Here is a 68,883-nt window from a genome sequence, read left to right as displayed (position 1 = left end):
CGGCTCAGGGGCAGATCATGTGAGGGGAATGAGGATATTTCAGATGAAAATAGGAACAAGCCCCTTCCCCAGCCCCAGTGCAGAGCTGTAGCTGTCTGGGATATCGTGACACATGCCATGCTCCCCCAAGGCTGGGTGCCCCCAGCCCCTCCTTGTGTCCCAGAGGCAATCACAAACCACACAATAGTGGATGTAATTTGCCATCCCCTGGGATCTGTTTTGTCAAGTCAAAACAAGGAAACATTCACACTTTGCTCTGGCTGCCCAAAGCAAACTCTGATTCTGCCTCCAGTGCCAGAGCTCTACAGATCAGCGCAGCTCCCTTCCTAGCACTCACTCAGCCCTGACCATTCATGGAGAGTCTCCCAGAACAGCCTGCTCCTTGCAGTCCTCTCTTCCAGGCCTTCCCCTGGCAGGTGTGGGGACTCTCCTCCTGGACTGTCCTTGATCCCCAGGGTCTCTCCTGGTTTGAAAGCAGCAAACCCCTGTGATGTTATGAGTGTAATATAATATCTCATTAAAAGGTGACAGGGCCAGAAAGAGTTAATTAACTCACCTCACCGACTGACCTGACCCATGGTTGAACCTTAAGAACTGGTTAGCAAGATATGTAAATGAATAGAGCTTTGAAATGCAAGTCTGCATTGTTAGAGGTAGAAGGGTAGATGTTTGCTCAGGTCTTGGGATGCCAGCAAACAAGACTTGTCTATTGCTATAGTTTTAATTCAAAGATCAAAAAAGGAATATTAGCATTTAAGATGATACTTGAGTGAAATAATATTATTGTCTATGTGTCTCTTTGAAGGTTGTGGTAACCTGTATCTGAACTGTTTAATGGATAAATTACTCTGTGCTAATTGCCAGGATGTTTGGGAGAAGGAGTTAAGCCTATTGTTTTCTCAGGCCGAAAGGCTGCTGGAAATGTATAAGAAGCCTGGGACACGATCCTTCTTCATCTCAGATCTGCTTTGGGTTTCAAGAGGGGGAAACCTTAAGCCACAAGGATTGAAATCCCCAGTCATTGACTGGAGCCACCCTGAATATGGACATTGGACTATAACCTATGGACTATTTCTAAAAGGACTTTTGGCTACTACAAGCTCACCTCTACTATGTATCTGAACCTCAAGAATTGAATTCAAGTCTGTATGTGTATTAATCTTTTAACCAACACTCTCTCTCTTTTCTTTTCTAATAAATTTTAGCTTAGTTAATAACAATTGGCTAAAGCGTGTATTTTGGGTAAGATCTAGGTTGTAATTGGACCTGGGTATGTGGCTGATCCTTTGGGATTGGAAGAACCTTTTCTTTTATATGATGAAGTAAGATTTTCAGGAATCATCATCATATGTTTGACAGGTGTGTCTGGACGGAGGCCTGAGGCTGGGCACTTTAAGGGAACTGCAGTGTTTGAACTTCTGAGTAACTAGTGAGGTATGGTAGAAGCTGTTCTGTGCTGGCTTGGTAAATCTAAGTATTGGAATAACCACCAGCTTCTGGGGTTTGTCTGCCCTGTTCTGTTTGCAGTTCACCCTAACTGAGTGACCTCAGCTGGCTCCCATGGGCAGCACCGTCACAACCCTTTTCCTAGGAGGCTCCACTTCCAGCTGAGTCTATTTCTGTAAGCCTAGTCCTGGTCAGGGCTTCACCTAGTCCCAGGAGGAGCTGAGCCAAGACTCACTTAAAAGTCCCAGACTGTGCTGTGACAGATGTAAGCTCAATCCCTTTTTTTTCCCCCACAACACGGATGGAAGTTGTAATAGCCAAAGTGACTCCTCTCTACTCCTGAGTGATGGGTATTGGCGGGTCGAGCTCATAGATATCAGGGTTTGGAAGGGACCTCAGGAGATCATCTAGTCCAACCCCCTGCTCAAAGCAGGACCAATCCCCAGACAGATTTTTTCCCCAGATCCCTAAATGACCCCCACAAGGATTGAACTCCCAACTCTGGGCTTAGCAGGCCAATGTTCAACCCACCCCCAAATTCAAATGTTTCCAGCATTGAGATGAGCCCCTCAATGTCTGAGAGGTTTATTCCACCCTTATTGGAGCCTTTGAACCTCTTGACACTCTTTCTCCAGTGAGGTACTGCCCGGGCGTAACTCCAGTGATCACAACAGCACGACCCTGGCGTAATATGGGTGTAACACAGTGGAGATTCATCCCCCTCCATCTGCAAATTAAGCCAATGCTTATCCATGGGCAGGTTTCCAAAGCAGTCTAGGTCCCATTCTAGCACCAAGCGCAGAATTTCCAGCAGCGTCAAAGTGACTTGCGTTGCGAGCACGAGTTCCATTGACTCATCCTTTCTGAAAGTCTTGGCCTTTGTCTCTCAAGGTATGTCTGTGGAGCAGTGAGTGGGCGCTTCCCAGCATGGGGAGACAGACACCCACTAGGTCTGCACGAGTTAGCATGCTAGAAATAGCAGTGTGGCTGTGATAGCACAAGCTGACATGTATATCATAGAATATCAGGGTTGGAAGAGACCTCATGAGGTCATCTAGTCCAACCCCCTGCTCAAAGCAGGACCAATCCCCAACTAAATCATCCCAGCCTGGGCTTTGTCAAGCCAGACCTTAAAAACCTCTAAGGAAGCAGATTCCACCATCTCCCTAAGTAACCCATTCCAGTGTTTCACCACCCTCCTAGTGAAATTTTTTTTCCTAAAATCCAGCCTAAACCTCCCCCACTGCAACTTGAGACCATTACTCCTTGTTCTGTCATCTGCTACCACTGAGAACAGCCTAGATCCATCCTCTTGGAACCCCCCTTCAGGCAGTTCAAAGCTGCTATCAAATCTCCCCTCATTCTTCTCTTCCCAAGTGGTCAGTATTCAGGTGGCTAGCCTGAGCTGCCAGCCAGGCTAACTTGAGCAGAACAGTGTGTCTGTCAGCCCATGCTAGGAAGCACCCTTCTCCCTGCTCTGCCAACATATCCTGAGGCACTTCTGAAATCCCTACCCTGCAGCTGGCTGATTTCCAGAAGTGCCCTGTAGGTTAGCAGCTGAGCTCTGGAATATCTGGCCCCATCTTTGTAAGCTAAGGGTAGATCAAGCCACAGAAACAGTCACCTACTCTTAAACCTACAAGAGTTCTCTGCTCTATGGATGTGTGAGAAACTTTGGACTAAGAGTGCAGAGGATTGTGGGATGTGGAATCCTCACTATTGGATGGTTCTGGGGTCACACATGGAGACAGTTCGGGAACCCCTGCTCTATCTTTGCAAAAGATGGAGGAATGTGAATCAATAGGATCCTCTGACAGTCCTACTAACCCTGTCAACAGCACTGCAAACGGGAGCCAGAGAAGCCACTGGGAGTAAAAGGGCTTTCTGTGACCCCTGAAGGTCTTAGAATGCTGCTCTGGGGTAGGACAGGATCTGGTAGTGGTACTGGAACTACATTTATAGTGGGGCTGCGGAGAGCTATTGAATCAAACTGTAAACCCTGTATATAATGGAAACCACTTCAATCTGGGAGTGCTGCGACACGCCCAGGGCCCCTACTTCCAGCACCCATGGGATCTGAACCCTCCATTAAAGTTCAGTATTAAGGAAACTTCATTTACCCCAAACACAGTCAAGTATTCTCCCTTGGGAGAATCATTAGTTTTCAGGTCAGCTGTAGCAAGCTGCCTATTACAATAGCACCCAGTACAGCCGGCTTAGTGTGGCAACAGTGTCCGTGTCAGAATTGACTCTGACAGAGCAGGAGGCTTGGATTTGTCCCTGGAAGAAGCTGAGCCAAGGAATTGAGTCCTAGAGAGATTGGAGAGAACTAAATGCCTTTAGTTTGCAGAGCGTTAGAGTCTGAGCAGAGTTAGGGTATGGCTACACTTGCAGCAGTACAGGGCTGGGAGTTAAACCTGTCTTCGTACAGCTGAGTAGGGAAAGCGCTGCAGTCTGGTCACACTGACTGCCAGGGCCGGCTTTAGGAAGTGCGGGGCCCAATTCGAACACTTTCAGTGGGGCCCTGACAGGGATGACTTAAAAAGAAAAAAGTGTAAAAAAAAGCCTTCCATTTCTTCCATGTATTATTTACTTTCCATAACTATATAAATAATAAAATTGTATATTTGTACATTGCATCATATGTGCTGTTGATTGGTTATTAATGACTGCCATTTCACGTGTGTAGGTCCCCGCCACTCCCTGGGGGTGTGCACATGTGTGGGTCCCCGCTGCTTCCTGCCCCCCTCATTGAAGCAGGTGTGCAGGTTACTGGCCTGGGAACTGCAGGGCAGCAGTGGACATGGGGCTGGTTCGAGGCAGGGCAGGGGCTGACTGGAGGTAGGGTCTGGCTGCAGGCAGGGCAAAGGGTGTGGGGCTGGCTGGAGACAGGGAAGTGTGGGGCGGGCTGGCTTCAGGCAGGGCCACAGGGGGGTGCAGCAGGGGTTGGCAGGGCTGGAGACAGGAGTATGGGACTGGCTGGCTTCACACAGGGGGGTGCAGCAGGGTTGGCTGGAGACAGGGCAGGGCGGGCAGTGCAGGGCTGGTGCCGGCAGGGGTGTGTGGCAGGGATTGGCTGGAGACAGGGCAGGGGGATTAGTAGGGGCTGGCTGTGGGCAGGGGGTGCAGAGCTGGCTGCAGGCAGCGGGGGACAGGGCTGGTGCGGGCAGGGCAGGGGGTGCAGCAGAGGCAGCTGGAGTCCCGGCTTTTTAAATAGCCCCCAAAATCCCCACTATCCCAGGGCTCTGGGGACTATTTAAAGGGCCTGGAGCTCCAGCCGGGGCCGCAGGGCTTGTCGCGCTCTGGCCAGAGCACCAGCCGGGGCCGCGGGGCTTGTTGCGCTCTGGCCGAAGCTCCAGCTGGGGCCGCGGGGCTTGTCGCGCTCCGGCCAGAGCTCCAGCCGGGGCCGCGGGGCTTGTCGCGCTCCGGCCAGAGCTCCAGCTGGGGCCGCGGGGCTTGTCACGCTCCGGCCAGAGCTCCAGCCAGGAGAGTGGGGCCGCGGGGCTTGCGGGGCTCTGGTCAGAGCTCCAGCTGAGAGAGCGGGGCTGTGGGGCAGCCGCGCTCCCGCTGGTGCTTTGGTCAGGGGAGCAGGGCCATGGAAGACACCAGAGCAGACTGCAGCCGGGGTAAGTAAAAAAAATTTAAAAGGCGCCTAAAGCGCAGGGCCCTCTTAGGCGCGGGGCCCGATTCCCAGGAATCGGGCGAATCAGCCTAAAGCCGGCCCTGCTGCCAGCTGCCAGCGCACTGTCGTGGCCACATTTGCAGCATCTGCAGTGGCACTGGGAGCGGTGCATTATGGGCAGCTATCCCAGCGTTCAAGAGGCTGCAACGTGCTTTTCAAAACCGGGGGTGGGGTGGAGTGTGACAGGGAGCGTGGGAGGGAGAGAGCGAGTGGATTTTTGGAGCCAACACTGTATCAGCAGCTGCAAGTTCTGACCCTCTCCCCAACCCCTCTCTCACTCACTGGAAGCACCAGATAAGCAGCCTCCCCGAAACGGACCCCCCACTTCCTTCCCTCCCGCTGTGCTGCTTCTCTCCTCAAGCCCCCTCTCTTCAAGCCAACACTAGCTGTGGGCGTTCCAAAGGGAGCCCTCTGCCTCTGCTCATTCACAGCAAACAGTGGCTGTGTTTGTGTTTTTGATAAGCTGCTTGGAGCCCGGAGTTCGGGAAGGTTCTGGGGGTCAGTTACAGCGTAGTAAGATTATTCCCTGTTTACACTGGCACCCCAGCACTGCAGCAGCAGCGCTATTCTCTTTATTCCTCTCGCCGAGGTGGAGTACATGCAGCGCTGTAGTCTGGGAGATACAGCGCTGTATGTGCCTTGCCAGTGTGGACGGGGAGTGAGTTACAGCACTGTAAAGCCACCACCAGCGCTGTAACTCTCAAGTGTAGCCAAGGCCTTAGTATCTTAGCTCTAGAAGAGTTTAGACTAGGAAGCAGGGCTTCTCACTGCCATCTACAGAACCCGGACTCCAGATCAAAGAGTCTTGGCTTTGGAGGTTGTACTACTGAATTTCCATTCCAGATACAACAGAAGAGTCTTTGGGCGAAAGTTCAAGTTCTCCACTGTTCCCCTGGCTCTTCATTTTATGGTTGTTGGTGTTCTCAGCACCCTTCCACCCCTTGCCTGGGAAATCCTGGGCCAGGGCAGAAGGAGGCACGAGGATGTGGGGTTTTCCAGTGGGCAGGATCAGACTCGTGAGCCACCTGAGCCAGTGTTCTGTCTGTGACGCTAGCCAGCACCAGACATTTCAGAGCAATGGGGACAGAATCCTGAGCTGAGCAGTTCTGGAACTGCTCCAGAGGCAGTTTCTTCTCCCTCCTCAGTCAGAGGATAGTCTGTGCCTAGAAGCCGGAGGGAGTCACCCTGTGTAATGCAATTGTGGATGTTCTCACTATCCACAAAAATGGATAGCCCTGTTTTGGGTCCTTCTGCAGTCTTGGCCTCAATTGCACATTGTGGCAATGAGTTCCATAGGCTCATTATGCACAATGTAAAAACACTATTTCCTTCACTCAGTTTCACATTTCATGCCTTTCAATAATAATTTTAAAAAGGTTGGGGGGGGGGTTGGAGTTTTAGGCAGAAAGTGGGGATGGGGGAATGAGATTTCAAAACCCCAGAAGGGAAGTATTAGGGAAACTTATATTATTTCATATGTAGTTGCCACTGGGGCAAACCTGATTCTTGTGACATCTTCCACTGATGGCTGGCTAGGACAGACACCAGTGTCGGGGCTTAGCTGACATAGCAAGGCCTTAAATTTCCGACTGCAGAAACGGAGCCAAAGCTAATCAGATGAAGTTTTAACCTCAAGAAGGGGTAAGCAGGGGTCCCCTTCATTCATCCACGTCCACAGAGAGTCCAGGTTCCACATCAAACCCCCCTGGATTTTCTACACATTCCTTCTCCATTTCATTTAAAGCAGAAAAAAGCCTCTTCTGGCCCTGGGCCAGAGGCTGCATGTTCTTCCAAGCATCCCTGCTAAAAGACCATGTTGATAAATGCAAGTAAAGCACATTGGAAGATATAATCCCAATGACACATATAAAATGATGGAGTCTAAATTAGCTGTTACTAGGCAAGAAAGAGATCTGGGAGTCATTGTGGGTAGTTCTCTGAAAACATCCGCTCAACGTGCAGCAGTCATCAAAAAATCGAACAGAATGTTGGGAACCATCAGGAAAGGGATAGATAATAAAACAGAAAATATCGTAATGTCTCTATATTAATCCATGGTGCACCCACACCCTCAATACAGACCCAACAGAAATGAACCAGTAACAAAAAGCCTCTCAGGGGCTCCAAACTACCATATTCCTTCGACCGCTACACTAAGGCCCTTTTCAGCAGGAGGTAAGGACCTAGTTCCTGCAGTACCTGCTCTTCTCTGGTCCCAGTCTCACCACTGTCCCCCTGTCTGCGATAGGAAAGGGGGCAGTGGTCATGGATGTCAGAGCCACAAACAAACCCTCCAACAATGGTGCAATGAGTGTGAGGGGCTGGTATCTCTGGCCAGCTCCCACCTTGAGTGGAAACACAGGGGCAAGCAGAGAGGGGGAAAGTGTGCCCCAATCCAGTTGTGGCCTGCCAGACCCTGCCAAGCCAGCTTGGCTTGTGCATGCCAGCCATTCCTGCTACGCTTTGGCCCAGGAAGCCCGGATTTGGCCTTTGCAGGTTTGGTGACCAAAGCTGCCTCCTGGGGCTCTATTTTCCGCACCCAGATGAACCGAGCAAAGTTACTGCCTGAACCTGGATGGGCAGGGTGCGAATGAAGGGGCCGAGGTGACCAGGGAAGGAAAGGTCCCTCACACCAGGTCAGAGTCCTGCCAAGTCAACCCCCCCGTCAACACAGACACCGTCCCACCGACCCCAAGTACATGACAGAGAGGGCGTGCCATCCTGCTGCAGGGAGTTCTGCAGGTTGGCTAGCACCAGGGCATAACACTGCAGGGAGCAGGCAGCAATGAGCTAAATTAACCTCCAAGCCCCACAGAGATAGTGGGAGGTCGGTCCCTCGCGGAGAGCGGAGCTGGGCTGGGCAGGGCAGGGCAGGGCAGGGGCGGGGGGGGGCACAGGCGAGGGGTCTCTGGGGCTGCAGACAGCCAGGACAGGGTTAACAGGTAGGGTCCGCAGCCTTCAGGATCCGCCCAGGCCTGGGGAAGCGAGTTTGGCCGGACAGGCAAGTAACCGGAATCCGGGGCGGGAGCTCAGATCTCCGCCCCCGCGGCCCTACCCGAGCCCATCGAGCCGCGGCGGGACTGGAGCGCAGGGGCAGCATGGAAGTGACTCTGGGCTACTGGGACATCCGCGGGGTGAGCGCGGGCAGCGCCGGGTCAGCGCGCAGTGGGGTAGCGGCCCTCCAGCTATGGAGACGGGGTGGGGGTGCAGGAGTGGGGCAGGCAGTTCCCCCAGGTATGGGGGAGGGGTAAAGGCGTAGGGCAGTCAGCCCCCCAGCTGTGGGAGAGGGGTGGGGGGATACAGGAGAGGGGCAGGCGGCCCCCCAGCTATGGGAGAGGGGTGGGGGGATACAGGAGAGGGGCAGGCGGCCCTCCAGCTATGGAGACGGGGTGGGGGTGCAGGAGTGGGGCAGGCAGTTCCCCCAGGTATGGGGGAGGGGTAAAGGAGTAGGGCAGTCAGCCCCCCAGCTGTGGGAGAGGGGTGGGGGGATACAGGAGAGGGGCAGGCGGCCCCCCGCTATGGGGTGGGGTGAGGGTGCAGGCAGTTCCCCCAGGTATGGGGGAGGGGTAAAGGAGTAGGGCAGTCGGCCCCCCAGTTGTGGGAGAGGGGTGGGGGACACAGGAGAGGGGTAGGCAGCCCCCCAGCTATGGGAGAGGGGCGGGGGGATACAGGAGAGGGGCAGGCGGCCCCCCAGCTTTGGGGCGGGGTGAGGGTGCAGGAGTGGGGCAGGCAGTTCCCCAGCTATGGGGATACAGGAGTGGGGCAGGCAGCCCCCCAGCTATGGGTGGGGTGAGGGTGCAGGAGTGGGGCAGGCAGCTTCCGAGCTATGGGGGAGGGGTAAAGGGGTGGGGCAGTCAGCCCCCCAGCTATGGGGGACACAGGAGAGGAGCAGGCAGCCCCCCCGCTATGGGGTGGGGTGAGAGTGCAGGAGTGGGGCAGGCAACCCCCAGCTATGGGGGAGGGGTGGGAGCAGGGCAGGCGGCCCCAGCTATGGGGGAAGGGTAAAGGAGTGGGGCAGTTGGCCCCTCAGCCATGGGGCTGGGGTGGCAGCTGGGCAGGCAGCCCCAGCTATGAGGAAAGGGTAAAAGAGTGGGACAGGTGGCCCTCCAGCTGTGGGGAAGGGGTGGGGGATACAGGAAAGGGGCAGGCAGCTCCCTAGCTATGGAGGAGGTCTCTGTAGGGGAATGTATGGGTTGGTTCTATCAGATTTGCTTGGGATCACATGTCATGATAGCCAAGATTTCCCCGGGGTAGGGGGATGGGCTCTTGCAAGCAGATCAGTTGACAATTCAGCTGTGAGCCCTAGGAGCACAGGGCCCCATCACCTGAAAATGTCTGTCATCCACTCTTATCCCCTCCCCAAGGGTGGGGCTGGGGGAAGGTTATCCCTGCCCAGAAGCCAATGCCCATGTGCATCCCTGCAGAAAGCCCTGTACACTCCTGGCCCCTGCCTCTTTCTGCAGTGAAACTCCGATGGACCCGTCCCACTGCCAGGCCTTGACTGGGCACTTTATTTGTAATCGTCTTTAAAAGTTTTGTTTCCCAACAGCAGGTGTCTGGGGAGAGGGGAAGCATGTCATTGGTGGGTGTATCCCCCCTAGTGGCTGGTGACTTGAAGGTCAGGAGCCCCATTGCAATTTTCCATTAGTTGCCATGTGGTCTCAGCAAGAAAGACCCTCTCGGGGTCCACAATGCAATGCAGGGTTCCTAACTCAGGCTATTGAAACTCCTAGGAGCATGTGTAATGCTGTGGAGCAGGTGTGTTGTCGGTCTCCCCTCACACATATGATCTGCGCTCCATGGTAGATTTGAGTCTGTTAGAGCTTTAGCTCAAGCTGCAGCAGCTTGTACTATTACAGTCCCACATGGGAAATTTATTCATTAAATTGTAGAAGATGGGGATTAATATGAGAACTGAAAGGTGGATAAAGAACTGGTTAAAGGGGAGACTGGAACAGGTCATGCTGAAAGATGAACTGCCAGGCTGGAGGGAAGTTACTAGGAGCGTTCCACGCAGAGCTCAGTCTTCGGTCCAATCTCATTTAACATTTTCATTCATGACCTTGGCAAAAAAAAAGTGGGAGTGTGCTAATAAAATGTGTGAGTGACACAAAGCTGGGAGGTATTGCCAATATGGAGGAGGACTGGAATATCACACAAGACGATCTGGATGATCTTGAAAACTGGAGGAATAAAAATGGGATGAAATTTAATAGTGCAGAGTGCAAGGTCATGAATGTAGGCACTAACAACAAGAATATTTGCTATAAGCTGGGGCTGTATCTGTTGGAAGCGACAGAGGAGCCAAAAGACCTGAGTACTGCGTGATCACAGGATGTCTATGAGCCCCCAATGTGATGTGACTGTGAAAAAGGCTAATGCCTCGCCAGATGCATCCTAGGACTGCATTTCTATTAGAGATAGGGAAGTGTTAGTACCATTATGCAAGGCACTGATGAGACCTCATCTGGAATACCGTGTGCAATTCTGGTTTCATGGTTAAGAAAGATGAATTCAAACTTGAACTGGTGCAGAGAAGGGCTACTAGGATAATCAGAGAAATGGAAAACTTACTGTGCAAGAGGCGACTTGAAGAGCTTGGCTTGTTTAGCCAAACCAAACGAAGGCTGAGGGGAGATATGATCATTCTCTGTTAACACATATAGGGAGGGAGAGCAGTGCCAGTGTGGACACAAGAACAAACGGCTATAAACTGGCCATAAACAAGTTTAGCCCTGAAACTAGATGAAGATTTCTGACCATCAGAGGAGTGAAGTTCTGGAACAGCCTTCCAAGGGGAGCAGTGGGAGCAAAAAACTAACTGGTTTCAAGACTGAGCTTGATGAGTTTATGGAGGGAATGATGTGATGAGGGTGGCTACAATGACATGTGGCCTGTCTGTGACTGCTAGTAGCAAAAATCCCCAATGGCTGGAGACCAGATGTTCGATGAGGAGGGCTTTGAGTTATTCCAGAGGATTCTTTCCCAGGTGTCTGGCTGGTGGGTCTTGCCCACATACTCAGGGTTCAACAGATTACAATATTTGGGGTTGGGATTAGCAGAGACCCTGTGTTTTTTTTTACCTTCCTCTGCAGCATGGGTCACAGGTCACTTGCAAGTTTAAACTAGTGTCAGTGGTGGATTCTTGGTAACTTGAAGTCTTTAAATCATAGTTCAGTTACTCAGCCAGAGGCTAGGGGTCTATTACAGGAGAGGGTGGGGGAGGTTCTGTGGCCTGCGATGTGCAGGTCAGACTAGATGATAATGATGGTCCCTTCTCGCCTTCCACTCTGAGTGATGGAGGTTCCCTGGTTCAATCCCCTGTGCAGCGTTTGGCTAAGGTAGAAGCTGTCACGTGTGATCTGTGTATAGTCCTGGGCTCCAGCAGCTGTGAGCAGAATTGGGAGGAAGGTCAATTTATCTTGCTTTCTGGAGAGGGGCAAGCTCTGGGCTCGCCCAATGGAACTGGAGGGATCCTGACATGTAAATGCTCTTGTGCTCCTCTTTGCAGCTTGCTCACGCCATCCGACTGCTGCTGGAATACACGGGCACTCCCTATGAGGACAAGCAATACAGCCCCAGCGGGGAAGGTAAGGTGTCATGGCTGGAGATCGCGCCCAGGGCTGCCTTGGCCTGTGGAGCGTGAGACGGGCACTTGCAAGGTGCGTTGTCTTTTGCAATCTTGACAGGAAACCTGTGTGAAGATCAGAACTGGTGTTGGGGAGGGATACAGAAGTGGCTGGGTCTGTACCAGTGCACTGGAGATCACATTGTGAGAGAGGGGTGCACTGTTATCGTTAGGGCTAAGGAGCATTTTAAGATTCATGCTCAACAGTGTTAAATAGCAATAAGTGTCCAGGTCCTTTAACAGCACTGAATGGTCCCCTTGTTGACCTGGCATCTTGGGTCCTGAGTCACCTTAGAGCAGGCCCTTCACTTAGGGTCTATGCTTGTTGAAGGCAATAGAGAGGCTGATGGTGGATCATGCCCAGATCACAGCTGGAAATTGCAAGGAAATCATTGACTAGGGCCAGATTTTTTTCCACAGCAAAAATCAATCAAGTTGCAGTTTACAGATCACACCAGGCAGGAGACCAGCAGCTTTTGCTGCCACCCCTGAAATTTTCCAGGACAACTCTGCAGGGCTAGGAGTAGAAACCAGTTCTGCGTAGGCTGTAACCTTAGACTCGCTGTTAGCAATGAGCTCCCTGGAGGGGCTCAGGTTTCAGCAGATGTTTTAGAAACTGCCTTTTACTCTCTGGCTGGGGATGGGATGTGAGGATTAGTCAGCTAGCGAGGTCAGTTCTGGAGGGCCGGCTGTACAGCCCCTCTGCATTAATGGGGAGGAGGGTCAGACCTGTTACCTCGGTTCCCCTAAAAACCAACCCAGGGTCACACTTGTATTAGTTTTATTATGATGCCGCTGTTGGGTCAGATAGAAAAGAGATGGAGCTTATTCATACACGCAAACATTCACTGCATTCATACCCTCATGCACCCACACACTTACACAGGCGGCGAGTTACCAGAGACAGCATGGAGGCCGAGAAGCTGAAGCGTGGTAGATCTGGTGTGTCCGCCTGCGGTCACGAATCCAGGCTGCTGAGCAGGTCAAGGAGCAGCAGCTGCTTGTGTGCATGGCTGCTTCCTTTTGCTGGAACTGAGCGGCTCCTGCCATGTACACTGAGTTTTCCTTCTGTGTCCGTCACTGAGAAGCATTCCCAGACCAGTTCCTTTCATGCATACCAGGTTCTTCTTGTCTTTACAGCAGTTCATGACTGCCTTCTCAGGGCAGATTATATCAGACACTCCTGGCTCCTCTCTCCTTGCAAAAAGAACAGGAGGACTTGTGGCACCTTAGAGACTAACACGTTTATTTGAGCATAAGCTTTCGTGGGCTACAGCCCACTTCATCGGATGCGTGCAGTTCCTCTCCACCCAGTCCCACATATACTCTCTTGTTCACATTCTCTCTGATTGCATGATGGGATATTACACAGCTTGGAAGTTCATACAAGAGGTAACTTGAAAAGATTACAGAGCTTGCAAAGGTTACAAAACTCAAAAGGCTATGCTAACAATAACTGAAGTTACAAAGTCTGCAAAAAGGTCGCAGAAGTTAATGATACAAGTTACAGATCTTACAATCGCATTTGAGCGGAGGCTTTACATAACAAGACCCCCTTCTCCCTCCTGCCTTAGGTCACTCCTCCTCCAAAGTCTGGTTCTACCGGGTCTGTATTGGCTTCTATTTGCTGTTGCTTACAGGGCCCGGTCCCGCTCCTGCGGCAGTTGATAGCAGAACTCCCATTGCTTTCAGCGAGAGCAGGGATCTGCCCTATATTAAGACAATGCCCTCTGTCTGGAGCTGGCCTTTCTGCTGCTGTAAGGGATGGACTTTGAGGGGCCCGACGCCAGTTGGAGTCCATTGGAGCTGTGGGCATTGCTCAACCCTGGCCAGCCACTTGTAACAGCCACTTCCTATCTCCGCTCTCCCAGGGGCTTGGGTTAACTCTTCTGTGGCTGCAGAGAGACTCTGCGACTCTCTAGGCTTAGACCAATTTCCCACCTTGTTTTTTTGTTTTTTTTGGCTGAGTCATGCTTCCTAAGATTTGGTTATATAATTCTGAAGGTCACAGGGCTGCTCTTTGTCACAGTGAGCAAGAAGAAACCCCAGCTGTGTCAAAGCAATGCATTCTCCCCAAGCAGAAAGTGCAGCTGGATTAGTGCACGGGCAGGGAGTGGCGAGGGAGGGGGGTGACGAGGTCAGGTTGCTTTTGGGCACGGATCCTTTATTACAACATTGCATATTTCTATCCCTTTAGAATCTCGATAAAATTCCACCTTACAACTTCCCAGGGCACCATGAAAGTAAAATTCCCCTTTTGACTGAGACTCAGAAAGGGTGAGTGACTTTGCGTTAAGGTCACCCCGGCTTTGTCCTCACTGCAAAAAAGTGTTTTTTACATAGTTATTTCTCTCTCTGTAAACTCATGGTGGAGACGAGAGACTGGAGTTTTTACCTTGATGCAGCCTCCCCTATCAATCAGCTACGTTGGTGGTTCTCAACCTGTTTACCATTGTGGGCCACACCCTAGTGCTACCTATATGGCCCTGAGGATGGCACATGGGCCACAGCTCTGTGCTGATTGGCCGCAAGCGGCCTATGGGCCACAGGTTGAGAACTACTGAGTCACATCAAGGTAAGAACCACAGTGCCTTGGCCCCACCAGAATTTTACCTCAAGACAGCTATCGCAGTGTAAACACACCCTTTCTTGCAGTGAAGACCAAGCCCTGGTGAGTGAGTGACAGAGCTGGGAGTGAAACCCAGGTGTCCTCATGCCAAGCCTGTGCTCTCACCACTAGACTCTGCTCTCTTTATGGAAAAGAACTAGCTGTACACTGGACAGGGAGGTCCAGTTCCGGCAGATTGTCCTTACACTGGGGACAATTACAGAGCCGATCCTCTGGCTGGAACTCAGGACCCTGGCTGGAACCTGTACCAGGAGGTGCTTGTCACAAGCAATAGCATCATTTGTCTTGATTAAAGACCGTAAGAATTACAATTCCTGCCTTTCATGGCTGGGGAGAGGGAGATTCTCAGCTGGTGTAAATGGATCTGCCTGGATTTACAGAAGCTGAGGGTAAGACGTTAGGTTTGTATCAGGGTAAGTGGCCCATGGGGACCTATGAGTATTCTCAGGAACTCGTGCCCTGCCCCTCCCCTCTGATTCTGCTGGGTTTATATTCTCCCTGCCCTCCCAGTAAATCCTCTCAAGGTCTGTCTACGCTAAAGTTGGAGGTGTAACTGCAGCAAGCCTCTAGCTAGCTTGCATGCCCATAGCAGTGCCAGCTATACAAGCTCACCTTGGACCCTGGGTGTGTACTCGGGCAGCTGGCCCGTGCTGACGCAGCTTCACTGCTATTGGTACCTGGACCATCCAGGTCAAAGCTAGCTCAGGTGTGTCTACATGTGCTGCAATTACACCCCTAGTTTGCACTGCAGACAGACCCTATGTCCCCAGGGTTGGAGGACCCCGGGCTTATATCCCAGTTCAGGCTGCACTAGTGGGGATGGATTTGCTGCACGTTTATTTCATAGCCAGCATGGCACCTGCAGGCAAACAGACCTTTGAGCACTGATAAGTGAAACCAGATTGCATATGGCCAATGACACTTATCGCCCTGTGTCAAATGGTGAGGATTTTATATCATTGGGGCTTGTGTGCACCCTGCCTGATTATAAAGGGGACCTGAGCCAGCAGGGAAGCAGGTAAATCCAGACACCGAGCATAGCAGTGAACTGTGCTATTGACACTAGCTCCAAGTCCTAGGAGGAAAGTGCAGATTTAAGGTGGCTTAGAGCAAGGTTTCTGTGGGGTCCAAACACAGCCGAGGTTTCTGTAACATCCATAGAAAATCTCCGTTGATACCACCTATCCTAGGGGCCTATATGGCCCCCAGAATCGTTGTATCTGAGCACCTCACAGGTTTTACTGTGTTTAGCTTCACAATCTCCCAGTGTGGTAGGGAAGTGCGGTTAGTCTTGGATCCCGGTTTTACAGATGGGCAACTCGGGCTCTGAGTGGCTTCGTGGTTTCCCCAAGGGAACCCAGGGAGTCTATGGCAGAGCGGAGATTTGAACTTCAGTCTCCCAAATCCCCAGGCTCATGCTCTTAACTACTGGCCCATCCTATTAGAGACGGGCTTCCCGGCAGGAAAGGTCTTTGATTCTGTGTTTGTCTGGCACCCAGCACCCAGTTCTCAGCTGGCCTCAGGCACTCCAGTAATAAACCCCATATTGTGATCATAGTGTCTAGCCTTGGCACTGAGCTGTTTCATTATGTTTCTAAAAGGTCGGTAAATGGCACTGTCAGGGAACGAGAGGCCAGCGTGGGCAGGAGTGTTGGCCAAAAGGATCAGTTGTGGGGGCTTGATGTTAGCCATGTAAATGAGCAGCATGGCTTTCCTCAGAGGTGCTGAGCAGCTGTAGCTCCTAGGGATTTCAACGGGAGCAGGGCGTGCTCAGTACTTCTGAAAATCAGGCGTTTGTGCCCAGGTTTGGCATCTAAAATCAGAGGCCAGTGGTGAAAATTGTGGCCATTAAGTATCTATTGCTGAAACACTGCTCCTTCGTGCTTGGATATGTGGAGGCTTTTACCTGTTTTTTCTAGGCCCGGATGCCAAGCTGCATGTCCAGAATGGCACAGCTCAGGAACGGGAGGGGGAACACAGGTGGCTTTCAAAGTGGCCTGCCCCAGTGTTAGAGCAGCCCAGAGGGTGCTGTAAGCTACCACAGCCTTGAGTGGCTGCTCTGCTATGTCAGAACAGGCATGCCTCATGCCAGCAGCTGAGCAGAAGTATGGTATAGGGCAGGGGTGGCGAGTTGTATGGGTCTATGGTGCCCATGCTTCAGGAATATTCAGGGTCTGTGGTGCTCATGCTCAACCAGTGTTCGGGGCCGAGTCTCTCCTCTGGCCCTGCCTGCTGCCCCCAGGTGATTTAAAAGAGCCTGGGGCGCCCTGGCTGCTGCCATCGCCGCCACTGACAGTGCAGTGGGGTTAAGGGAGCTTCCTGCTTGGCCTTGGTCCTTCCTACTCCTGGAAGCAGCTGGCATGACCCCACGGCCACGGTGGAGGGGGTGGGGATGGTCTCCGCGTGCTGCCCCCGCCCCGAGCACCGACTCCGCAGTTTCCATTGGCCGGGAACAGTGGCCAATGGGAGCTGTGGGGGCAGTACTTGTGGGCAGTGGTGCTAGGAGACCCCCAGCCTCCCCTCCTAGGAGCGGCTGCCAGAGGGGTGTTTGGGTCACTTTCGGGAGCTGCCCAAGGTAAGCACCGGACCCCTCATTCTCTCCCACACCCCAGTCTTGAGTCTGCACTCAAACTGTCCTAGAGCCTAAACCCCAAACCCCCTTCTGCATCCAAACTCCCTCCCAGAGCCTGAATCCCAAACTCCCTTCTGCACCCAAACTCCCTCCCAGAGCCCATACCCCCTCCTGCAATCCTACCCCAGCCCAGAGCCTGCACCCAAACTCCATCCCAGAGCCCGCTCCCTTCCCACACCCAAACTCCAGAGCCTTAGACAGGTGGTGGCAGGCACTTGGACCCATTCTAGGCTCCACCAAAAATTATAAAAACCTGCTGACCCAGTTATAGGGCTGTCCAAGGGTTTTCCTGGTGGGAAGCTCTGTCTGGGTTCTGGCCCTTTTCTGCTGCTAGAGTGGTACAAAGTGGCCAGCATGAGGACCCAAGTTTTTTTCCAGCCCTAGACTTGGAGCAGTGTTGGTTAGAGGTGAGGCATGGGCCAGGGTCCTCTCCCCTCAGCTCCTGGGGTGTGAGGAGAGGGAGAGAGCAGGGAACTCAATCTCCAATTCTATCACCAGTCACTGTTGCCTTTCTGACTAAAAGTGTGGACTCTTGGCTTAAAGGCTACGGGGGTTGTGGGAGGGAGAATGGGAAAGGAAGGAGATGGCGGAGGGAAGATGTAAGGTGGGGGATGAAGAGGATGGGAGGGAAAGGGACACAGTGAGTGTGTGGGTGACAGGAGAAATGCAGTGGGGTGGGTATTTGTGGGGTGACAGTGCTGGTTAGAGATACTGTATCCCAACCCCTCCACTGCATCTCCAACCACCACTGCTACCCCACAAACACCCACCCCACTGCATCTCTCCCCTGCCACCCTCACTGCATCCACCCACTGCATCTCCAGCCCCACTCACCCCCCACTCCCACTTACTGTATCCCAACCCCTCCACTGCAAGTGGGAGTGGGGGTGAGTGGGGCTGGAGGTGCAGTGGGTGGATGCAGTGAGGGTGGCAGGGGAGAGATGCAGTGGGGTGGGTGTTTGTGGGGTAGCAGTGGTGGTTGGAGATGCAGTGGAGGGGTTGAGATGCAGTGAGTGGGTGTGGGGAGGAGTGGGAGATGCAGTGGGTGGGTGCTGTGAGGGTGGCGGGGAGAGATGCAGTGGGGTGGGTATTTGTGGGGTAGCAGTGGTGGTTGGAGACGCAGTGAGTGGGTGTGGGGAGTGAGGAGGGAGATGCAGTGAGTGGGTGTGGTGAGCGTGGCAGGGGAGAGATGCAGTGTGGCGGGTGTTCATAGGGTATCAGTGATGGTTGGGATGCAGTGAGTGGGTGTAGAGAGTAGGGTGGGAGATGCAGTTGTGAGGAGGTGATGTTGATTAGGAGGTGCAGTGGGGTGGGATTGGAGGGTTGGTGGTGAGGGAAATGCAGTGGGGGGCAGGTGTCCATGCCATGGGACTTACCATCCTGTTCTTTACCTCAAGGTCCTGATTATGATATAAGCCAATGGACTAACGAGAAAGAGAAGCTGGGGCTGGATTTCCCGAACGTACGTAGCAGCCTCCTTTGCTGTTACCCATGTGTCATTGGGGAGGACAGGGTCAGAGAGGGAAGTGGTTGGAGACTAGCAGCTTTCACTGCTGGCTCTGAGGTGGAGCCAGGCTGTTGGCTGGGGAAGGGCTCTCAGCTCTCCAGTGCCCCCTTGGCTGGTGCAGGAGTCTCAGGCCTTGCTGTCTTTGCAGCAGCGAGCACGTGCCATGCCCAGCCTGAGTGTGATCGGTGGTTGTGCATGGCCATAAGGTTAAATGCTAGGCACTCAACAGTGAATCTGGGGCCTTGCTGTCCGTCTGCTCCCCCAAGCAGGGTTAGAAAGGGGCAGGGAGAGGCTGTGTCTGAGCACAGGTGGACTCCAGCAATATGCAGGGCCTTCTCATGAGACACTTAGCTCTGCTCTTTGACCTCCCACCGACTAGGAGGCACAAGTAGCTTGGTGCCCTCCAAGAGCAAGATAAATGGGTGGGGAGAACTTATCCGCTGACATCCTCTCTTTGCCCTCCCAGCTCCCCTATCTCATTGATGGCCAGACAAAGCTCACGCAAAGCAATGCTATCCTCCGCTACATAGCGCGCAAACACAAGATGGGTGAGTATTGCTGCGAGTCGAAGGCTTGTCTGAATGGCGAAATTGACTGGACCCGCTCCTCTGGAATAGGTCCCTAGTCCAGAGTAAAAGTGATGGACCATTATTCTAGAAGACCTAGGTCATTCCAGAATAGCTGTGCTGGTCAATTCCCCCCAGTGAAGCCAAGTCCATAGAGGCTAGTTGAGATTTAAACCACGGTTGCTGAGCCTCTCTGCCCCTGTGTGTTTTCTGGCTCCCAGCTGGTGAGAGCGAGGAGGAGATACAGAGAGTGGACATGCTGGAGAACCAGGTGATGGATTTCCGCCTGGCCTTTGCAAGGATCTGCTACAGCCCTGACTTCGTGAGTGCATCCCTGCTCCCCCGGGGGTGTGGGTCAGAGCTGGAGTGCAACAGATGGCTCAGGAGGGTCACATGGGGTTAACAGGTGTAGATATAATCCAGAGCTTTACAAGCCTCCATTAATTACCTGGGAAGAAGAGTAGTTATCCCCATTTTAGAGAGGCGTGAGAGAGAGAAGTGATGTGACTTGCCTGAGGTCCCATAATAAACCAGTAGCAGAGGTAGGATAGAATTTGAGCCCTCCCTAGATTCAACACTGCCTGTTCCCCCAACCCACGCTGCCTCACAGACAAAGAGAGGTGGAATTGGTCAGGGATTGTGTGTCAGAGCAGACCAGTCTGTGAAGTCTATTATGGCTCCTCTTTAGCTACAGCCTCCTCCTTCAAAGGAAGGTGAATCATTTCTATCGTGCACTAGACTGGTTATTTGATGCTGGCATGGCAGGGAGGAGAGTGTCTGAGACGGGAGTTCCCTTCAGATGATCAGTTTATGCCCCAAAGGTTGGGACTGAATTACCTCTGTCACTGCCTTGGGCCACCTGAGAAAGCCGGAACTCTGGGTGATGGGGATTGCGAGGATTTGACCCACAGCTCCCTTGCTTCTGTTTTCCCTTTTTGCAGGAGAAACTGAAGCCGGAGTACTTGGAGCAGCTGCCCGGGAAGCTGAAACTGTTCTCCCAGTTCCTGGGGAACAGGAAGTGGTTTGCTGGGGAGAAGGTATGTCACTAGACAGGGGCTGAGGATGTAGCTGCTCTGTGCTAAAGCGAGGCCAGAGATGGGAAGTGCAGATCGGGATGGTTCTGATCTGACGCTCTGCTTATTTTCATTCTGACTTCCAAGCTCACCTATGTCGACTTCCTCATGTATGATATCCTGGATCAGGTCCGCATGTTTGAGCCCAAATGCCTGGATCAGCTGAAGAATCTGAAGGATTTTCTTGAACGATTTGAGGTGAGCGTGGTCCTGACTCCCCTGTGACATGCTGCTCTCTGGATCTCCAGGGATGGCCAAGCTAGTTCCAGTTCTGCAGTGTCTGCAGCATGTGACCCTTGGTCAAGTTACTTTTGTCAATTAAAGTTGATAGATGGTTTCCATTCTAAGCCTTCTGCACCCTTTGTCTTGTCAAAACAATAACGCACCTCTTGGTCCTTTTCATAATATATGGAATCAGAGTTCACTTTAAACAGGAGGTGTTCACTATAGAAGACAATCACACACTAAAGACATACAAACAAGTTTCCACATAGCTCAAGTTCCAGCACTGTCTCCCTTGTGAAAAGCTCCAGACAGGGAATTGGTGCACAGCACATAGTCACCTAGTAGCTGAATAATATATTGTAAGTGCACATCATTACAGTCCTGAATTTCTCAAGCTTGGTTCTTGGGCAGAGGAGATTTTGAGGAGCGGACTGAGTTTGGAACCGAAAAAACTGTTTTTGAGAGATGGAGCTTTGAGAAGTTACAGGACTTCCGGCTTTTAGAAAGTGCTTTATCTGCTCCTAAATGTAGAGAAGCTCAGCAGTGTAAGGGCCTGGCTTCCAGAAGTGCTGAGTGAAATCGATCGGAGCAGTGAGTGGGTCAGCAGCTTTGAAAAATCACATCCTTGGGTCTGATCCAAAGCCTTTTGAAGTCTGTGTCAAGGCTCCCACTGATTTCAGCAAACTTTGGATCAGACCCTTCGTCCTCCAGAAGAACTGGGCCATAGGACATGTCTGACAAGACGTGGCTGCATGCCTTTCTGGTTTGCAATGGGGAACGATTCCCAAGCAGCTGTTTGGCTGCAGCCTGTGCTGAATTTCTGGCTGTGATGATGGATAGGGGGCATGTGAGGAGCTGATGATGTCTCTTTACATTGATGGATCTTTTGCTTTCCCTGTAGGCCCTGGAGAAGATCGCAGCCTATATGAGTTCTGGCCGCTACATGAAGGCTCCCATTTTCTGGAGAGCTGCCCAGTGGAGCAACAAAAAGGAGTAGGCTCGAGTGGAGCTCAGCAAATGTCAAACAACTCTGTTGGCATTGACCCACTGCAGCATGTGAGAAGGAGACGAAGACCCCTGGGACCCCTCTAGCTTGCCAAGTCACATTAAACAGCAAATCAGTAATAGCTGAAATCCACAAGCCCTGTTGTAATCCTTCCTGCTAAGCTAGCTGTGATTCCCACTTACTGGCTAATGAAAACATTTTGGTGACTATATAGTCATCTCAGCTTATTGACTTTCCTGGTTTCTATTTGTTTTTTAAAAATAGATCTCTAAGGAGTTCTGATTAGTAGACCCTTAGTTCTACTTTTAAACCTCTTCTGAGTTTCAGCATTTATCCCAGCATGCAGGCCAGTTCCTGCTCCCATTGGTGCTCTTCAGATGGCCAAGTTGCTCTTTGACAAAGGGCTCTGAATTTCAGAGGTGTTGAGCACCCACCATTCCTTTGAGCCCATGTGCATATGAAAATATAAACAGAAGGATAATTCTCCCCTCCCGTTAAATGTGCTCTCTCCTGAAGCACCCCACACGCACTGGCTTGTGATCATACATGCAGAAAAAACATCATGTTTCAAAGGGGACGGAAGATTTTCCTTTTGTGACTAGAGACATATAAGAAGTTGGCTAGTTCCTGAGGGCCATCAGGAGAAAGCCCTGATGTCATATCCAATGCATAATCATGGTACTAATTAAATCACCATCCTCCCCTCTGAAAGGACAGCTCAGCCAGGTAGAGGGGAGAGAAAGTTGGATGCACCCAATCAGGTTTCTAAGTGTGCTGCTCCCTGCAGTCCCTCTTCTGATCCCCAAGAGAACTCAGTCTGGCCCCTCCATTTAGGTGGATACAGCAGAGCTGAGCTGTCTGGAAGCTTGGTCCCAAAGCACTGAGCTGCTGCAGCATTGCACACAGCTGAGAGAGCAAGTAATGCAGTGCTTGTATGTGCTGGGAGCCACAGCTGCGAGCAGGTTTAGGGAGAAGTAGTCTGGATTTGTGCAACTGCAAAGAACCCCTAGGGCATTAGTGGAGAATAGCAGAGAGGGAACCAGTCATTCCAGTCGGGTGGAGGTTTTGAGGCGTATGTAAATCCCTGGCCTTTCAATCTCCAAAGCCACAGGCCTCTGCTGTGTAAGCTAAAGGAGATCTCCCTTAGCTGGCAGATGTAATAGGTCCTTTATCCACCTTGTGGGTTCAGCTACACGCTCAAGGATGAGCAAACTTTTTGGCCTGAGGGCTGCATCGGGTTTTGTAAATTGTATGGAGGGCTGGTTAGGGGAGGGGGTTGTGGCCAAGTCCCCACCTCCTATCTACCCCCCTGGATCCCCTGCCCCATCCAACCACCCCTTCTCCCTGCCCCCACATCCAACCCCTCTTCTCATTCCTGATGGCCTGCCCAGGACTCCTGCCCCATCCAACCACTCCTTCTCCCTGCCCCCTTCCCCCATCCAACCCCTCCCTTCATTCCTGATGCCCCCCCCGGGACCCCTGCCCCCATTCAACCCATTCCCACCCCAACCCCTATACACACCACCACCTCAAACTCCCCTGCCCTCTCTCCAACCCTCCCTTGCTTCCTGCCCCCTTACCGCACTGCCTGGAGCACCGGTGGCTGGTGGAACTACAGCTGCACCGCCTGGCTGGAGCCGGGCCATGCTGCCACCATACAGAGCTGGTCAGGCCGGACTCTGCACCAGTGAGAGAGTGAGGCTGCGGGGGAGGAGCCGGGGGCCAGGCAGGATGGGGCCAGGGGCTGTAGTTTACCCACCTCTGTACTAGAGGACACCATCACACACTTGCTCCTATGTACACAGTGTCAGTACATTACACAATGAGTGCAATGTTTATGGCAATGTCTGTGACTATATCTCCCTTGCTGAGCAGCATGTTAGCTGGGGGCTCCCTGTGTGTCTTCCTCTAATCTCTGGCAAGCTAGGAGTGTATGCCCTTTGTTTCCCACAACGATCACGCAACACAGCTTTCCCCTGCACCTAAACCCAAGGGCCAGCTACCCTGACACAAGCATGGAGAAATGGTGACCTCAGGGGGGTCGAGGGTGAGGTACCGATGGGGAAAGAGATGGGGAGCAGCAGGGTGAGACAATGGGAGAATGGCTGACAGCACAGGAGAAAAGCTGGTATAGTGTGGCTAAGGGGTGCGATGGAAGGGGGCCAAAGGGCAAGTGGAGTATACGGGGGAGATGCCCCCCTTCAGAGCAAATACAAAGATGTGATGCTGGTATGAGAAGGAGAAAACCCTGGAGAATGTAAGTAGGGCCTGGGCCTTTTGGAAAGCCCTGCATGGGGAGGAGGAGGTAGCGATTGGCCCCCCAGAATACTGTTCCTGGAGTACTGCATTGGAAGGTTGCCAGCTCAGCCTAATCCCCTCTCTGCCCCTGCAGTTGATGCTCAGTGCAACCATGACTGATGCCTGCAGGCAGTGCCCCTCTCAATTTCAGGAGCATTTCTTTATCTTGCATCTCCTGTTGGCAGCACATGGTAGAGCCATCTCCCCTAGCTGGGAAGCATGGGCCTGATTCTGATCGAACACTGGTGTAAATCAGGAGTAACCTCACTGGGCCCAGTTCCTGTCTCACCCAGGTGTAAATCAGGAATAACTCCATTTAGGTCGGGGAGCTGCACTGGTGTCAAACTGGGGTGAGTAAGAGGAGATTCGGACCCGTTGTCTTCTGGGAGGCTGAGCGTGAGCTTTGCTTTGGATTAAATCTCTTTGCCACGCCTTTGCTTAGACCAACATCTCTGAGGATAGGAGCGGCTCTACCCATTTTCCAGCGGGTCCCCCCTCCTCGCTCTCTGCACAGGCTCCACCCCAGAGTCCGCCGGGCGGTGATTCATTTAAAGAGGCACTGCCCCGTTGAAAACAAAACCCGGGCTAGAACGAATCCGGGCCCCGGCCCGTGTGAATAGCACCTCGCACGCAAAACCGCTTTAGGTGGGCACCTTCCCCCCTGCAGCGCCAACACCCTGCAAGCGGGCCGGGCTGCGCTGCTGGTCGCTCCTCAGCGGTACATGTGCCCGGCGCTGCAGCGTCCGCCGCGCAAACCTCTGCCCCGCAGCGCCGCGGGTTCGCCCCGCGCTGGGATTCTGTGGCGCAGGGATCTGGGCTTCGCCTGGAGCCCAGCAGCCAGAACCTGCTTCCCCGCAATCGCCCGTTCAAATAAAGCACCCCGGAGGCGGGGTTTGGGAGGTGCGGCCCCTTTAACATCCCCCCGCCTTGGGCTGTGCTCGGCAGCCCCGCCCCTTGCCGGGCACGTTATAAACCCCCCGCCGCCGCTCTCTGCTCTAGACTCCCCGCTAGCTGCAGCTGCCGGACCAGTTGTGTAAAGCGTTAGGAAAAGCACCGCACCGCACCGCACCATGCCGATGGTTCTCGGGTACTGGGACATCCGCGGGGTGAGTCCGAGCTGCAGCGCAGGGGGTGGGCCGGCTGCTCGGCCCGGGCTGGGCTGGGCTTGGCAGGAGCTGGCTGGCAAACGCTGTTGTTTTCATCTCTCCCTGGGCCCAACTCTCTGACCGAGCAGGGTTATGTTTCTGGAGGCTGCTGAGGCTGGGCGGGTGGGGCCCTACCAAATTCACAGCCCTGAAAAATGTCACCTACTGTGAAATCAGGTCTTGTCTGTGCTTTTCCCCTCTGCAGATTTCAGGGGGGACACCAGCATTTCTCAAATTGGGGAGCCCTGACCCACGAGGGGGTTGCAGGGGGTCAGAGGTGACTTTTTAAGGGGTTGTGGTATTGCCACCCTTACTTCTGTGCTGCCTTCAGAGCTGGGTGCCTAGTCAACAGCTGCCACTTGCCAGCCACCCAGCTCTGAAGGCAGCTTCCTGCCAGCAGCAGCACAGAAGTAAGGGTGGCAAGACCTATACTTAGCTAGCCTTGCTTCTGTGCTGCTGACTCTGAAGAAGCAGTAGTACACCCTCCATGCCAATAACCTTATAACTGCCTTCTTCCCCCCCCCCCCAACTCCTTGTTGGGTCAGGACCCCGACATTTCCATCACCCTGACACTTCAGTTTTAAATAGATGAAATAATAAAATTTGCATTTTTAAAAAATGGGCCATGAATTTGGTTGGACCTTATTGATAGACCCTGCTTGCCAGGCAACCCACCTGCCCCTCCTTGCAGCAAAGGCAGTATGTGGGTCCCTGTTGTTTTCCTGCATTGTTTTCACCAGAGCCCTCTACTATTGCAAGAGTCTCTGTAGAAGAGCACCCAGAAAAACAAAGTAAGGGTCCCCCTGTGCTTTTGTCCCAGGGGGTCTCTGGGGATCTGTAGGTGGCTTCAGGGCTATGGGACAGGCACTGAGGAAGTGTCCTGTGTCCCTAGGCAGTGAGTTAAATGGGCCCATGGTGCCTGTGCTCCATCAATATTTAAGAACATGGGCCAGGCTCCACCAATGTTTCGGTTTACCATGCTTTGGGGAGGCCCCATGCTTCAGGGGGACACAGGGTTCAGGGCAGCCTGGGGGGCTAACAGGGAGCCTGGCACCGGCAGCAGCAAGCGATTCGGCCCTGGCCCACCCCACTGGCTCCCGGTGTCGCTTGTGGGAGCGGGCAGAAGTTGGAAAGAGGCCTGACGGGTTGGGAAAAGGGATGGAATGGGGACAGAGAGGGGGTGGAACAGGGGTGGCTTGGGCCAGCTTGCTGCTGCCAGTGCCAGGCTCCCCACTAATCTCTCAGGCCACCCTGGACCTAGAGCGATGACGGATCGGGATGACTGCCCCAGGCCCTGTGCTTTGTGGTGCACTGCACTTCATGGGGATGCAGGGTCCAGGGCAGCTTGGGGCGAGGGTGGGTGGTCAGTGGGAGGCCTGGGGCTAGGAGCAGCAACCTGGCCTCAGCCTGTCCTGCCCCACTCCCTCCTTGCCCCTATTACACTCTTCCTCCAAGCCCCTGCCCTGCCTCTTTCCAATTTCTGTCCCCTCCCCCGAGCGCCGCTGGGGCTGGGTCGCTCACTGCAGCCAGCACCAGATCCCCTGCTAACCCCCGAGGCACCCTGGACCCTGCATCTTCCTGGAGTACAGGGTCTAGGACTGTCGCCCCAGTCTGTCCTATGGATGTTCTGAGCACCACCAAAAACGATACAAACCTGGCACCCATGCCTGTGTTAGCTCACCACAGTGAAGAGTGAGGAAGAGGCAGGTAGAGGGCCAAAGCCCCTGACTCAAGATTGGAGGTGGGGGGGGGGAATCTTGCTCCATTATCATAGTTTTTACCCTCCCCCTCTCCCCCCCCCCGGGGACAACTGGCTGCTCAAACAGGGATGGTCCCAAACTGTCCCAAGCCACTGGAAGGCAGAAATGGCCTTGCACCTGAGCATGCCGTTTGCCTGCTCCCATGCACATGGTGCTGCGTGCTGTAGCCCTCGTGCCTGGCACGGTATCCATGTGGGAAGGGCTGGATTGCAAAACTTACCCTTGCAAGCCCTGTGTTCCTGCCTGTCATGGAGTCTCCGGGCGAGGCTCTGGAACTGCTCCCTGCAAAGCCAGACAGGACTTTGGGGAGCCTCCTCTCCGTTGGAGCAGACTGTCTTCAGGGCAAGAAGCTCACATGGCTTCACCTCCTGGGTCTGACCTTGGAGCATTCAGCATATGTCCCTTTGTGCGCTTCCCACAGCGAGTCCACCCAGGTGGGGTCCTGGGAAAGCCAGAGGGTCCTGCGCCCCCATGTTGCAGTCAGATGTGACTCTTAGCCAGCCAGTAAAACAGAGGTTTATTAGATGACAGGAACACGGTCTAAAACAGAGCTTGTAGGTACTGAGAATGGGACCCCTGAGCTGGGTCCATTCTGGGGCCTAGCAATCCAGACAACCCCATCTGCCCTCACTTCCTGTCCCCAGCCAGTTCCAAACTGAAACCCCTTCCAGCCTCTCCTTTCTGGCCTGTCTCTTTCCTGGGCCAGGAGGTCACCTGATCTTTGTTCACCTTTAGCCATCCTCTTGCAGGGGAGAAGGGCCCCAGCCATTTGTTGCCAGGAGACAGAGTGTTGGCCATTTATGCACGCTGGAGACTTAAGAAATGCATAGGGGAAACTGAGGCACCCCTACAGTATTGAGAGGAAACATGAAGAACAGTCCCACTGCGTCACATCACCATACTGTTTAAATATGACTGTATAGTACTATAGTAAATGAAATAATGAGTTCACACCCCTGTGGCTCTTTGGAGTAAAGCTGATGGCTAACTTGACTCCTGTATCCTGAGGTCGGAATCTCCCCGATCTAATGCTGATACATGCAGGCTCTCACATTGCCATGGTCTTCTCCCTGCAGCTTGCCCATGCCATCCGACTGCTGCTGGAATACACAGGCACCGCATATGAGGACAAGATGTACAGCTGTGGGGAAGGTGAGAGGTGCAGGCTCTTGGTGCCTGAGTGCTTTCAGCATAAAGGGTATTGCTCCAGATGACCTCCCCAAATATCTTCACTGCTCTTGTGAGCTGCGGTGGCTGCAGGAACCAGCGCTCCATGCACATGGCTGGGGTGGCAAGCTGTAGGGGGTGCCCTGCCAGTCCCTGCAAGGGCAACAGTCAGGCAGCCTTTGGCAGCTTGCCTGCAGGAGGTCCACTAATCCTGCAGATTTGGTGGCAATTCGGTGGCGGGTACGCTGAAGCCACGAGACAGCAGACCTCACTCAGGCATGCTGCTGAAGGTTGGCTGGCTGCTGTGCTTGGGGCTGCAAAAAAGCTAGAGCTGCCCCTGCTTGTGAGGCAATTCGAAGTCTAAACACTTGTTACCAGTGGCTTAGGTTATTGCTGCTATGGAGAAACCCCCATTTTATCCTGTACCAAGCAGTTAGGTGTGTGTGTTCTGACATCCTCACTGTGTGCGGCTCTAATAAGATCTGTCAGCTGCAGTCCATGCTACTGCTTAGCATCTGTTGCATGCAGCAATACAATCTTAGGTTGGGATCACGTAGGATCAGGGGAAGTGAAGTTGGGTTGCTTCACTCCGTCAGGGGTGGGACAGAACTTGGTACTGCTGACCTCCAGGGTGAACAGTGAAGCTGGATCATTACCCCTGAATGCTCCACTGAGTGCCAGTAGTAACTTAGGGCATGTCACCCTGCAAAAATGTTTGTCTGGGCTGGCTAATTCTAGTTGCCTTAACCAGGAGGCAGTTCTAAATGGTAGCAGGGAGACTTAAACACCAGCCTTCCCTCTAGTCTTTGTCTTTGGTCAACAGATTGAGTTAAAACTGCAGCTGCCATGTCTGTGGTCCTTAGGATTTTAACTTGTGGTAAGGACACTCAGTGTTTTCATGCCTTGGCCAAATTTTAACTCGTGTCACTGCATTCTGCCAAGCTGAAACTGCAGAGGAAGGCCAACTAGATAGAGAACACCCTGCATTGTGCCCTAACGTGTTGCAGAGGGTTGTGGTGAGCTGATGGGGCTGCCCCATCTACCCAAGGGGCAGTAAGTGTGCGTGGATCACTGCTCTTATCAGCCAAATAAAGCCCAAGTAAGCTGAGAGGTTTTGTACTCAACACTGCCCTCCAGAAACCAAGAAGGCTTATTTCCTCTTATCCAGCGTAGGCTCTCTTAACATGCATCCCCCAGCAGATGTGATTACAGCTCCCTGGTGTTATCCAGGCCAGAGTTTTTTGGACATGCTGCAAGTTGAATGGGCTGACAGTGGACTTTGAGTTAAGTTATTACAGTTGTAAATAATAAACAGGATGAACTCAAGTTAATTGGCAGCTGACTCAAATTACAACAGGTCCTGAGACTGTGCAGCTGTTCTAAAGAAAGCAGCACCTGTTTTAAACTGGCTTAGCTATACTGGTGTGAGAGGCTGTGTAGACCTTTTTATTTTAGTTCAGACCAGGCTTCTAGTTAGATGTATTTCATTTCAGCATGACTTAAACCAGAGTAAAGGGGAGCCACACAGCTTATTGCAACAGTTTAACCTACACCAGGTTAGAAACTTCACCATATTTTAAACCAAAACAGCTTTCTTGTGTAGTCATGGTTACTTGATTGTGAAAGCTGGCCTGGAAGGATTCCAGCTCAGGCCCTCTTTGGCTTAGGACCTGACTTTCAGAAATGCTGAGCCCCTGGTATGTTCTCTGCCTTCAGTGAGCTGATCTTGCTCAGCACCATGGAGAATCTGCACCACAAGTGTGTGCCATGCTACCCCAAGATGCCAGGGGGAGGGATTAGGTGGGTGTGTTGGCAGTGGCCTGGGATGTACCCTCTCTGTTCTCCTTCCAGCTCCAGACTATGACAAAAGCCAGTGGATTAATGAGAAGGAGAAGCTGGGACTGGATTTCCCAAATGTATGTAGAATTGTTCTGGGTGGGTGGGCGGGCAGGCAGGCCCTTCCTTGGGTTGTGGTGGGTTTGGGAGTTTCACTGATTAAGATGAATTTTGGGTGGGGACCAATGCTGGGATATCAATGAGGTTCTTGTGCAGAAGTAGCAGGGAGTGGTGAGTGTGGGAGCCAGAGAAGTGGGAAGAGCTTGCTTACTGACCTTGCCTCTGACTGCCCTTCCAGCTGCCCTACCTCATTGATGGCAAGACCAGGCTCACACAGAGCAATGCCATCCTCCGGTACATCGCGCGCAAGCACAAGTTGTGTGAGTATTGGTGGTGGGAGGTCTGGGTCTCACAAATGATCAAGGGGCTGGAATTTGGCTGGGTAGCTGCCAGTGAGCACTCTGACACTTTGTTCTGTCTCCCAGGTGGCGAGACGGAGGAGGAGATGTTGCGAGTGGACATGCTGGAGAATCAGGCCATGGATTTCCGTATGAGCCTCGTAATGATCGCCTACAATCCCGACTTTGTGAGTTCATCCATGCTGTCCTGGGCGGCTGCAACAAGACCTTGTTGATTTCAGGACACATCCCACTCCAGCACTATGCTATTGGCACACATGGGATTTTCCATACTAGATTGGGTCCATTTAGCTGGTATTCTGCTTCTGGCCTAATACTTAAACCATTATTCACCTGCTCTTGAAGGATTGAGTCACTTGCATAATGCTGTACTGGGGGGATTCACAGGTGACCTGCCCTGAAACATGATACTGCTCACCCTTAGAACCCTCTTATGACAATGGCAAACTCCAGGTACCCTTCCCATTAGAAGAATTTACTGTACATTGGCTTGGCACAGGGTTGCCTTGGTCTAATCCAGAGATGTCTCTGAAATCTTTCCCTCTTCCTCTTTACAGGAGAAAGTGAAGCCTGGCTACTTGGAGCAGCTGCCTGAGAAGCTGAAGCTGGTCTCCCAGTTCCTGGGGAAGAGGAAGTGGTTTGCTGGGGAGAAGGTACATGGTGGGGGTGCGATTGGGGGAGGGGTATGGGAACAGACTTGACTGCCCTGTGTCAATCTCTCTCTCTCTCCTCTCTCCAGATCACTTTTGTTGACTTTCTCATGTACGACATCCTGGATCAGAACCGCATGTTTGAGCCCAAGTGCCTGGATCAGTTCCAAAACCTGAAGGATTTTCTTGACCGCTTTGAGGTGAGGTTTGCCCTGACTCCTGTAATGCACTACCCTGGTTATCCAGGGACAGCCCAGCTTGCCACAGGGGCCTGGGACTGACACATTCCACTGCAAACATTCACTCCTTTGCAGAGAACTAGGCCTCCCAAGCTTCTAGCAACAGACTAAGAATTTCATTCTCTAACAGATACAGCAGCTGCTGGGGCTATTGCTAATAAGTACTCATTAGTACTTCTGGTGGTAATGGAGATGTCACTGCCCCTCTCTGGCACCAATATGGCAGACAGCTCCTCCTGGAGAGAGTGAAGTCCCGTTTGCTCTGTACCACACAAGTTTTTCCCCTCCCAGTGCCCTGTAGATTTGCTTCCGCCCTGATTTGAGGCCTTATTCCTGAGAGAAAAGTCTCTCTCTCTCTCTCTCTCTCTCTTCCCCCCCCCCCCCTTGGCCATGTATCTGATGGGCTTTCTGCTGGCCTCTGAGGACTGGCTACCTCCTCATCTATTGGACAGGCAGCCACATCTTGGTGCCCTGCTTGCTTGGTGATCTTGGCAGGCACTCTTCAGGTGGCACTGGCAAGCTGGGATGAAACACTCCTATCCTGTGAGCCCTCCTAAACAATGTCTCTTGAAATTCCCAAAGGACACTTACTCCTGTTCTACTCTGTCCTTGCTCAGTATGTTGTTGGCCATAAGCTGCTGTGGAAATGGCTGGAGTGGCAGGTTGCTGGCTCCAGGTGGAAATAGGTGCTGGGACAGAAAAGTAGCAAAGGCCATACTTGCCATTAGTAGCTTTCTATATTATCCCAGCCTGACTCCTGCCATAGCTTCAGTGAAGCAAGAGGGTCCTCGTATGTGGATCAGGGGCAATGGCCCAGTCTCCAGTCTGCCAAGGTATAGGACAGTATCTGGGAACTGGTTATGGATTCCTAACTTTGGCCTGGGCCAGAGCAGAGGGCAGCAACTCTGAGGATGTGCTCTGGGGACTGTAGGGAGGAGGTACAGGAGCCAACTTTGCACTCAGGGGATCACCACTCCTCAGTGCTGGGGGAAAGCCTAGCTAATTGGAGGTGTTGGCCACTCCTTGAGCAGCACATAGGGCAGGAAACATCCCACCATGCCAGCAGGTAACACTGATCAGACTCCTGACCAGGGATGTGGGGGAACCTCCTTTGGTGTGGCCCAGAAGAGGCTTAATGTTCATGTTACAGGAGGTTGAGGCTGTGTTGTGAGGTGTTCTGGGAAGCAGACTCTCTCCCCTCTGCTCAGACTTTTCCTCCCCTCTTCTCCCCTACAAGGCCCTGGAGAAGATTGCAGCTTACATGAGCTCTAGCCGCTTCATGAAGACTCCCATCAACAACAGGATGGCCAAATGGAGCAACCAGAAGAAGTAGATCTGTGTGGAGGGGAGGGGCTGGAGGGGAATAATCCAGAGCCCCCGCTTGCTGTTTGTGTACGGACTGCCTCAGCTCAGATGTTGTGAGGGGGTGGATGGTTGAATATGTTAAGTGGCAACTTCAGTGAATTGCTCTGTGGAACAATCACTAAATGTGTGTAGTAACCCTACTCTGAAATGACCAGCCAATAAATGTTTAGTAATTGCACAATGGCTCCCTCTTGCTGAGTTGCCGTAGCCTCTCCAGTGCTGCCGCTGCCTCGTTTCTGTTCAGTTAACCAAGCTGGGAATAGCCAAGTACCCAGCCCCGCATCATGTCTCCTACAGGGCCTCAAGACCAAATCCTGCACTGGCTTTGATGCCGCTGCAGTTGTCAGTGGCATGGCACAGGTGGAACTTCCCCCAACCCCTGGTCATGTAGAATCATGCTGTTGATGTACCTCACTTGGTGGCTAGGGTTAACTTTAGGCTGATCTTTGTACGAACCAAACTAACAGCATCAGCCTGACACTCAGTTGGTGCTGGTCAGTGTTGCTTAGTGGATTTAGAGGGCTGCGGTTACTGTAGATCCTCTTCAAGGGAAGAGGCTCTGGCCTGTTTCCCATTCCATCCTTGTTGGTTGCCAGGAAATGGGGCTTTTAAGCACCAATTACAGGTACTTTCCTTGGGTGCCCTACCCTGACAACCCTGTCCATAGAGGTTGCAGGGGGGGAGTGATGCTCCAGGCTGGGTTGCCATGGCCCTAGCAACTCAAGGATCAGTGTCATCTGAACTTGCAGGGGAGGTTTCCTATGCCCCATCAATTCCTCTGGAGATACTTAATGCTATTTAAACTAGGTAGCTTTAGTAAACTAGGGGTTTGAGGGAAGTCCAGCTGTTGGTGAAAGACTAATGCTACATCAGTAAACAGGTTGGCAGGGCCCCTGTGATCTTGATCTGCTTTAGTATTCTGGAAGAAGCTATGTCTAGCCTGGATGTAGATGGACTGGTCTAGGAACAGGGTGGATTTGATCTAAATCACTAGTCAGGCAGACTGAATTTAATCATGGATTTCTACATAAAAGTGCATTCATGTTGGTTGTTATAACCTTAATACATTCTTCCCAACTCAGATGTAGGTTTCGTTTTTAGAAGGTACACAATACTTTGTTAAACAGTGATTTATTTTGAAAACTTGTCAGATGAGTTTTACAGCTATATCAGAAAATGAATGATCGTTTGGTTATTTCATTTACCAAAGGTAGTTGAAGCAGATATTTGAGTTCACCTCCCAGTGACTTATCTCCAGTTCAACAGGGTAATCATTTAATATTTGCAGGACTTTCTTGCCCTGCTGTATTAGTAGGAGAACATAACCAGACAGACATTTACATTGTTTTATTTAACTAAACCCATGTTAAGTATTCTGGATTTTTCTTCAACAGCAAACATATTTTAACAAAAAGCATATGTCCCTCCCTTCTTACATTTATCTCCAGACTTCTCCTTGTCCAGATCTATTCTACCCCAGCCATCTTCTGTTCATTGAACTTTTTGAAACTTTGCACTTTTAGAGAGAGGTAAGGGATTGACACTCTGCAAATTTGCAGAGGGACAATAGGGTTGAGGTCTGTTTCTCACCATGTGTGTAAAAATAGTTTTGCTATTTAAAGCATGTTTCCTCTGCAGACACAAACTACATTTCAAGATCTGCAAAACTTAGCATCTCTGGTATCTTCTAGACTGGGCACTGAGTCCCAGTGGGTAGATATAATTATTTAGGTTAATCTTTCTACAGAAGCCCCTGGAACCCCATAAGATTGGGTCCCTAATCCATGAACTATTGGAACTCATTTACAAAACTTTTCTTAAACATTACATGAATATATTGCCTCATACTATAGAATTAAAATTTATAATCCTTATTACATTATAGCTCCTCAAAAAGCATTTTAATAAAAAAAGCTGATTTTGTTTAAAAAAAAAAAAAAATCATGGATTTTTATCCACCTTGTCTAAGAACCGTCAAGTGGCCTGTTTACATGGCTTCACCCTAATTCTCTAGAATTGTGCAGCTGCCTTAATGAGCAACCAGTGTTAGTGCATTGGGCGTGGCCTTGTTTTGCACCAAGGCTCTATGTAGCTGCATGGATTAAGGTTGCACAGACAAATGCCCTCTTTGAAGGGGCTGCTGTCTATCAGTCACTGACTGGATCTTCTGGCGGAGGGAGGTAACACTTATCCAATACAAAGTAGCATGTAAGCTACCCAAGGCTTGAGTGCTAGGAGGACTTCTGGTCTGGTGCAGCTCATAACCCAGTTCTTTAGTGGCCTAGCTCTGTACCCATCACTTCACTAGATTGGGAATTTTTCCCCCAAACTGAAATGTTTAGCTTAGTGGGCATTAAACAACTTGAACATTTCTCTCTTTTTTTCCCCCCTCCTTCCCCCTGCTTTCCTCATCTTACTCTCTACTTCATTAAAACCATTTTCCCATCCCTGGTATCAGGGAAGACCTCCTACCCACTCTGGCCTCCCCTATTCCTAATACTCTTCCAAAGTCAGCTCCTAAATGAGGCTAGGAAAGGAGTTGATTCAATCACTTTATTTGTAGAGTCAAGGATTTTCTTTACATACCATTAAACAAACTTCACCTGATAAGGGCTAGTCTTAAATTGCTCCTGGCTAGAAGAACCTGTGAAAACACTACACATATTGTGGGAGATCTTGGCCCTGCACGCTTGATATTTAGTGCATCTAAAAGAAAATCTTTCTGCTTATGACTTAGTCAGCTCTGCAAAGGCATAATAGTAGGGAAAGAAAGCCAAGCATTCTAGGGGGTGTATTTTCTGGGGTTACATGTATTGTTAAACTCTAGAACTGGTTCTGTACAACTGAGAGAGTTGGACAAAGCCTGTTCAGGAGCTAAACTTATCTGCCTCTGATCAGAATGCTGAAGTCCATGTTTAGCTGGAGCATATGTAGCCCTAAGAATAAATTAATGTTTGTAGTGCAGGAGAACCAAGCAGCCTGTCATGGACCAGGACCCCCCCTGTGCTAGGTGCTGTACAAACTGAACAAAAACAGTCTGACAGTTGGGTGACATGTGGCTTTAGGGGATGTCTGCACTGGGTACAAGAGGCAGGGGAAGAAACTCAGAAGAATCCTTGAAGAGCAGTAGGGCTGATGCTAGAAGTGACCTGCTGTCCCTCTGTTCAGTCTCTCGGCCCTGGGCTGCTTCTGCCAGACTGGAGATGGTGTGGAAGGGAGCCAGCTAATCATGAGGGCCAATCTGCAACAAGGAAGAGAAGTGCAGGGGGTCAAAGTTCTAGACTTTGGGCCTAGGGCTGAGCCCAGGGGCCAGGCTAGCACTCCTGGCAGTGTGACTACCCACCATGGCTAGCACAGGTCAGTTAGTGCCACTCTCCAGTTTTCAGAGGAAACCCTTCATGGATGTGCCCTTCTCCCCAACACATTTTTTGGAAACTTCCTTCACCCCACCCGCCTCTTTTGTGGGGTTTTTTTTGTTTTTGTTTTCCTTCCTCTTTCCTCCCCACACCAATTGCATTTTACCACTGAAGTGGGGGAGGAGGGAATCAAAATAACTGAAAAAGCTGCTCTGTGTTTTCCTATTTTATCAAAGTAAACTTTCTAAATGGAAACTTATCCAGGGGTTTGAAAGGCTTTTTTTTAATCCCTCTCTTTCCCCCCCCCACCCCAAAACAAAAAAACCTGTGAACATGTTGGTTCAGTTCCATGCTATTGACCTTCATCAGCTTTCAGGCAATGAGCTCTGGCACTTCTTGGGTCCCTAGGAGCAGAGGATCTAAGCACCCCCCTCTCAGTGGATTTATCCTCTTGGCCCCTATTCTAGGTGCTCCTCTACCTGCCTTCCCTGGGTTTGCAGATGGCAGTGGGGTGCAAGCAGGAGCTAGGCCAGAGCGTAGAGGGAAGCACCGTGCGTGTGCTCAGAGGTAGAAATGTAAAGGCCTAGGGAACTTTCACAGCCAACATTTAGGCTCGGAGTGAGTTTAGGTGCCTGTGGAGTTCGGTGGCTGCCAGGCAGGGTTCAGTAGAGTGCAGGGGTGCCTAACACTGGCCCTGGGGCAAGAAGTACCTTTGTGGATCTGGGCTGAAAGGTCTCAGAAGGAACCTCACAGCCCCTGAGCTTTGCAGACTGTGTCCTTCCCATAAGTCAGATATGAATACCTCAGCCAGGCCCCCCAATGCTCATCTCTCCCCCGCACCTAGACACCAGCCCTCTGAATGGTTAGGAAGTCCCCTCTCCCTGTGCTGTAGAGACCTCTGCAGAGTCCATTCAGTGATGGCTCTGGGATGCTGGCTTTGTGTATCTAGTAAGCCTGCAGCAGACTCACCCCCAGGGACGATTTAACAGCAGAGAGCTTGAAGAAGACACGTCTCCCCTCTTCTGGGCAGACAGTTTTCATCTCCTCCTGGCTCATCCCCAGCAGCTGGTTGCCATTGAGCACGCCAAGGCACTTCACTGTGCTGTGGGGAGACAGACAGACAGAGGGTGAGGGAGGGGTAGCTGGGTGCACAGGGGAAAGAGTAACCCCCGGAGATCAGCTACCTGGTAAGGGATGGGACTGCAAAGAAAAACAATGGAGTGAGGAAATGGCAAAGCTCCCCAGTCAGACCATCAGCAGGGGAGACTGACCTGGCGGGTGCAGTCTCTCTTCTAGCAGCAGCCGGGGCTGGACACAGGCAGATCTGCGCCAGGGGAGGTGCAGATGGATGGTGGGAGGGAGGGGCCGTTTGCTGGAATGTACTAGCCAAGATGGGGGAACTGGTACCAGTACCAAAGAGAAGCACTAACTGGGGCAAGAGGCACTAGTCAGTTTCATGCCTGGAAGTGGCCACCTACCCCTTCTAGGGCATAAAGATCTTGCTTTCTTCCCCTGGGTTGGAAGGGAGGGTTGTTTTTCCCTCCTCCCCAGGTATCTAATGTGTCCTTGACACCACGGTCCCACGCAGCTGTAGGCCTAACCCCAAACTGCCCAATGGTGGCTTGGCCAATTCTGTGCCAATGAAGTCAGTGGGGACAGGATCAGCCCCCAGGACTTCAGGATTGGGCCTGATGTGACTCAGGGAGACCCGTGGGTGATGGCAGGGAGGGGCCTTTCTCAGAGACAGAGGCCAGTTTCCAGGGTTAGCGACTGAGATGACCTACATCTTGGAGAAGCCCATGTCCCGCAGCCAGGCCGTCACCTCCGCCGGCGTGGAGTGCTGCTGGAGACCAGGGGAGCCGCTTGGCACCTAGATCCAAAACAGAGGAGGGGACTGAGGAGTCTCACAGCAAATGAGCGCGCTAGTCACGTCCCCGCAACAGACAAGGGAACACTTCCCTCTTCCCCCTCCCAGCCACCCCGCAAGTCACTGCCTGCAGGTGACAAGCTCTCAGAGCTGGTGTCTGCTGATGGGAGATCGGGAGCCTTTAGCTCAGTGTAGGGGATGAGATCAGGAAACCCCTATTCTAGAGCCAGCAGGCACTTAACTTCTAGCAAGCTAGTTCCCATAACCCCACCCCCAAGGGGAATGGGGCCAGCGCCCCAACGCAAGGGGGTTGGGGGTGGCCCAGCCAAGTCAATGCGTTGCTGCATCTTGGAGTGGAACAGGGTGACCTACGTGGTTCATGCTGTTCTCCGCAGGCTCCTGATCCACTGGCCCCACGATGTTGTTCGGGATATAGCCCCTCTCGCCCGCACTGTTTCTAGCAAGCCACCACTTCTTCCTCTGGTCTAGAATCTGAGCCAAGGGACACAGCGTAATTCAAATCAGCCCCCAGGAGCCCAGGTGGTGAATGAGTGAAAGCCATCACCCCAGCTACCAGAGCAGGGGGTCATCCTCGTGGCAATGCCAGACTCCCAGCATGGCACGGGGACCGTCTAGGGCATCTATTGGCAATTAGAGTCCTCGAGACTGAGGCCAGACAGGCCCATTCTGATCTCCTTCAGGGCACGGGCCAGAGAGCTGACATCAGCTGAGGATCAAACTAAGTAAATATCACACCAGATTCTGGACTGATGGGACTGGGTTCCTGGGGAGACAACTCCAGGTGCCTGCTGTGTAATGCAGTGCTACCTTCCCACCCATGACACTGTGTGCTATATAGATCCATCAGTCTGAAGGCCAGAAAGGCCCCTTCTCCCCATTGTTTGACCTCCTTCATAGCCCAGCCCAGAGAACTGTGCACAGTGTCTAGTCCCTGCTGTAATGTGTCACGCTACTGGGCCATCAAGTCCAGTGTGCTGTTTCCAGATGAAGACAAACAGCCTCTCCCAAGATTGCATCTAGCCAGATGTGCCCAGGGAGGAGGCAACATTGCCTTCCTATCCCCCGTCCACCTCCCCAAAATCCGTGACATCCAACTTCCACTCTCATGAGACCAGAGCATACATCGTTATAGTATGGGCATTATTAGTGGGCTTCATTTTAGTAGATGTCTGAAAACCCAACTCTGCTACTGGGCACAGTACTGTTGGTAGGAGCAACCCACCACAGGCTGATCCTGTGCATGATATTTAGTCCTTGTTCCCCAGCCATGCCACTGTGCAGCCTCCAGGCTGGTTCCATCTAGCCATAGTCAGCAATCAAAGGTCACTCTGTGCCTTGGTGCTGTAAGCCCTCTCTGCCTATTTTCCAATCTCCATTCACTTTGATCCACCAGTCCCTAGTAGCTACCCTCCCTCTATGTCTGTAAGTAGTCCCAGAGGAACGCACTGTGCTTTAGAGAGACTGAAGACCCAGTTTCCTCCCAAAGGTATCTAAGTTCTGGCGCCGAGACCACCTAGCAGGGACTGAACAATTCCCTCACTTCACAGGACAGTTCCTGCCTTACCTCCAGCATTTCCCCTTTCATGACAGTCAGCTCCTTGTTGTTCCGGGCCTGGAATTCGTACATGGCTTGCATGCGCTGAGGCGGACTAGAAGGAGCTCTGGAAGGAGACCATGTATGGAGTTAGAGCCCAGGAGAATGGAGATCTGTGACTCTCTCAGGCCTCGATCCCTAGTGGGCCAGCTAAGAGATCCAGCTGCTTCTTACAAAAAGAGAACCCCATCCTGATCTCTCTCACAAAGCTCTGCATGGCATGTAACACTTGATTTCAGTACTACTCCAATCACCAAGAGCAGGTCTAGACCCACAAGATGTTTGTCTAGACTCAACTAGAGGACCAGATCCTGAAGGGTGCTGAGCACCCTCAGCTCTCATCACTCCCATGGGAGTTGCGGGTGCTGCCCCCCCACACCCCCCAGAAGTGCTCAGTGCCTTGCAGGGTCAGGCCCATAGTCTGTTAGTATTGGGAGAACAGAGCCACTCGGCTACCCTGACACACTCAAGGGGAAAGAGCAACTGGCTGGGGCCAGGTGACCCAAAGGTGAACAGCAGGGGCTTGGGAGGGGCTGTGGGCTTTGCCCAGAGATGGCATAGACGGCAGTCAGGAGTGGCAGGATGGCATGGAGAGAGCTTTCAGACCATGGAATGGCAGGGCCAGGACAGAGTGACCCACTTTCAGAGGCAATAATGCAGCGAGCAATTAAGATACTCAACAAGGGAGCCAAATGAGCTACTCATTTGCTGTCTCCAGCGGGTTTGACCTTCCTGTCTCACACAGACCTTCCTTTGTTCCAGCGATGCTTCCCCCACTTCTGACACAGCGTGAACTGCTGAACCCAAGGGTGGACAAAGCCCCCATCTTGGGTTTCCCTCCCTGGCATCACTGCAGCTGACAACAGGGCCCCTTTGTAATGAGCTGCCCTGGCCCCCACCCACAGGCTCAGAGACAGCCCAGAATGGAAGCACGGCTCTGCTGGCAGGCTGAGACCAGTCAGCTGCGGCAGATTCTTCTGTCAGTAGGACAGAAAGAACCTTGTGTGTGTAGCAGCTGCTGTGGAAGTGTGTGTGTAGCGTGTGTAGGATTTGGGGAACAGGACTGTGCTGAGCAAGGTGTGCGTGTGCACACTTGCGGTCTCAAGAGGTGATCCCAGCAAGTTCTAAGCAGGAGTTATTTGCCCCTCACAGCCAGAGGCCCTGTGCTGCTCGTGTTCATTCATTCACACTGAAGTCCAAGGGGCCTTCCTGGATGCAGCGTATTGGGTCATTTCTCAGAACCTCACTAGGAAGCCGGGCCAGCCTGAGGACAGGAGCACGTACCTGGGCGTGGCGTAGTTCTGGCTTCCCAGGGGCTGCAGCATGGACAGAAGACAAACATGCTTTAGTTACATCCTGGGGGGCATTCCAGGGAAGCTGAGGGTGGAACAGATGTGTGATAACCCCCAGACCCAGAGAGACAGCCTGGATAGGCTACGCAGCATGTGTGACCCTCTGCAAACATAAGCCTGTCTTCCAAGCTACAGAAGAATCTCCCTCAGCTGTTAGCAATAGTAGGGCTTTCATCCTGCTAGACCCTGGATGGAGGGGCAGCAGTCCATGCACAGCAAATTCTGTATGCACTAAGTCTCTGGTAGGGGACGTAATCCTTTCCCAGAGACTCACTCACTGCACAAGGTGCCAAGTCATGGCCTGGCTACAACCTTCTGTTCAGTGTTTAAAGGGAAGGATGGACTTACAGCAGTGCAAAGCGTCTTCCCCTCCCCTGGACTCTGAGTTCCGATGTCTGGCTATGGTACACCTATGGCACTATAGCATCTGACCATCATAACCATTAATGCAGCTGTCCTAAGACTCCCCTGGTGAGACAGAGCAGTGCTACTAGTCCATTTTGCAGACGGGAAATTAAGGCACAGGTCCTCAAAGGTATTTAGGCACCTAACACCTATGGAAGTTAAGTACCTGAATACCTTTGAGGCTCTTTGCCTAAGTGACTTGTCCACGGTCATATGGACAGTCAGTGGCAGAGCGGGAGCTTGACCGCAAGACTCCCAGGGCCCAGGCTAGTGCTCTAATCACTAGACAACCCCCTCTCTCTTACAAGGGGGTCCTGGGCCAAACTGCCTCATCAGTTTTGCTTCTGTGAAATGAGCCCATTAGATGTCCCTTGTGCTATTCCCCCTTCCCAAGTGGTTTGAGAGTGATGTGAGGGGAATCCATCGTAATCTGGGAGTAGCAGCTTTGGGAAGACAGTATTTAAAGTGCACCCCTCGGCCACCCAGCTCAGACTTTAATTTGTGCCGTCAGGAACAGCCTGGCAGTCAAGACTCACCCTCTCCAAGTGAGTGGTGTTCTCCCTCTGGGTCGGCAGGGGGGGCACCCACCCATCTGAGAAGATGGGGATGTAGGGAGGGATGAACTGTCCGCCTGGGTACTCTGTCCTGGGGTGCGGAAGAAAGAGAAGACTTTGCAATGCTGGTCTCCATACAGGACTGTAAACATGTCTCTCTAACCACCAGCAGCTGCACAGGGTGGGTGGGAGTGACTCGAAGGGGGACTCATAGCCCTGACAACAAGCAAAGAACAGGTCAAGGGGCTCAGGCTGGGAAGGGAGGCACCAGTCAGCCCTGCAGGAAGGTGCACATGGGGGTGGAGGGGACGATGGAAAGCTCAGTGAATTGGTAAGGGGAGAACAGTCTCTTACAACCCCAGTGGAGGCTGCTGATTCCGAGTTGGCTCGGGCTGGTAGAGACAGATGCTATTCCTGGATGCCTGATGCCCCATTGCGAGGAGCTGACTGCCCTCAGCACAGCTTTTCTCCCCATCTCAGGGCTGAATGGGCAATGGAGCTCGAGCTCTCCTCTCAGACCAAGACAGAGCTGGGTAATGTGGGGAAGCTGTTGCCTGGGGCTAAATAGTGGACTTCAGACCAGCAACTACAATCCAGATTAACATTAAAGGGGGAGATGGTGCCACTGGATCCCAGTTTGAGTTCTTTCCACGTTCGCTGGCTTCAGATCCTTCCTGTTAACAGCAACAGATGGTGCACGTGCCAAGCAGCTGCTCTGCGCCCTGCTGGCTCAGCAGAGGGAATGGCCTGGATGGCCGAGGGACTCTCCTCACCTCATTGTGTCCCAAGCCTTGCCCAGACTCTTCCAGGTGTCTCGGTCCTTTTTCTCCAAAGACTCGTCCAGCAGGTCGATGGCTGCCTCAGTCAGAAGAGGGGAAACAATGGAAGAAGCCAGGTTTGGCCAGGGACAGTTGGATAAAATCTGTATATTGGGCAGATAGGGAGGAATCACAGCGATAAGTCAGGTCAGCCCAGAACCTCCAGCCTCTGACAGTCATGTCCGAGGGCAGCTGTGTTGTCAGGGTGCCCTGCTCACACCTGCTTTGGGTGCAGCTGAGGGTGCTGAGATGTTTGCAGGGAGATTGGTAATGGTGAAGTGCACAGCGCTGGGTGCAGAGGAATGGTTCACGCTATCACTGTGCAGCAGAGCTCCAAAGTGCTCTATGAATAGAGCCAATCACAGCCCTTGGGGGTGGCGGGCGGATGCCGGTTTTACAGATCAGGACATGGAATCACAGAGAGGGGAAGTGACTTGCTCAAGGTCACAAAGCGAGCCAGTGGCAAAGCCAGGAGTCCTGACTCCCAGGCCTGTGCTTTAATCACTAGCCCGTGCCCTCTCCTGGTAGCCATAAGACTATGTCCTGAGAATTTTACTGCCAGGGAAAATCCGGGATCTCTCAGATTCCCGTGGTGGGGAAAAATCTGCATGCAACCCATTGTCCACTGTGAGCTGGCCCGCCTCTGTCCATGTAGGACAAAGGGGCTTATCTCTGGAATTCCTGGCAGAGGCCACAATGGCTTAGTGCAAGCAGAAGCCACAATGGCAGTCTTTACACCCACCCCTGAAGAACTGGATGCATGGATACGAGGGGAGTCAACCTGCAGCCCTGTCAATGAGATGGATCCTAACAGTCTGGGATACTCACGAAGGAGAGGGTGGAGAAGATGATTCGAACCAGTTCTGGGGCACTGGGTGGCTGCTGCTGCAGCTTAAGTTTCAGCTTCCCCTGTGTAGAGACAAAACATAGGAGAAGCTTTTCACCTCTCTGCCTTAGCCCCACTGCCAGGGAGGTAGCTGCACCCTGGGCAGCTAACACAAGGAGGAGCAATGCAGAGGTGTTGCAAACTTGGCTGCAGCATGTGCTCTGTAACAAGTGTGGCTGGCTCTGGTAGAGCAGAGGAGACAGCAGCAGGGCTCCCAGCACTCAGGAACTCCCTGCTGCATGGATATGACAAACACGTACCTATGCTGTATGCAGTGTTCTTGCTATAGCTGTGTGACCCCTGACTCTTGCAGGTGCAAGGTGTGGGAGAGGCTGCAGTCTTGGTGGGGCAGAGCAGAGACGCCTGGCCTGGACTGCAAGGAGGAAGAAAAGGAGCACCCCAGCCATGGGGGAGTCCACCCCACTGCTGATCGGCTTTGTCCCAGGTAGGAGCCATTCAGCAATCGGATGGCCTGCCCCACGGCTGGGGACTTTTCCTCCTTTGCAGGCCTGGCCAGGGATCTCTGCTCCTCCAGGCCAGGATGACTGCAGCCTTTCCGGCACCTTGCACTCTGGTGTCTTCGACCCCTTGGCTGTGCGGGGAGCCCCCTGCAGCCCCACTGCCAGCACTGCCCTAGCCCTAACTCCAGCCAGACCCCCCCACACTTGCTTTACAGCAACCTTAACAATTAAAATAGTTAAAAATAGAAAGAAAAGTCAATATGAATCATCGAAATTAGAGACAATAAAACCTGAATTCTGCCAAGCCTACATACGCACCACCCAACCATACCCCCACCACCCTGGCTCGGCATCCAGCAGGAGGGACAGCCAGGGGCATACAACACACTCAGCTCCAGCTACTCTTTTCTATATTCGTTCTCAGATCACACTCATCACTAAAGTTTCTGAGCATCTAAGCAGAAGAATCCCATGAGAACAGCCATGCAAGACCAGTCCCCTGGCCCTCACTGCTTGCGCCAGGTCAGACCAATGACCCCACTAGTTCCATAGTGGCTGATGGAAACTTCTTCGGCTCAAGCGATAGGGCCCGAGCAGTGCCAGGGGTTTCCTGGCTCTAAGAGGTTGCCGAGTAGCCATACATTTATCCTGGCGTTATAGGCACAGTGACCCCACCCTCCGTCCCCAGATCCCTCCGTCCCTGATCCTGTTTAGTTTCAATAACTAACGTGATTCCCTGGTGGCGCTGAGGGAAGTGGGACACAGAGGGTTGGGTGCAAGGGGTCTCTGCATCCAGGCATTTATACCATGCTCATCTCCATTGTATCCCAGTGCTCAGCCTCTTGCGGGGAGGGGATAGTTCCCCTGCTGGATTTGTGCCCTCTGCTAATTGGGCTGGGCTGTCTCTGCGGACGATACAATAGGCTCTGTGTGCTGCTGCCATGGGCATCCCCCTCTTCGACCCACAGACAGCTCTGCCCACCCAGCCAGTAGCCACGACCTACCAGCAGGTTTAAGGCGTATTTGATCTTCTGGAAGCAGGTCTCATACTCAGGCTCTGGGGGCAGCACTGTGAGGCAGAGGGAGGGAGAGACGGGAGGGAGCTGTCAGCCTGGTAGCTGGGCCCTTACACCTACCTCTCCCACACTGCAGCAAGTAGACAGCCAGATGCCGACAGACAGATCGGCCTCCGCACCCACTCCCACTCAGGGCAGGTAGCTTCGCTCTCAGGAGTGGGCCCTGTCCATCCATCCATCCATCGCCCCTCCTCCATCCCCATCTCCTCTCCTAACAGCTGAGCCCAGCAGGTAGCCTCAAGAGATGGGCCCCGGCCCCAGCCCCAACTCTGGAACTGGCTCCTGGAGAGGCAGCCCAGGTCTGGGGACTGATCTGGGGCAGGAGCTGTCCAGGCCCTGGGACCCCACCTAGCCATTAGGAAAGGGCAGAGGCTGTGTCAAAGAGCATGGAGCTCCATTCATGAGGTAATTCCTCGCCCGCCCCAACGTCCTGAATAGCCGCATGCTCTGCGCTACCCACTCCAGGCTGGAGATACGAATGACACTAGCCAGGGGCACAGACCCTAGCCATTTCCTTCCCCTGGGGGCCAACAGAGACGTGCCCCCCAGATCCACCTCTCCCCTGGGGACCCACCCAGAGACCTGCCCCCCAGATCCACCTCTCCCCTCACAGGGTGTGTCTACACTCACTGCAGTTGGGACTGAGTGTCCCACCCTGGGTACACGGATACACACTAGCTCTGCTCCGGCTACATTGCTATAAATAGCATTGTGGCTGCTGCAGCACAGGCGGGGGCACAGAGTCCAGGCCTCCGCAACAGGGTGGGCAACCTGGGCCACGCTCATGCAGCACCATGCACACGGCTCCACTGAAGTGCGTTAGCCGAAGCACAGCTAGTGCGTCTGCTTACCGAGGCTGGGAGGCTCACTCCAGCGGCTGTGGAGACGTCCCCTCAGAGACCTTCCCAGGTCCCCTTTCCCCTGGGGGGGCCATGCAGAGATTGACCCCACTTCTCCTAGGAGTGCAAGTCCCCCTTCTCCCCCATAACCCTTCCCCCTCCCTCACCTCTTCTCTCCTTGTCCTTTTTCTTCGACTTCTTCTTGATGCTCAGTGAGCTGCTCGTCTCCTTCAGCTTCCCCACAAAGAGTTCGATGTCACTCAGCACGTGGTTCAGGATTTCCTGCCAACACAAGCAGCAGGGATGTATCTGAGGCAGCGCGGGGCCCCAGGCCAGCCTCTATCTCTGGGAAGAACACCCAGGCCTAGCCACTGCAGCCAGAGCACAGAGCACAGTCTGCCCATGGGGAACCTAATGCTGTATATTGGCTGGAGAAGTCCTGCATCGGGACCAGCCTGGCAGGTGTCAGAAGGTGGTGGAGCTCCTGCCCTGCCACAAACCCGGATCTCCCCAGCTCCTCCTCCTCCTTTCCTCTCGCCAGCCAGCCCACAGCTCCTTCCGGGCAGGGCTGGGACACAACTTGTCCCCTAAGCCAGCTGGCAGAGCTGCAGAGGCTAAAAATCCGCTGCTACCCCCCGGCTGCTGCTTCCCCTCTCTCTTCTGCCAGCAGCTCTCTAGGCCTTTCGAAGGCAGAGAGGCCTTTCTCCTCAGGCCTGGCAGGGCACTTGGCAAGTTCCTTCCCACGTGGGTCCCAGCCTGACACCTGCAGTCCCCAGGAGGGTCAGAAGTGTGTCAGTACCAAACAAGCTCTGTCCTACTGCAAGTTTGCCTGACGACTGCACCAGGGGAAAGCCTATCCTTGTGGGCAGGCTCCACCAGGCAATGATGGGGGCTGCAGCAGTCCCAGCAAAAGCTGGTATCTGGGAAGCAGCTGGAGCAGTCCTGGGGTACTTACAGTGTCTTTGTCGAAGTCCTGCATTGCCTGCAAGCTAGGATCTGTCCACTCGTCTCTCAGCTTTGGAGGCCGCGGCTGGTCAGGCGCTGCAATAGCCAGGAGGCTGGGGTCAGTTGCAGCAGGCAGAGGTTTGTGGTGGGGTTTCCATTCCAATCCCCCGTCCACCAGGGCTCAGAGTTACAGCTCCCGTCCCCCCAGCTGCCCTCTGCACCCTCCCACAGCACCTCTCCGCGCTCTGCAGACATCAGTGAACGCAGCCCGGCTAAGAGGAGTCAGTATCATGAGCCCCATGGTACAGAGAGTCAGTAGCAGAGCTGGGAAGGGAATCCATGAGTCCTGAGTCCAAATACTGCTCCAAATCTGTACCTCCCTGGCCTGCCCCTCCTCCGCGCCAACCCACCTCCATGCACCACCCCTTCCCTGCCATACTAGAGCCTGTTTACCATAATCCATGGAGGCTGGGGGATTCTGGGGCACCTGGTCTTGGCTTTGCCATCCTCGTGGTGTGGGGGGAATAAAGGGGACTGGCTCTGGCAGTCCAGCCCACCTATCCTGGCTGGTACGTGGGGGGTTGCTGTGGAAGGACCCTCGGCTCTGCTGGGACAGCATGGTCTCCAAACTGCTCCTGAGAAAGGGAACAAGGAGGCATGTTCTAGTAATGCAGCAGTAGGTGCTGTCCCTGCAGAGGGGCTGGCGGGAGACTTCTTCTGCTACAGAGAAGGGTCTGCATTGCGCCCCCTAGGGATACTGGAGGAGAAATGCCTGGTGACCCCTAGGAAGAGGGGTGGGGGAAACACATCCTATCCACAAGGGCTCTGTGTGACTCAACCCTAGGAGCACCTCAGCTCTATGGAAGGACTGAGGGCCCCTGTCTAGAGCTGGGGTGTGGGCTGTATCCCTCGTGGACTTCAGAAGGTGCAGAATTTTCTTTGTACCTTTATGGGGGGGTTCCTTACTGGAAATCCAGGGTGTGTGGAGGGGGGACGGGGGCTCCTGGGAATCCAGGACTGGGGGACTGTGTCAGACCTGGAAGTGCCCCAGCAGGAGACAGTGGTTGAGGGGGTTGCACCTACGTTACCCTGCTGTAGACAGGCTCTCTGCACTCCGTTACCTGAGCACATCCTGACTCTCCCGTTCCCCTTTCCACTCCTTGACAGCCTTCTCCAAGTTGGCTTTCATCAGCTCTGCCTAATGGGAAGGGAAGAGGAACACAGCAGGACCATGAGTTCCCCTCCACAGCCCTGCAGCCGAGAGCAGCGGTCCCTATACTGCCAATAGCGAGGGTAGACCCCAGAGCATCCAGCTCTGAAAGAAACTGCTACTGGAGGTATAGAAGACTCTCCCTAGCAGCGTGGGGACAATGACACACAATCATGATTTCATCAGTACAGGGCTGCAGTGACACATACATCCCATGTTAATAAATCTCCCATTCCTGTGCTCCACAGAGAGGGCCAAGCCGCTACCTGAAGCCATCCTTAGACCTGCTGCCGCCCACCGAGGCGGTACTGTGTAGCCGGGCCCATGCTGCTCACCCCCAACTGCTCGCACTGGAAGAGGAGGATGCTGCTCCCGCGCTGGCTCTGCTCCCTCACGGTGATGGCGAGGATGGAATTGTAGACACAGCGGTTGAGGACGGCAGCGCACGCCTGGACACTCTCCAGGGGGAAGCTCTCCAACTCCTCCTGCAGCGGGGGGTGGGGGCGAGGAGGAGATGGGAAGAATGGGGCAGATCAGCAGGACAGTGGGTGTCTCTGCTGGGGATCCAGGCTCCTCTCCCACATGGACATGGGGTGTGTATGGAATCCTATGGGCTGGAGGCAGCATTTCCTGCTAGCCCTATGGCAGGGGATGAGGGTAAGCCCCCTGAAGCACTCTGCTTTCTCCTCCAAGACCCCAAAGAGAGTGCATGCTGGGGGGGTGAGGCTGGGCCCTGTTGGGAGGAAGGGAGGTGGCTGAGATGGGCTGGGAGACCCCTATGCACCTTGGTCTCGATGTCGCTCAACAGCAGCTCATGGTCCCTCACTTGCAGGATCATGTCCTGTCCCCAGACCCGTCCCTGTGCGTCCATCATCTTCAGCCGTGCCACACAGTCATCCACGTCACGAATGTCCTTGGAGTCCACGTGGACGGTGAGCAGGTGCTGGGGACACAGAGCACAGTGTCCAGGCCCTCCCCAGTCCCCCACCCCAGCCCCTGACCACAGGAAAGGGGACGTGTGGGGCACCATGCAACCTGAGGTGGGGGGTCCCGCGTGACATGGCTGAGCAAGGTGGCGGTGGGTGGTACTGGCCAGTGCAGAGCACAAGGTGGGGATGTCTGCAGTCAGTTGGGAACCCAGCCAGGGTTCAAGCCCAGAGGAAGCAGCGTGCACCAGCATCGCCAACCTGGCACACCAGAGCATGCTGGGAAGGCCCCTCCTCACTGGGGTGAGATGACAGCGTGGGGACAGCTGGTCGTGCTCTGATGGGTGGATGTGCACAGGGCATTTTCTACAGGGAGGGAAAACAGGCCATTTGGGCTTCTCCTACCTCCACACGATGCTGGAAGTCACTTTGCTGCTTCAGCATGAACAGAGTGTAATCCTTGCGCTGGCCTGCAGGTAAAGAAGGGCAAGAGGAATGAAAGGGAGAGGCAGAAATCTGGTGAGAAGAAGGGGCTGGCTGACGGGAGCAGTGGTGTAAATAGAAATCATTTCTTGCCGGTGCTGCACTCATGGGAGGGACAGAGGGGAGGGCACATGACCCCCCCCATGTGACTCCACCCCACCCCCAAACCGGGGCCCCCACACTCTCCCTGTCCCCTCTGACACCCCACTTACCTGTCTAAAATTTTACAACAAAATGGTGCTTTAGACCTCTGGTGCCACCTGTACTTCCACATGTCACTGAGGATCCAGCAACACCCCACACTGAAAACTTCTTAATTTGAAAGAAGGATAGGAAGGCCAATCATCCGCACTTTCCCTTAACACACTATCAACGTCTTCCTTATGTCCAGACTAAACTTCTGCCAGCTTGCCTTTATCTGAGGGTATGTTCACTACCAGCCGTAAACGATGTAAAAAAACCACCCCCCACGAGGGGAGTAGCTCCCAGCGCTGGTGCTTTATCTACACTGGCACGTTACGACGCTGAAACTTGCAGCGCTGGGGGGTGGGGGTGGAGTTCACACCCTAAGTGAGAACATTTCAGCGCTGTAAAGTGGCAGTGTAGACAAGGCCTAAGTATTGCTCCCCGCCAGGCCCCCGGAAAGCAGAGATGCAGCGCCATCTGGGTTGGATGGGAAAGAGGCACAGAACTGTGTGTGCCATGTGCATCTTGATAGAGCTACAGTCCACACTGTTGTATTATTTTCCTCAGCATGACATACAGGAGGGGCAATTGAAATCAGCCGGGCAGAATGTGCATGAGAACTGCCTCTGGGCAGAAAAGCAATTGATCAAAATCACATTCTCTGATCTCTTGGGGCCAAATCCTGTTCCCACTGAAATCAAAAGTTTTGCTATTGAATTCAATGGGAACAGGCTTTGACATTTGGAGAGGAAAGAACAAAACCACTCAAGCAATAGTTATGTTGCTTATACCACAGGTATCAAAGGCTGCTGACTCGTGAGAAAGCCAGCAGAGATCTGATCTTTGTCCATTGCAAGGGAGAAATCAACAATCAATGAGGCTAGAACAGTCTTTGGACAATAACCAACTCATAAGTCCATCTGCAAATAGGGTGACCAGACGTCCCGATTTTATCGGGACTGTCCGGATATTTGCTTGTTTGTCCCGCGTCCCGACTGATGTTTGGTCAGGACACTGGACAAACAAGCAATTTTGCCCTGCGCTCCCCCGCACAGGCGAAGCCCGCAGGGGCTCGCGTCCCCCCACCCCAACACCGCCCCTTCTTTCCCCCATTGGATCCCTCCCCAAATCCTCGCCCTGGCCCCACCCCAGCTCCGCCCCCTCACTGCCCCATTGGATTCCTCACCAAATCCCTGCCTCTTCCCCAAGCATGCCATTCCTTCTCCCTCCCAGGCTTGCGCCGATTAGCTGTATGGCAGTGCAAGCGCTGGAGGGAGGCCTGGGGGACACAGGGGAGTGTGGGGTCAGCGAGTCTGGCCTGGCCCCGAGCGCAGGCAGGAGGGTGGGGTGATAGCTGCAGGGGCAGCCCCAGGTCCGGCCTGGGGAACTGGCTCCCTGTACGCGCCCATGGGTGGGGGTGGGGGGGCAGCAGCTGCCCGCACGGGGACTCCGACAGGGCTTCACCTCCTGCCACGTGGAGGCAGCAGCAGCCCTGTTTGTTCCCCTGTGGGACCCGAGCGGGACAGGGGAGCTGGGGCCTGCTGTCCCCACTCCGGGGCCAGCCGTGGTGCTCTGCGGGGCAGCTGGGCCTGGGCCGGGCCTGGGCCCGGGCACACTCAGGGTGATAGGATTGCGCCACCCTGTAGGGTGGGCTGTAGGGAAACCCCGCCCCAGGGCGGAGGCAGAGGCAGAGGCATTCCCGTTCGTTCCCTGTGGGACCCGAGCGGGACTGGGGGGCTGGGGCCTGCTGCCTCCACTCCGGGGCCACCTGCAGGATTGCACCAGCTGGGCACCTTCCCCTACGGGGAGAGGTGGAGAAGAGGCGAGCTGGTGCAGGGTGGGGGGGCGCTCTGGCGGCTTTCTTTTTTTTTCCTCCACCGTCCTCCCCCGACCCCCATCCCGATATTTTCAGTTTTGTCATCTGGTAACCCTAGCTGCAAAGGATCAAGGAAATATGAAGGCTCCAGATTACCTTAAAAGTCCTCAGTCCCTTGGTCAGAATGCTCCCATCAGTATATGTTCATAGTCCAGAGGCTGGAGCAGGAATCAAAAACACTTTCTAAACACTTTCCGTTCCCCCCACCCCTCCCCTCTTGAGAACTCCTGACCAACTTAACAGCACAATACATATGCTAACAAACTTAAACAAAGGCTTATGTTAGCATATGTATTGTGCTGTTAAATTCATATAAAGAATAAATGCCCTCCCTAGCAGCATACTGCTCCTTTAAGGAGCAGAGTGCAGCTCCACTCCTACTCCACAGGGGAGGGGCCAGCCTCCCCAAGTCTTTCCGGTACCCCATACCTACTAAAAATCTCTTGCCAGTACTGCGTACTGGAGCATACCACCCTATTTGCACTTCTGCATGGCAGGTGTGGAGACATGAGGGAGGAGAAGGGGATGGGTAGGCTGAAAGGAGGAGGACGCTGGTCTTACGGTAAATGGCTTTGCTGCTGGGCCTGGATGTGCTGTTGGCTCTGATGAGGTCTGGGCTGCCATTGCTGAACTCACTGCAGAGAGGACAGACATACAGACACCTGGTGCATAAGATCTGCCAGGCTCCCAAGGACCCTCCTTCCCTCCCCCGAGCTTGGACCCTTGCTGCCCAGTGCAGGGATCTGCTGGCATATGCCAAGTTGTGCAGCGGAGCCGGGAGAGTGGGGTTTGATGACAGTCGGCCTTTGCCTGGCCCCCACCGGCCCATGGGGAATCTCAGAGGGTGCCTCCCCACCCAGATGGGGAGATGCAGAGAGAGCAGTGCCTGGGCCCTGTTTGGAAGATGCCCCCTGTCCCTCAGGTAGGCTGCTCTGCCCAAGAGCCCTGGGGATGGTCAGAGAAGCAGCTGTTAAATGGAGCATTGATTGTACTGTGTGCCTGTGGGGTGGGGGAGCAGAGTAGGGGGCACCCCAGAGCCCTAAGAGAGATGGGCACTCACTTGTACTGAGACTTGGTCCCGTAGCCAAAGTGTTCCATCATGGTCGGCCCAGAGAGCAGGCCCTGCAAAACAGAAACTTCAGAGCCCACACCCAGGGGATGAGATCAGCTGCGGGAGGGTAGGGCAGAGGGAGCCGAAAGGAGGCAGAGCCACAGTAGTAGGAGGATCATATGTCCCATTTTGGCCATTTTTTAAGCCCTGTCCCGGCGGACCTGACTTTTCTGGCAAGAGTAGGCATTTGTCCCGATTGCTCTTGCAAAGCTGATCAGTGGCAAGAACAAATGGGCCAAATGCCCACTCTTGTCAAAAGAGAGTGGGGTACGGAGGAACGTGCATGGTGGTGATGCCAGCCCTGCACACGGGGAGAGGCAAGGCTCAGACAGGGGCAGGCAGAGCTTCCACCCCCTGTTGGGTCTAAACTTTTGGTGAACTTTGGGGAGCCAAAACACACCCAGACTGACTGTCTCTGCATAATCCTTCCTGAACCCTTTTGAACAAAGCACTGACCTGCAAACTACTCATGACACCCCCTTTCCCTAGTAGCCATTAGCCTTTATCTCTATGCATTTACTTGTTAACTTGCTTTTCCTGTAAAATCTTGATTGATTATGCATGACCATTATCTTTTGTTAATCACTTTGTTTACTTCTGTGTATAACCCCCACCTCTGCCCCCTCGGCTCTAGTGCACACCAAACACTGATGCTACCTGGCCCTCCCTCAGTATAGGGGCACACTCTGATCCTGCCCAGCCATGCAGCCCTGCTGCAGGGAACAAGGGGCTTCCAAAGAGTGAGGTTTGGAGACTCCGGGAGGGTTGGAGACTGGAGCCATCATTATTCAGTGGGGGAGCCCAGGGAGGAGAGCTAATGATTTAGCCTTTGCTAAAGGGCTTCAGCTAAACTCAGTCCCTGTCCTCTTCCCTAGCCTCTGGTCCTCAAACTCTTACCTGCTCCACGACGGGCTGGATCTGCCCAGAAGGGGAGGGGACAATGCTAGGCCAGCTCTCTGAATTACCCCAAATGCCTCCCCTCCTGAAAATAGATCCCCAGGATGTTTGGAAGGACTACAACCTCTCCTGCTTCAGGGCGTGAGCTACCCTTTAACTAACGGGATCAGGTTATTTCACAATTATCCAGTGGGGAGGGGGGTTTCTTGCACCTTCCTCTGAAGTAGCTGGCACTGGCAGGGCCGGCGCTTCCATTAGGCAACAATAGGCGGTTGCCTAGGGTGCCAAGATTTGGGGGGTGGCATTTTGTGCGCTCCCCACGGGGTGCACGGGAGCTTCTGGTTCGCTCCCATCGTGCCACCGAAGAAGGACCTTCTGCCGACGTGCCGCAGAAAACAGCAGCAGGCAATTGAGCAGCTTAATGACTGACGCTGTCGCCTGCGGCATTTCGGTGGAGGGTCCGGCGGCAGCGGCGCGATGGGAGTGGAACCGGAAGCTCCCGCACGCCCCATGGGGAGCGCACAAAACGCTGCCCCCCAAATTCTGCCTAGGGCGCCAGAAACTCTGGCGCCACTCCTGGGCGCTGGGCAGTGCCAGAGCCAGGACATTAGGCTAGATGGGCCTCTGCTCTGATCACATATGGCAATCTCTCTGCTCCTGTATCACAAAAGCTTGGTCTCTACTGAGCCTCTGTGACTAATCAGGCCTCCATTCTTGCCCGTTCCGTCTCCTCACAGCCACTGATGCCACTTATCAGACAAGCGCTGCAATCAATCCAAGCCCTTCCTGGCCAGCTGCCCTGGCTCTAGCAAAGAGCACCAGGAAGTTTGCGGCGTCACTGCCCTGCCAGCCATCTTGCTGTTAAGAAGCCCCAGATGAGGCATTTTCCCTGCGGGGCTTGAAATGCTGTAGGGAAGGCAACTCGCCTGCTTTGAGAGGGAGATTCCCCTTAGTAACCACGTGTCTGAGTTGCTGCTGGTTAACCCCAGCTCATATCTTTCCCCTTCCAGAGCCATGTCACAGCACACCACTGCCTGCCAGCCAGACCCAGAGAGCAGGGGCCTTTCTCCAAGCAATTAGCTGCTCCTCAGAGTCTTCTCCCTGGGGAACCATCATCAACCTGGACCTGCCAGCTGCTTACTCCTCCCTTGCTAAGGGTTTGGAGCAGCACCTGGTGCTGGGAGCTGGCATCTAGAGGATACTGCAAGTTGGTTACCTGGCAGGTTGTTGGGGCGATGGCAACTACCCGTTCTCCAGTGGGCGATCACAGGGGCATTCTCTCCTGGAGAAAGTCAGAGGAAGAGAAGGGGGCCCAGAGCTGCGGCTTGGACAATCTACAGCTTCAACTGCAGACTTTGATCTCTCCAGCTCTGGACTCGCTCTCGTGGTAACTGGACCCGGAGGGAGTGAATCATAATAATATCGTCTGACGTGTGACACAGGGACCACGCCTGCTGCTCTTTGGTCTCCTGCATAGGGAAATCAACCAGCCTGCAGGTCCCTGCTGATGCACAGCAATCCTAGGCTACAGCAGCTTCAGAGCGGACCATCACTCAGCTCTATCCCTGGACCTCCACCCTCATTGTCAGCACCCTGACTAACCCAGCTCTGGAGATCCCTGCACAGCTCTGCACAGCCTACACCCCCCGATATCCCTCCCCTCCCACAATGCCATGACCCTCACACACAGCTCTGCTGGCTCCTCTCCTGTGAGCATCCTGCCCTACAGCATTTCCTCCTCATGCAGATCTGAGCTCCTGGCATTGCTCTGCCAATGTCGCTGAATCCTGACCCACTTTGCCACTCCATCACTGGCGGTTTCCGGATCACATGCTGGTTTTGTGATGCCACTGGGGATTCATTCACTAGACCCTTTTCACATGTGGTTTCACGTATTCTGAATTCGGGCTTACAGTCCTCTCCCTGGCATGCTATTAACCCATGCTGGAGGGGACTTCTCCAAACCAAACGTAGCCCCACTGCTTGCTGGTTCTTCAGCACAGCTCCCCCCTCACTCTTCCTTTCCCAGTCACCTCCCAGCAATCCGGTGTCTCCAGCACTGTCCTTTCCCGTCCTGGATAGGACCCCTCCTCTCCGTTTACTCTCAGGCTCCTGGTCTCCACCCCTCAAGACCCGTCCAGGGCTCTTCCGTGGCCTTCGCTTCTCCACAGAGATGCCTTGTTGATAGTGTGGACCTTGGACAGACCTCCAGGGTTTAGTTGTGAGGACGGCACCTCCCTTGTTTTCCTGACAACCAGCAAATACAAACCCCAGCAACTCATCCCCCCACCCCAGCACAGGCAGGGGCAAAGCACCACAGGAGCACCTGGAGATTGCACAGAAGGCTTGGCTTCTCCATCAGAGGCTTAGCAGCACTGCAGAGTGAGGGGAGGCCTGGCCTCAGACTGCAGACCCACACCCCTCTCCATCTCCTCCTGCTGCCCCTCCCCAGAACACTCGCCCCCACCTCCCCCATCCCATCCCCTTCCCATTCTTATTTGCCCCTCTATTCTTTCCTCCTCAGCCTCCTGTGGCTAGAGTAGTCAGGACGAGGTTAAACTAATAGCAAAAAGGGAGGGTAAAAAAAGTGAAGATATGAGCGCTCAGCACAAAAATCAAGATGTTGAGACCAAAACGAATAAAGGCACCAAAGGGCAAAAGAGAATAAATTCTTGAATTGCCAATACACTGATGCTAGAAGCCTGGGTAACAGACAAGAGGAATTGGAATTGCTCATTTATGAGCATAAATTCCATCTAGTTAGTATTAGTTAAACCTGGTGGGTTGAGTCACACGATTGTAATGTTATAACCAGGGCCGGTGCAAGGATATTTTGAGCCTTAGGCGAAACTTCCATCTTGCGCCCCCCCCTCACCCCCCCCAAAAAATCACATACATTATACACAATACACGGTCACGAAATTGTGCCCCAGACCTTTTTTTTTTAATCTGCCATGAGGCTGCATCAACTGTAAACAAAAAAAAATGAAATTTTATTCCTATCAGTTCTTTTTCTTGTTCACTATTAAAAGTAAAGGATAGAGAATGCATGTCACCTACTATAATTAACTATTTGAATTTCATTAACTGATATTGATTAAGAGATCAAGATGATTTTCAGGTTTAAGCCTGAGTATTCAAGCCTTGTTAGGTTTATGTTGCAACCATTACACTAAACAAAAGCACAGATGTAGGCAGATCTTATCCTACTGGTGTAACAGCAACTGCTCTGGATAGGATCAAAAAGTTGTTCCATATTAGGGGTTGTCAAGTTTCTCAGAGGAATTGTGGTCCAGGTTTGTTTTAAAGAAATAGACCCCTATCCTGCAATCACTTATGCAGGAGGTATCTGTTAAGATGTTTTGCCTTGTTCTACTTTACCTCACTTGAGATAGGTGCAATTCAAGCATCTGACAAAATAATAGGAGAGCAACCTTCCAAGTTAGTAAGGAAAACATCTGGCTAGTACAACCTAGGATCCCACTATTGTGCTGCTCTGCTAGAAAGAATGATAAAAGATTAAAGTTCACAGAAGGTACAACTCCAAAGTGCTCCGAGCTGTCCAGCTAATCCTTGAATGTTACATTGTAAGAATTCACATGCAAATCCCATTTGCTTGATTGCGAAAGAGGAGGCCATCAATGGGAGAGGCCTGGGAGCTCTAGAGATATTAATAGTTCATGTCTGTTCCAGTATTTAGTATCAAATCAGGGCTTTACCTGTCAGCAAACAACCACCACACCTACTTATTTCTCAGCATCGTGCATATTGTGGCTAGATGGTGATCCTGAGTCACTTGTTACCTTACACAAGAGAAACCTACATTTTAAAGAATTATTTCAAATGGGACAATAAAACAGGAGTAACAAACTTTCTGCTTTTCAGAGGTAATAGCCTCAGAAGTTCTTTATTATTTAACGGAGAGCCTGAGCTGAATGCTGGAACAGGAGGCAATATGATGTTGAAGGGCTCTTGGAGCCTCTGGGCTTGATCTAAAACCCATTGAAATCAGTGGGAATTTTTCCACTGACTTCAAGGTCTGGGGATTGGTCCTGCTTTGAGTGGGGGTTGGACTAGATGACTTCCTGAGGTCCCTTCCAACCCTGATATTCTATGATTCTATGAAGGTGGATCAAGGCCTCTGATAACAAGAGTAACTTTTGTAAACTTCTCATTTCTGGGCAATGAAAATACTTACTTACTGAAATAAGGACATGATTGCTGGGGATGGAAGAGATGTGGAGATATCAGAGGATGAGAGGCTTACAGTCACCTGGGTTGGGGATCTGGGCTAAGGGTGGTTGGTGGTGAAGTAAGATAGGAAATATGTGTAAATGAGCTCTTAAGCTAAGAAGTGGGGGCTTAGTACGTTTTAACACATGCAATAGTTTAAAACAACACACAGGGGTGTATGGATTGTTTGTAAGGGGTCTGTTTAGTAATGAAACAGAAAATCACTTCAAGTTTAGAAAATGCGGGAACAGTTTAGATACAAACAGGAAAGGGAATATAAGAAACTGTACAGATTTTGCAGAACATGATGTGAACCTAACAAGTAACTATGTCACCTGATTTTTGTATCCTCCTCTTCCCATTTCCTTATTTTGCTCCCATTGTTTGTCACTATCACTTGGTGTCATTTTTAATTTAGATCACAGGCTCTTTGGGCTAGTGAGTCTCTTTTATTTGTCTGCAGAGACCCTAGAACATTTTTGGACACAGAATACATAAGTAATAATATTCATAACAATAACTGCCAAGTGATATACTAACTTAAATGGGATAGAGCCCCGGGGATCCCCTGGGTCAGCGCGCCGCCGCGGCAGCCAGCAGCCCAGGGGATCCCCTGGCCCAGGGAAACCCTGGGCTGCCGGCTGCCGCGGCGGCGCCCTGACCCGGGGGACCCCCTGGGCTCCGGGCTGCCGCGGCGGCGCCCTGACCTGGGGGACGCCCTGGGCTCCGGGCTGCTGCAGCGGCGCACTGACCGGGGGGACCCCCTGGGCTGCCGCGGCGGCGTCCTGACCCAGGGGGCCCCTGGCCTGCCGGCTGCCGCGGCGGTGCGCACTGACCCAGGGTCAGTGCGCCTCCACGGCAGCCGGCAGCCCGGGGTTTCCCTGGGCCAGGGGATCCCCTGGGCTGCCGGCTGCCGCGGCGGCAAGCTGACCCGGGGGACCCCCTGGGCTGCCGGCTGCCGCGGTGGCGCCCTGACCCGGGGGACCCTCTGGGCTCCGGGCTGCCGCGGTGGCACGCTGACCCGAGGGACCCCCTGGGCTCCGGGCTGCCAAGGCGGCGCCCTGACCCAGGGGACCCCCTGGGCTGCCAGCTTCCGCTGGCAGCTCAGACTCCCTCTCTGTCCCAGCAGCAGCGGCCGGTCAACCATTTAAAAAAAAATTGGGGGGCGCTTTTTGGCGCCCCCAAATCTCGGCACCCTAGGCAACCGCTTAGTTCGCCTAAATGGTTGCACCGGCCCTGGTTATAACCTACAGGCCCAGGGGATTAGCAGGGGGCTGGGAGCAGCCCGCTCCACTTCCCTCGCCCGGGGCCCTAGTCCTTTCACTTAGGGGATGCGGCTTGGGGGAAGGGATTCCCCCACACACACATTCACCAGCAGCAGCAGGAAGCAGAGCAGCCCAGCCCCAGCCCGCTCTACCCTGCCAGCTCCCAGCCGTGGCATTCCGCTTCCTGCCACCGGTGAGTGCTGGTCCTTGTGCCCATGCGCAGGGTGTAGCTGATCACTGCGTGTGGTGTCGGGGGGGGAATTCCTCTCCCCAGCAGTTAGACTGGCAGTGACTTGGGGGTTCTCACCTTCCCCTGCAGCATGGGGTGTGGGTCACTCACCAGGATTATCTGGGTGTCTCTCTTTCCCTGCCATTGCAGAACCTCAGGCTCTGGTGCCCCTCGGCCCCTCCTGGTCTCAGCCTGTGGCACGTAACAGTCCCGTCTGCTGGAGCTGTGGCACTTTGGTCTCATTTTGGGTGTGGGTTAGTGTAGGGGGGCAGGGTGGGGCTGGTGGTCTGACATACAGGAAGTCGGACCGGCTGAGCTACTGGTTGCTTCTAGTCTGAAGCTCAGGATACAGCCGATATAGGGTCCAGTGCCCTGCCCCGGAACGTGAGGTGATGAGTCCTCCCAGAACTAGAGCCTGATTGGCCCACATGAAGGACGAGCCATTCCTGTGCAGGGCCCAGCCAGTCCACAAGCCAGGCACTGGGCTGGTACCTCTTAGGGCTAGTCTATGGGCCTCACAGGAGAACCAGCAGCTTCAACTGCCCCAACGTCAGTCTGTGGCTTAGACCTGTACCCGGCCTGAGCGCAGGACAGACTCCACAGCCACAGGCTTCAGCTTGCTCCCACCCTGCCCTCACGCCTGCCTGGCTCCCAGCACTGCATGTGCCTTGTTCCGACCTCAACTCCTGATTCCAGCTCTGAGCGCTGGCTCTGGGGGGTTATTGGTAATGGAACCCAGGCCCTATCAGTCCACCAGGCTCTGACCCCTGGCCCAGTGATCTGACAGCTGAGGATGCTTAAGGCTGCCTTCCCTGGGCCACTTCCTACCACTCCCCTGTGATAGTCCCAAAGTCTCCGTCTGGGTCTGGGCAGTGTGATAGGTGTCTGCTCATCACCAGGCACCTTTTGGCAGCTGCGTGCAGCAGGGCAACTCTCTTCCTTTCTCGGGCAGCCACTGCCTCCTCCTGTGGTATGGCCCCCATTCTAGGTCAGCGCCATCCTAGGACTTTTCTCATGGGGTGTGATGAAGTGGGACAGTTCTTAATGTTTCCTCTGAATAGGGTAGGGGTGCCTCAGTTTACCCTATACATTTCTTAAGTTTCTAGGTGGTGGGATAAAGGCCAGTGTGCATAAATAGCTCACACTCTGTCTCCTGGCAACTAATGCCCAGGGCCCTTCCCCCTTGCAAGGTGTCAGCTAAAGGTGTTGGAGAACAAAGGAATCAGGTGACCTCCTGGCCCGGGAAAGGGACAAAGCTCACAAGGGGAGGGGCTGGAGATAGTCAGTTGGGAGCTGGCTGGGGACGTGGAATGAAGTGCAGACGTGGGTGTCTAGCTCACTGCCCCCCAAAATGGATCTGGCTGAGGGGTCCTGTTCTCTGTACCTACAAGCTCTGTTTTAGACTGTGTTCTTGTCATCTAATAAACCTCTGTTTTACTGGCTGGCTAAGAGTCATGTCTGACTGCGAAGTTGGGGTGCAGGACCCTGTGGCTTCCCCAGGACTCTGCCTGAGTGGACTCGCTGTGGGGAGCGCACGGAGGGGCAGAGGATGCTGAATACTCCAAGGTCAGACTCAGGAAGGTGGAAGGTGTGTGAGCTTCTTGCCCTGGTGACAGGCTGCTCACAGAGAAGAGACTTCACCAGAGTCCTGACTGGCCTCGTAGGGAGCAGTTCCAGAGCATCACCCAGGGACTCTGTGACATGGAGGTCATCCACAGTGCAGGGAAATGAACAAAACTCAGAGCCCATATGTGAGGGAGAGGGGAACACCTCCCCCTCAAGCTGTGTCTGTGTAAGGCCCACTCTTCCCTCAGCTGTCACGGGCAGAGATTCTGCCTTTTCCTCCACTCTCCTCTGCTGGAGATGAAGGTCACAGGTCTGCTCTCTTCCCTGAGCTGCCCCCAAACCAGCCACTGCCCTCCTTTTTAACTCCTCCTGCAGCTGGAGTGTTTCCTCAGGTGTGGTGGGGCAGACATGGCTGGGCCCAGAGCAGCTCCTTAACCCCTGATTTCCCATTATGAGGTTTGTACACCCCATTGCATCCCCAGTGGTTGTCTCTTGTCTAAAGTGACCAGTTCCAGTCTTTTGAATACGTCCTCATAAGGAAACTATTCCATATGCTTCATCATTTCTGCTGCCCTTCTCTGCAGCTTTTCCAGTTCTAATAGATTTTTTTTGAGATGGGGCAACCACATCTATAGACAGCATTCAAGGTGTGGGCGCACCATGGATTTATATAGTGGCATTATGATATTTTCTGTCTGATTCGCTATCCTTTTCCTAATGATTCTCAACATTCTGTTCGCTTTTTTGGCTGCCGCTGCACGTTGAGTGGATGTTTGCAGAGAACTATTCACAATGACTCCAAGATCTCCTTCCTGAGCGATAACAGCTAATTGAGACCCCATCATTTTATATGTATAGTTGGGATTATGTTTTCCAACGTGCATTACTTTGCACTTATCAACACTGAATTTCATCTGCCATTTTGCTGTCCGCCTAGTTTTGTGAGATCCCATTGTTACTGTTCGCAGTCTGCTTTAGACTTAACTATCTTGAGTACTTTTGAATCATCTGCAAACTTTGCTATCTCACTTTTTACCCCCTTTTCCAGATCATTTGTGAATATGATGAACAGCACAAGTCCCAGTACAGAGGACAGGTCACCTCACCAGGGACTCCCCACCCCGATTGATCATATCTCCTCTTGGGGGTGGGTTAGACACAACAGGTCCTGCATTGTTTCAGGGGGCTGGACGAGCTGACTTTGAGATCCCCTCTCACCCTGTGATTCTATGAGTGCTGCTGAATAGCACCAAGAAAGCGTTTTGGCGTGTTTCAGCTCGACTATAGCGCTGGCTAGAATCATGATCTCTCTCTCTTCGGCTCAATGACTATACCCCTTGGGAGACTGATAGACACCCTCAGGCCATGGTGCGGACACACAGCGCTCCTTCCCTTGCCGCAGGGGCTGGTACTTACGGCCAAGGGGGCAATGCCAGACTCTCTCTGAGAGATGTCATGATACTGACGCAGAGGCTGCTCCTGCAGCCTGTTGAGCAGCTCCCGTAGGACCTTTCCTGTGGTCCTGGGGTGGGACGTCAGCATCCTCATCATCTCCACGGCAATGCTGCAAAGGGAGAGAGCCAATGGCACCTGGTCAGAGCCCTGCCAGCCTCCTTCACCTTCCCGGCACCAATGCTGGGTCTCCCACCACTGGCCAGCCCTTTGTTGCCCTCCTGCTGCAGTAAGGCCCCCATTGGCTGGTGCAAGCTGCATGGGGCTGGGTCTGAGTGTCAGCCTCAGGGGAGGCCAAAGGATGCCGTGCAGGGTTTTCCAGATTGGGCAAGCCAGCCTGCAAAACCCTCCAGGAGAAGCAGCAGCTTTACAGGGAGCAGATCTCTGGAAGGTTCGGCACTCTCCTGTGCCTGCCAGCAGGACCGGTCCAGGGGACCCAGACCGCAAGCAGCAGCAGCCCCAGCCCTAGTCCCGTGGCTGTCACATGACAGTGAGCAGCCCAACAGTACTGGTAGCCCAGCAGGAGAATGGCCCTGAGCAGTTCCTGCTGGGCCAGCAGCTTGCTGATGGAGTCAAGGTTGTTGTGAATACTCCTCACAGCCTCAGACACCTGGAAGGGAAACGGATAGAGGGGGGCCTTGGCTTCCTTGTGCTCCTATTGATCTGGGGTGCGAGGGACCTGCTGCACCTGAGAGCCATCTGCCCTCCCAGATCCTCTTCTCCAACCCCAGAACTAGAGCATAGGACCAGTTCCCAGCTTATTGATTCATAGACTGCAAGGCCACAAGTGGCCATGGTGATCTCCTAGACTGACCCCCTCCTTCCCCGCCCGCATTGCACAGGCCAGAGACCTGCCCCCCAATAATGCCTAGCACCCAGAGACAGACCCATTCACGGATGGGCTCCCCTAGCAGGGCGTTCTCACTGCAGCTCTTTCCCTCTCCAAGTTTGGGCCGGGGACCCCCAGGATCACATGCAGCATGTGCCCAGCCACCACCGAATCATGGACTCTGGAGTCTCTCATGCCGTTGATAGCAATGAGGAGGAAGTCCATGCACTTGGATGGGTGAAAGTACTTTCCAGACTTCTGAAACAAACCTGCCAGTGAAACCCCTTTTGCTGCCCAGCGCGATTCCAGTCGGTGGCCGAGCAGTCAGGGCTGGCCCGGCCAGGAGTGCAGGCAAACCCCACTCTGCTGGGACAGGGCTGGGTTACTGCACCTGGGCAGCACAGTACCCAGCCAGCAATCAGAAGCTGTCATGCATGGCAGAGGCCAGCGTGGCAGTGCACGGGGGCACAATACTGAGCAGCACGGATACACTCTCTAGTGCTCAGCAGGGGTTGGCACTGATGCGCAGATACAATGATGCCTTTTATTGCATTAATCTCTGGGGAAGCTCCCACCATGCTTCCCTCCCAAGGGAACCTGAATCCCCTAAGCCCACCTTGCCTCAGTGGCTATTGCAGTCATCATCTAGTCCCCTCTTACTGGGGCAAACTGCAGTCTGTAATGGCCACTCATCATTGGTAAGGGGGTTGGACCTGCTGCCTTTCCTGCTGCCCCAGTACCTCCCCTGGCCTTTAGCCTGGCCTCAGCCTGAGGACTCACCTGGCCCAAGCTTCCCAGCTCTGCCTTCCCGTCCCCAGCATTGCTCTGCTTGAGATACCCTGTGCTCCCAGGGATCTAGGCCCTTTTCACTCCAGGGCTGGAGTGAGCCTGACGCAGCTCCTCATTTAGGCCTTATATCAGGGCCAGCTGCGGCCCGATTGAGAGCGGCCAGAGCTATGGCTGCCTCCCTAATCAGCCTACCTCAGCTGTCTTTAACCTTTTTCCCTGGGAGAGGGGTAACTGCCCTGCTATGTGGGGGTGGGGAGGTCCAAGGAGGATGGAGCTCGGCTGTTCTTACTGGTGGCAGATGACAGAACAAGGAGCAATGGTCTCAAGTTGCAGTGGGGGAGGTCTAGGTTGGATATTAGGAAACATATTTCACTACGAAGGTGGTGACGCACTGGAATGGGTTACCTAGGGAGGTGGTGGAATCTCCTTCCTTAGAGGTTTTTAAGGCCTGGCTTGACAAAACCCTGGCTGGAATGATTTAGTTGGGCTGGTCCTGGTATGAGCAGGGGGTTGGACTAGATGATCTGAGGTCTATGAGTCTATGAGGTGGAGCGGGCCATAGGCAGGGCTCTAGCCCAACAGGATGGGGTCAGTCACATGCCTGGGTCTCTCCCTTCCCCTTGATTCTAGGGTGTTAATTCCTGACTCTTGATAACTCTGGACACAACAATCCCATGAAGCACTGACTATAGTTACCTTGGCGATATCGCTGGTGTTGGTGAACCAGAAGGTGTTCTCTGCTTGCCAGTCCCTGAGAACCTGTAGATACTCTTCACTCTTCTTTGCCAGCATCATGCCTGCACCAGGGAGGGGAAACAGACAGGAGGCAATATAAATCAGATGTTAGGTTAGCAAATGGGGGAGTTTTGCAAGGAAGTTTAGAGACGGTGTGTGACAGACAAGTACATCTAGCAAACACACTGTAAACTCAGGCCAATAACCTCCCCCTCCACCAACTAAACAAATTAAACTCCCCTGGAAGAGTAAAAATAAACCAGGCAGAAGGGCAGCCACAGCGTAGGGCTCTCCAGTTGATTGCACTGAATGCAGGATGTATGATTACCATCCCTGTGGGCAGGTAGCATATGTGGACATTTGGCCCAAGGAGCTACTGGCCCTCAGAGACCAGGAGACCAGAGGGGCAGAACTGGTGGAGCCAAGGGAGACAGTGAGGTACATAGAGGAGACTTTTAGGGATGCAGTAGAGTGGTTCCACCCCCAGTCTGACAGCCTCTGCTGCTGAGGGTGAAAATTTCCAGGAAGCAGAGCATTGAGCTAGAGCAGAGGGAGACGATCCTGTAGTTGGGACCTACCTTCCAGATGAAGTCATGATGTCCTCTCACACTGAAGCTACCTCACCTGAGGGGGGAACCCCACTTACAAAGAAAAACCAGGTAATAGTAATGGGGGATTCAATCAATAGACATATAAGCAGTTGGGTTTGTGACGACTGGGAGAACCGCATGGTAAATTGCCTGCCTGATGCAAAGGTTGCAGCTATCATGAGATATCCAGACAGACTTATGTGCAGTGCTGTGGTATGTAACCTGGGGTTTAAATCGGCCTCTGTATGAGATAGCTAATGTGACAGTGAATTTTAAAAAAGTTTCCAGATGTGATCCCTGGTAAGCCTGACTTCAGTACCAGGCAAATTGCTGAAACTACAGGAAAGAACAGAATTATCAAACACGTCGGTGAACACAGTTTGTTTGGGCAGAGTCAACATGGCTTTTGTAATGGGAAATCATGCCTCATCAATCTACTAGAATTCTCTGAAGGGGTCAACAAGAATGTGGAGAAGGGTGATCCAGTGGATATAGTGTACTTGGACTTTCAGAAACCCTTTGACAGGGTCCCTCACAAAGGCTCTTAACCAAAGGAAGCTGTCATGGGAGAAGAGGGACGATTCTCTCATGGGTCAGTGGTTAAAAGATAGGAAGCAAAGGACAGGAATAAATGGTCAGTTTTCACGGTGGAGAGAGGTAAATAGTGGGGTCCCCCAAGGATCTGTGTTGAGACCAGTGTAGTTCAACATAGTCATAAATGATCCAGAAAAAGGGGTAACCAGTGAGGCGGCAAAACTTGCAGATGATACAAAATGACTCAAGATAGTTAAGTCCAAAGCAGACTGCAAAGGGCTACAAAGGGATCTCACAAAACTAGGCGACTGGGCAACAAAATGGCAGATGATATTCAATACTTATAAATGCAAAGTAATGCACATTGGAAATCATAATCCCAACTATACATACAAAATTATAGGGTTTAAATTAGCACTCAAGAAAGAGATTTTGGAGTCATTGTAAATAGTTCTCTGAAAACATCCACTCAACGTGCAGCAGCAGTTAAGAAAGCAAATGGAATGTTATGAAACATTAGGAAAGGAATAGATAATAAAACAGAAAAATATCATAATGCCTCTATATAAAACCATGGTGCGCCCACATCCTGAATACTGCATGCAGTTCTGGTCGCCCCATCTCAAAACAGATATACAAGAATTGTAAAAGGTGCAGAGAAGGGCGAAAAAAATGATTAGGGGGATGGAACAGCTTCCATATGAAGAGAGATAAAAGATGGGGGGCAAGTCTACACTTCAAACACTGTATCACTGTAGCTGCACTGGCGCTGTAGCGTTTACGTGAAGATGCTCCAATACCAACAAGCTCTTAACCCACCTCCCTGAGAGGCACTAGCTAAGTCAGTGGGAGACGCGCCCCTGCTGACATAGCGCTGTCCATGCAGGGAGTTAGGTCAGTAGAAATACATCGCTCAGGGGCGTGGATTTTTCACACCCCTGAGCAACATAGTTATAACAATATAAATCTGTAGTGTAGACCTTGGACCATTTCGTTTAGAAAACAGATGACTATGGGGGGAGTATGATAAAGGTCTATAAAATCATGTGTGTATAAAAACTGGTGTGGAGAAAGTGAAAAGGGAAGTGTTATTTACCCCTGCATATAACACGAGAACTAGGTTTCACCCTATGAATTTAATAGGAAGAAAGTTAAAAACAAATAAAAGAAGGAATCTAGTCACACAATGCACAGGCAACCTGTGGAAAGTGTTGCCTTGGAATATTGTGAAGGCTAAAAGTATAATTGGGTTCAAAGAAGAATTAGATATGTTTGTGAAGGATAGGTCCATTGGCGGCTATTAAGCAAGATGATCAGGGCATGCAACCCCATACTCTGCGTGTCCCTAAACCTCTGACTACCAGAATCTGGAACTGTATAACAGGGGATGGATCATTCAAAATTTTCCTGTTCAGTTCATTCCCTCTGAAGCATGAGGCACAGGCCACTATCTGAAGACACAATACTGAGCTAGATGAATGATTGGTCTGAGTCAGTATGTCCATTCTATACAAGTTATGACAAGTAGAATATGGATAGGGGAAGCTAAAGCCATCAGGAGAAACTTCATGGCTTGCAGGACTAAGGATAATAAGGAGGTTTTTTTTTTTTAAAAAGGGTATTAGGAACAAAAGAAATCCTAGGAATGGTGTAGGCTCTATTACTAGATGGAGACTGTTTAAAAGGATGCAGAAAAGGTGAAAGTGTTCAATAAATATGTTTTCCATGTTTGGAAACCCCATGTCAGTGTATTTAGGAAGGACAAGGGGTGCTCTTATATTTTTGCTGCAGCATGAAGGAGTAGAGGTGGTGAAGTCCATCCACAGCCTATCGGCAGATCTCCTGCTCCTGCTTTGCACAGCACAGAGTGAGACACCCCACCAGCTAGCCCAGGACTCTGAACTCCTCCTCTCCCTGACAGAGAGAGGGAGCAAAGGGAGTCATTCACCCCTGCAGTCCCAGCACAGCTTGTCCCCCTGGCATTGCCCTAGCAATGGGTTAGAACCGGGGAGGCAGAGACCTACCACAGAGAGACTGGGGACAATGAGAGCAGGAGGAGCTGTGGGGTCCATCACCAGGGGCTGAGGAAAGCTCAGCAGGGATGGGGAAATCTGAGCAGCAAAGTCAGCAAATGCTGCCCCTGAGTGGGGACCCAGGTAACAAATGAACTAATGTCCAGTCACCATTTCAAGGGCAAACTCCTAATTCCAGCCCTTTCTCCCACCCCAATCCCATCTCTGACCTCAGGCCCAGGAGCTTGGGGTCACCTTGGACTCCTCTGCTCTGCATCCTGCCTCTCTCACTCCATCTTGGAGCTCCCCAGAGCCCTCCCTTTCTGCGCTGTCCCCAGTCTGCTGGCTTTCTCCCCAGGCTGCAGCCTTGTCCTCTCGACTCCCCTTCCTACCAGCCCTTCCCTTTTCCCTCCTGCAGCTACCTCCCTCCTCTTCCCCATGTCATACCAAGCCCCTTCCCCTCCTCTCCTGGGGTCTGCACAGCTTCCCCGCACCCACTCCCCAGTGCTCTGGCTCCTTTGGCCCCTCCCAGTCCTTTCACTTTGTCCCCTCTCACCTCCCTCCTTCTGTCAGGGGCTCCAGGTTTGTACAATTTTTGTTGGTGCCCAAGCAGGGCCGTGCTGTGCATAGGACAGACCGGGACAACTGTTCCGGGCTCTTTGCTTGGGGGGGCTCTGTGCTTTGGGAGACCCCATGCTTCAGGGGGACACCAGGCCCCTCTTTTGCCCCCCAGGCCACCCTGGACCCCGTGTCCCTCTGAAGCGCGGGGCAGGGGTAGGCACCACCATGTTGCACGACGGATACTTGACAAAATTACCGGACTTAGTGATGAACATTGGGGAGTGGGTGGGGGGGTGTATTATGTCATTCAACCCCTAAAATAGCACACAATTTTTCACACTGAAAAAACCCCCACAGTAATCTAGCTAATAACAACAACAATAAATTAAACTAATAATGAAAAATGTGTATACTGTATATGAGATTATTACATGAAAAATGAAAATGAGCTTACTTTGGGATTTTACAAGGCACTTATATCATTTAAACTCATTTGGTACCCTGACTAATGATAACACTTATTGCAAATCACATAACTAGGGAACCCACAGTCCCCTTCCCTTACCCCATTGCAAAGGCACAGGGCTTGTTGCTGGCTGCCCTAAGGCTGCAGAAAACCTTATGGGCAAAACACATGAAAAGAAGGGGATCAATTTGTACAGAGGGCTGAAGGGGGACTCCCATAGTACATTAATTAACACTTAATAAATAAATCAAAATTAAATATATTATAGAAATAAGAATCCGTAATGACAGACTTTACTTCATGAGAAGCACCAGGGAAAGAAGACCCAGAGGGAGTAATAGTAGGGGGAATCCTAGAGAGACCAAAGGGGCTGGTAGAGGGAGCGGACAAAGAACAGGGGTAGAGACAGAGTTTCTGCAGGGTTGCCCCACTCTTCTGCATCTCCCCTGTGGATGGAAACACTGATCTCTATCACTATGCGAGGGA

The 68,883-nt window shown here is 52.8% G+C and overlaps 2 protein-coding genes across 5 annotated transcripts; one reads left to right on the top strand and one right to left on the bottom strand.

Moving 5' to 3' along the window:
- The first annotated feature begins 8,152 nt into the window (after window positions 1–8,152).
- Window positions 8,153–32,456, top strand: LOC127052599 (glutathione S-transferase Mu 1-like). Of its 4 annotated transcripts, none has more exons than XM_050956454.1 (8): window positions 8,153–8,262; window positions 11,640–11,718; window positions 18,415–18,479; window positions 18,991–19,072; window positions 19,312–19,412; window positions 20,032–20,127; window positions 20,251–20,361; window positions 21,290–21,621. In XM_050956454.1, exons 1-8 carry the CDS (start codon window positions 8,227–8,229, stop codon window positions 21,383–21,385), a joined length of 666 nt encoding a protein of 221 aa, XP_050812411.1. In that variant the 5' UTR covers window positions 8,153–8,226; the 3' UTR covers window positions 21,386–21,621. The 4 variants fall into 4 exon arrangements, with proteins under 4 accessions (XP_050812411.1, XP_050812413.1, XP_050812412.1 ...); XM_050956456.1 differs by lacking the exons at window positions 11,640–11,718; window positions 18,415–18,479; window positions 18,991–19,072; ... (2 more) ...; window positions 20,251–20,361; window positions 21,290–21,621 and adding exons at window positions 27,674–27,749; window positions 29,616–29,680; window positions 29,899–29,980; ... (2 more) ...; window positions 30,759–30,869; window positions 32,146–32,456 and having other exon boundaries at window positions 8,180–8,262; XM_050956455.1 differs by lacking the exons at window positions 8,153–8,262; window positions 11,640–11,718; window positions 18,415–18,479; ... (3 more) ...; window positions 20,251–20,361; window positions 21,290–21,621 and adding exons at window positions 24,678–24,798; window positions 27,674–27,749; window positions 29,616–29,680; ... (3 more) ...; window positions 30,759–30,869; window positions 32,146–32,456.
- A 2,290-nt stretch (window positions 32,457–34,746) lies between these two features.
- On the bottom strand, window positions 34,747–52,247 carry EPS8L3 (EPS8 like 3). The gene is made up of 19 exons (XM_050956206.1): window positions 52,189–52,247; window positions 51,690–51,763; window positions 48,989–49,053; window positions 48,442–48,600; window positions 47,993–48,142; window positions 47,569–47,645; window positions 46,901–47,082; window positions 46,458–46,543; window positions 45,670–45,784; window positions 44,592–44,656; window positions 43,069–43,149; window positions 42,196–42,344; window positions 41,405–41,513; window positions 40,396–40,427; window positions 39,082–39,178; window positions 37,869–37,988; window positions 37,414–37,499; window positions 36,599–36,731; window positions 34,747–35,514 (listed from the first exon to the last, which is right to left on the bottom strand). Exons 1-19 carry the CDS (start codon window positions 52,227–52,229, stop codon window positions 35,497–35,499), a joined length of 1,839 nt encoding a protein of 612 aa, XP_050812163.1. The 5' UTR covers window positions 52,230–52,247; the 3' UTR covers window positions 34,747–35,496.
- Window positions 52,248–68,883: the final 16,636 nt, after the last annotated feature.

This window comes from Gopherus flavomarginatus, chromosome 5, assembly GCF_025201925.1.
Source record: "Gopherus flavomarginatus isolate rGopFla2 chromosome 5, rGopFla2.mat.asm, whole genome shotgun sequence".
NCBI lineage: Eukaryota > Metazoa > Chordata > Testudines > Testudinidae > Gopherus > Gopherus flavomarginatus.
Note: the sequence above shows the minus strand (reverse complement) of the source record. Positions and strands in the feature narration are given on the sequence as shown.

Coding starts and splice junctions, on each gene's coding strand:
- LOC127052599 (XM_050956454.1), top strand. CDS start 8,227: ATGGAAGTGACTCTGGGCTACTGGGACATCCGCGGG. Junction 18,480..18,990: donor TGGGGCTGGATTTCCCGAAC/GTACGTAGCAGC, acceptor TTGCCCTCCCAG/CTCCCCTATCTCATTGATGG. Junction 20,362..21,289: donor ATTTTCTTGAACGATTTGAG/GTGAGCGTGGTC, acceptor CTTTCCCTGTAG/GCCCTGGAGAAGATCGCAGC.
- EPS8L3 (XM_050956206.1), bottom strand. CDS start 52,229: ATGATGGAACACTTTGGCTACGGGACCAAGTCTCAGTACAA. Junction 49,054..51,689: donor CAGCAGCAAAGCCATTTACC/GTAAGACCAGCG, acceptor CTTTACCTGCAG/GCCAGCGCAAGGATTACACT. Junction 42,345..43,068: donor TCTTCTCCACCCTCTCCTTC/GTGAGTATCCCA, acceptor CCCAATATACAG/ATTTTATCCAACTGTCCCTG.